Source organism: Kryptolebias marmoratus, linkage group LG11 (assembly GCF_001649575.2).
Source record: "Kryptolebias marmoratus isolate JLee-2015 linkage group LG11, ASM164957v2, whole genome shotgun sequence".
Taxonomy (NCBI): domain Eukaryota; kingdom Metazoa; phylum Chordata; class Actinopteri; order Cyprinodontiformes; family Rivulidae; genus Kryptolebias; species Kryptolebias marmoratus.
Genome location: NC_051440.1, coordinates 15,441,679 through 15,513,767, shown reverse-complemented (window position 1 = coordinate 15,513,767; position 72,089 = coordinate 15,441,679). Strand labels below are relative to the sequence as shown.

Genomic DNA, 72,089 nt, shown 5'->3' with positions numbered 1-72,089 from the left:
AGCCGAGATGTCTGAAGACGTTTTAGATGTTGTTTAGACGTCTTTTAAACCAACTCATGCTCAGTGGGTTTGGTTACACGGCCTTTTTGAAATGATCTTAGATGTGAGTGTGAGTTCACATGGTTTTCTGTCTCATGCGTTTGAACTAGGCAGGTGTGGAAAAGATGCCGTAAAGCTAAAATACTTTAACGATTTTAAATCTAACTGCTTATTTTTTTATATATAAATTTGGTGTGACCACCTTGTGCCTTCAAAAAAACAAGTCTTTGACAAAACACAGATATGAGATTCAAAAAGATCACTACCCCCACCCAACTAAAAGGGGAAAGAGGAGAAGAAGACCCAAACATGTGCATGAGTAATAAATTAGGAGCTGTCAGTATTACAATGTATATTAATAGTCACACCTCTTTTTAATGAGTTTGGCATTGGCAGCTGAGAGGAAATACAAGTCATCATAGCGCAGCTCATGCACACCCAGATGAAAGAACCTATAATAAATCTTGTGAGAGCAGGGCTCACCATAAATATGTATCGCATAAGGCATCTGTTTTACATTCTGCATATAAATCAGCCAGAGTGCTGAATATCAATGAATCAGATGCCTGACGCTTGATTTGATAACAAATTGACTCTGAACTTGGGAGGGGAGAATTTAAAGCCTCCAGAAAAAGTGGGGAGTGGTGGGGTCAGTTAAGACCTGTGAGACTCTGACACATGTCTCCCCTAACAAATAATGCCACAGATTTTCTTTCTCTTCTTTTTTCCAGGGTTAGGTTTGGAACTAATCTTCTTTGTGTTATCTTTTCTTCACTCTTCTCTCTTTCACATGTCACAGATGATGACATTACCTGCACCTGAACTGGTCACACTGTCAGGCTAAGGTGCAGCTGCTGTGTGAAGCCCACAGTCATGCGTCTGTATTACCTCTATGGTCGTCTTGTTGTAATGCTGCGATAAAAACTTGATTTCTATGTACATTTTATGACTAAATCTCTTAAGAGTCTTCAATATAAATGGCTAATTTACTCCTGTTTCTTTCCGGTATTGTGACTTGTCTGCTATGGACAATTAATCAAGATAACAAGAAGTTCTTTACTTTTAGTCTAAACAGCCGAACAAAAGGATGCAGATGATGAAAATTAAGTTTCACGGTGTAATATTTGCTGGAGTGCATTCTATTACCAGAAATGTTACACATCCATGTTCCCAAAAGGCTGTATGTTTGCTTTAAAAATTCTGCTCATCACCCTGTTCACCCTTCTGCCATCTTATACATTTAAGTTTTTTCTTTGATTAACAAACTCAGAGTTAATTCCAAAGTGGTCTTCTTTTCCATGGCAACTATTGGTGCAGGAAGATGGTGTGATTGTTCATTTATGTAAATGAACACATATCTTGAGTCAAAAATGTTTGTCTGACATATTAATTTAGTTACTAGCTTCATGACGGTGCTTATTTTTTGATTGTTTCAGTTTTAAAGTAATTAAAAGATACACTGAACCTTTTTTTTCTTGTACAGACACTAGGTGAAGTTAAAATGCTGTGCCTGTCGTTTAATGTTTTTCCACTATATTGATTATTGTGTAATTGTTTTAGGAGAACACCAAGCTGCCTAACATTAATTAGACAACTTGCTTATAGTAGCACTTTCTAGGAAAACGGTTGAGGTCAGGTATCACATGTTTTTTTGAAGAATGTGTCTTCATTTTTAGCTTGAGAGCTCTACAGATGCTTTAGAAAACCAACAATGTGTAACTTTTTCCATTTTGGTTTGGACATCATCCTAATAGTGCTGTAAATCTGGAAATAATGGGGAAAATAATGTTTTAAAAATATAACTAAATGTGGCTTTAAATGGATATCATTTACTAAAAACATTTTTTCTAAATATTGTAACTGGCAACAATACTTCTGATCCTTTTGCAGCCCAGCAGTACTCGAGAGTCCAACACCAACATTTTTTTTAATGTGCTAATAGCGAAAATAAAACATAAAATAAGAGGAACACTTCAAAACTTACAATTTTTCATGATAAACAGCATGTTTGCCTATTTAGGACAGTATATTGACACTGACTGCCTTTGTATTGATAATAATGTCTAAAGACTTCAGTGATTGGCCCTGTAGAAATTCCAAAAGATGCTGGAAACACTGTCGACCAATAATCATATATTGGTTGGTTTTTGACAGTTTGCGTGACACAAAGTATAAAATTATATTAATGTTTTAGCAGTTATCAGGTAGAGAATAAAATAACATGTGTATTACATTATCAAAGTAATAAAATACCACAAAACGGATAAGCAGCTCTTGTAAATAAAGTCTAACTTCTGCTGCAACCTTCATGTGAATATCTGCAATTCAGAGAGTTATAATTTAAACAGGACTTTAATCACAGAGTTTCTCTGGAATATATATCATCACGCCCACACTATGAGAGTATTGCACTAGGCAATAATAGTTTATTAACTAGCAAATCACAAGATGACTGCTGTTTGGAACTAAATATTTACGTTTTAAATGGAATGTTTAATGCAAGCTTCTTATTTTTATACCTTGACCCTGGACATCTTTTATTTTTTGTTACAAAAAAATGGTTTTACCAGTATTATGTAATCATACAGACCACACACATTTTACATGTGAAAATGAGAAAAATCGTACAAAGCCCTATTTAGAAAAATATTTTCTTTTACTGTAGTCTTCAGATTATTCCCAACTGTGTGCTTGCATTTTATTCACGAAAAGCCAAAGTAACAGATGCATAATAACCTGGCTTTAAATATTCTAGCTAATATTTATATGCCTAATCGAGGGTTCAGTCAGGGAACTGCCCACTTAAATAAGAGAATAAAAAAGGTCAGTTTTTGGTTGGTGAGATCCCAGCTGTTGTTTGAGTGAAGTCAAACAGCAGCATCATCTTCTCTGGAGTTTAAAATCAAAACGACACGTGCAGCACCTGAATGTGACCCTGTACTAATCCAGGGCTAGAAAGACAGGACTGTGGTTCAGTTCTTGTTCTAAGTTTATGGACATATACTGAGTCCATGACGTTCTGTTTTTCACTAGATGTTGAAGTAATTTTATGTCCTCAAGTTACAAGTTTTATTTCTGATCATTCTCCTGTAGTGCAACATCCAGTGGTTTTCTAATAACATACTGTCTTTAATGCCAAAGCTGATTGTAAGTCTGTTTTGTGAATGAGGTCATTGAAGCAGATAAATGCACTCCATGTGTACAATTAAAGGTAAAACCACCACCTAATATACTGATTTTAAGTCAGAAGACAACAAATGTGAGCTCTGTGTTATAGATGGAAGAAGCAGATCTGCCACACAAATTTAATCCATGACTAAAAAAACACTTCTTAACTAAATAACATATGTCATATAACTTTAAAACATCTTGGAATGTTAAAACAAACTGTTTAATAATGTGCACTTCCCACTAAGCACTTCTCACAGTCTGGGATAGGGGTTGTTTTTGTATTTATAATGAAATGAATTGAAGAGAATTAAATTGTAGTAAATTGGAATGAAAGGGGTCATAATGAACTGTGGATCATAATTCATTTGGTTGAATTTTATTCTACCTAATCTGGTTGTTGATTGTTTGTTTTCATTCTGAAATACCCTGAGATTACATGTTGTGACCCAGTACCATTTGAAGTTACTCAACTGAACTGTTTTTATTCTAGAAAAAATTCCAGAAAAAGTTTCCAGCAACAAATCCAGATGTAAAAGCAATTCAAACAGTTTTAGCGACATATTTTAGTAACTTTCTTCATCTTGATGAAAAGTTCACACATGATCTGTTGAAAGGTCCAAATTAGGAGCATTGTTAGGATGTCAACACACTGCAAATCTTTTTATACCACATTTCAACATCTTGATTTTTTTGTTTGTTTGTTTCTATACAAGTAAAATTAATGAAATATGTTTTCCCAGTCTATTGCAAAATGAAATAAAACACATGAGATGCAATCTCGTTCAGTGTTGACATCAGTTTCGTTTGTAATAGTAGATCTTTAAAAGTGGCATTATGTGTAAAGTAGCTCTCTGATCGACCTTGGTTTAGAGAAAAAGAGTTCAATTTTGACATGTTTTGCAAAGTAACAACTAATCAGATTTTTTCCACAACCAAAATGCATTGCTTTCTCTCCAGCCTCTTGCTCCTCCTTACAATAGCAGGGAACTGTGGTCCATCTTCAGAGGCCACTGGGCAAAAGGCGCTGTACCACTTTAGTACAACCTGGGGCATTTCTGGCAGGAATATCATAACATTTCTGATGGAATATGAGCTAATGGAATGACAGAAAACCATTTTGATTTTGACCCTGCTTGGACTAGCCATTAGTTTATCACTCTGGCCAGAATTAAACTCTGTTTCTTCAAACTAAGATCATTCAAACAACTATCTTCAACAAGTAAGATTCCCACAAAACCCCACTTTATTAGATACAAACTATTGCTTCAAAATATTAGGTTGAGTCACTTTTGTAAAAATATGTTGTAAACGTAATAAAAACCCATGTTTATGTTTAAATTCTGCACCACTCTTACCTTTCAAACAAGAACAGAAATTGGTATAAATAATCCAGTGCTGTTGTTGAAAGTCACAAAAGAAAACTACCTCACCAGGTAAGACAACACATAACAAGAGCTGAAAAGTGTAAAGCTCTTGTCCATTGATGTACAAATGCATCCATTCTCTTTTTCTCACTCTGTGTCTCTCCTTCAGTCCACACTTGACGTGCTTTTATGTTACACGACCACTCGAATTTGAGCCTGGGGGGTGTGTGTGTGTGTGAGGGGGGTAACTCTGTGGGTCCCTAAGCGAGAAAGCCCCCAAAAAATCTTTAGACCAGATGTATGATGTTATATGGTCAAACTGGCAAACACAAAAGGTCCAAAAACAAAAGCTATGAATTAAGCGAGAGGCTTTCACAGAGTGTTTTGAAAACAGCCCAGCTGAGAGCTCAGATGCCTCAGTCACTCCCTCGCTCCGGCTTTGCTCTCAGCTCTGCCCCACGTCTCCTTTCTCCCTCACGCACTGTCTCCCCCCCCACACCCCCTTTCTCTGTCTCCTCCTCTCAGTCTCTTTCTCCCTTTCCGCCAACCCCGAGACTAAATGCCTAAAAAGAAAAGAAAGGACACCATTTTTGCTAATTAGCCGAGGACTTAACAGGCGCAGGATATGCTGCCTTAGTATTTCATCTGCTGTCCACGGGCTGTCGACTGTCCTGTGAAGTTGAGCCTGTGTGGCTAAGAGTGGAAGAAAGGAGACACACACAAATGCCTCAGTGGAGATCCTGAACAGGCCTCCAGTGGGGGTTGAGCTCAAAATGGGGGCCAATCATTAGTATTTAACATTTGGGGATAAAGAAGCCCTAAATTAGAAGTGTAAATGGCTTTGGGCCCCACCCCCATCCTTAGAAATGTTCACAGGACTTTTTTTTTTTTTTTTTTTTTAAATCAGAGAGGTATTTTATTTCTTTTTTTTGGCATGTTTGTTCATATGGACCTGCTTTTCATGTGTAGCAACAATGAACCTAAATCAAGAAAGAACATTTTTAGCACTTAAAAGATGCATTTTTGTCTACATTTCAAGTGCTATCTGTTTCGCTTTTACAACAAATTAATTGTGTAAACTATTTGAAGATAGCAATATAAATATGGCAGTTTATACAAGAATATGAATCAGGTAACATGTCAGACTGCGCAACTGAGCCTGAATAAATCAATAACACAAATACAAGCACGTGGTAAAACTGCACAGTGCTCATAAAATGACAGTAAACAGGGATCTATATTGTGAGTTGTTAAATTGTTGCTTTACAGTGCCTATTAGTACCTTTTAAAGTAATTAGAATGAGTAAAATCAACCTTAGAATAAAAGATTTTGCTTTTGGATAGAGGAAAAATACCCACTATTAGCACCAGATTTATTTTTGTTCAAAAGGTTTTGCATGAAGTCACCATTTTCTAACAACCAAAACAAGCCTAGTAAAAAAAGGAGAGAGAGACCAAAAAAACAGCCTTAAAGAGACAAAAGAAATACAGTTACATAAAAAAACACAGGTCGGTAACAAGGCTATTCTGAAACTGTTTTCATATTCATATTACCTTCTGCGGTGCTACAGCATAAACTGTAAACCCTCTTAATGCCCATAATGTACTTAATATTACTGAGTGTTGATAAAAAAAAAAACTGATGTGCTAAGGCCGAGTGTCTGAGATTTAGAGAAGCACGACAAAGTGGAAAATTAACAGAGTGGAAACTTAATAAACAGTTGTTTCACTGCAACACAAGTCGGGGTAATTCCCACAGGAAGAGAAAGGCCAAGAGCAGAGGAATGGCAATGAGGCTCCTCTGCTGTGTCAAGACAGGAAGTCAGGGGTGAGAAGATGGAATCTGAGAGTGCAGAGTTCAGCAATCACTATTAAAAAAGGGCAGCGAGTCTTTGCCTTGTTACAGCCGCTCAGCATTTAAAAGCAATGTAAAAATACTGTCTTCCCTGATAACCGAGTCCGATAAACCGTGTGCCAAAGATGCAATTGGTAGCTCCGTTGTCATGTCCTAAAACACTTGAGATCTCTGTGTCGTTGTTATATTGCGAACGCTACAAAAAAAAGCAGGATAAAGCGGTTGGGGCTGCTAGTGTTCCCAGCTACTTCTCTTAAATGAGTGTATTTATCAGAGATGTGAGACACACATCCTATTAAACCAAGGGCACTGGAGAAATTCCTTACATGATCACCGCAGCCCCATAACTGTCGGGGACAAAAATGGAAGCTGCGCCGTATGTCAGTTATATGGAGCAATAACCAACTTAAAGAAGTGTGGTAATAGAGCCATTTACCTGATCCGGGAAAAAAGAGAAAGGAGCCCCCACCTAGACATTATAACACCCCTTACACCACCACCAGCACACACACATCACAAGATTATACACAATCACATTAACACACAATGGAGTTTACACTTAAAAAATGTGTTTTCGTACTTTTTTTGTGTAGATTTTAAGACAAACATCCATAAAAAGATCAGTATAATGCTGCAACCAAAAGAAAAAAAGAAAACTTAAAAATGTATCTGGTTAGGAGAATTAATAAACTAATAATTTAATTATTGTACGCGTATATTTATTTGACTTTTATCTAATTAACAGAGCCTGTTTCATGCTTGGAGTTTGTAACCAAAACACTACACCAGTGTTTGTGCTGGCAACTTAGAGAATTTCCGATTTTCTTTCGCATTACTTCATTTTCTGGGTACAAATAAAGCCTAAAAATTGTAGCTTTGCACCATTAAAAGATCCTGATAAATGAGTACAGAGTCATTACTTTTAAAGAGCAGTCTCTGTTGCTGGCTTAGACACTCATAAACCTTCAAGTCATCACCTATTAGTGTACTGCAGTGTGTGTGTGTGTGTGTGTGTGTGTGTGTGTGTGTGTGTGTGTGGTAGGTTAGGAGCATTTAGTAAGATGTTGTTTTCTAACTACTGACGTAACTGCTTGTCGTGACAGATTACCAGAGCAAGAGTAAATGTTTTGTTGTTCGTGTTGTGGTTTGTCTTGTTATTATTGTTGTCATTGCGGTAGCTGTTCTTGTCAGACCCACACCCGCACGCGCACACACACACACACACACTGCTGCACACATTGACTTCTTTTATTGAAACTGCTGAAGGCTACTGATGCAGGGCGGTGAACACACACAGTAGCCTAAGTCATTATGCTTCTTTCTTTCTTTAACAGGGAGCGCAGAAACGCTGAGTAATCAGACCGCAATAAGTGACACAAGGGTATGAAGCAGCAAACAAGGATTCCTTAAAAGAAGACGGAAAGAAGTGAATGGGAATACTGCTACTAGCCAAGAGTAAGCATTGAACAGAAACGGTGTGATAAAAGATTTGTACACAAGAGCGAAATGCAAATAATCTTCCTTACATTTTTTGTCATCACTTTTTTAAATTTAGCTTTATGAAGCACAGTTTCATAAAAGAGAGTTTGTGAACATTGTTCAGCAGTCAGACAGGATAATGCTCTGAAATCCTCAGAACCAGGAGCAGCTGTGGCTACTTGAAGCAGGGCAAATGGGCAGCTTGAGGAACAGGTCTCCACTAGAAATGTGATTTATTTATGTGATCATGCGCCATCCTCTTGCTTGCAAAAGTGTCCAAGATGGGACCTTCAAACTTCTGGTCGCTGATTGTGGATTAAAATAACAGTATAACTGCTCCCCCTGGTGTGCTTAATACTGCACTGCCTGGGAGAATAATTTGTGGTGTAATTAGTATGCACTCTCAGGGTCAAACTTGGCAGGAGTTCGCCTTGACATAACGCTCAGGATCAGTTTTATTATTCACCTCTCCTGGCAGCCAAAAAATATTCCAGCACAACATTAAACAACTATAATAAAAACTTGATTTAGAAATTTGAATGAACCATTTTGCCACTTAAGGTAGTTCCTACATAAAGCATGTTAAACCTTCAATTTGGAATATTAACATTGATCTCTTGTGACTTAAATCCTTAGAAAAAATAAACTCGAAAGACGCTTCTCTTTCCCACACACACTCTTGTAAAGACAAAACATATTCCTCACAATTCATCAAGCTCATAAATCACAGCAGTTTAATGCTCCTCAGAACCTCCTCAACATCCCTTTTTGTGTTTAATCATCACTTTGTTGAAGGAATGGAAAAAATGGCAAGAAAACAGAGAAGTTATTGCCGCACTTTTTCAAGAATGATGGCTAGCGGTGTGTAGATCCAGCCCTTCAGTCAAATATGCTGCCTTGCAAGGGATTAGAGGTCTGTGAAGCACTAGGTCTTGACCTGCAAGCCTTGGAGCCTGGCTGTAACCTGACCCAATACCAGGTGTATGCCTGTGGGTCAAAGGGTTGGAAAAGCATGCAACAAAAAGACAGCTCCTCAATAAAACCCTCGCTAACTCCAATTAACCATTTTAAACCTCGCTTTCAGTTACCTCAAATAGCTCCGGCAAAGCATGGGTCGCAATATGTGGCAACAAAAAAAAGAGCCTCATATAACCTTAATTGCAGAAGCCTACACAAATGTCAGCTAAATGAAATGTGAAGTGTGTATATCCTCACAGAGGGAATGTTAATAGTATGCTTGCTCCCTGCAACCGCCCAGCTTTGCTTTTACTTTCAAAATAATTTACTGCGCCTTTAAAGCGCCCCGTCATCTGCAGCCGGAGACCCATAACTGTCACGCAAGTCGATCATTTACTGCACAATCTTCTAAGTGTTACATGTTAATGGGTGGAAGCTTTAGAAAACACGGGGAAACAACCAACACCTTTAGAAACAACAGATAATTTCTATACATAAAGAAACTGGATCATTTTATAACACATTCAGGACTGCGGCTTTTAATCATGCTACCTGCCAAGAGACCTTCCATTTCTCAACCGCATGTCAGCGTAGGACTCTTTACGTATGCTCATATAGCACTGAATATAGCTGAGTGAGATTCTTCCTTCAGTTTGTTGTTGATGCCGGGGAATTCAGATGAATGTATTTTCTGCTGGCAAGGTTAATGTAACATAAATTAACACTTAATACTCAGTGCTCAGTTTGGACCATAAATGATATCTGATATTTTTATGTAAATTGACGTTCAAAGACAAAACAGCTACATCTGCATTTGCTCACACACACACGGCTCCCCACTTAACTATTTCCAGGCGTGAGCATGGTAAACTTCTACTTTCTGAGATGTAAAACAACACAAAAAAATACCTTGGTAATTATAGTTCTCATTATTTTAGGCATTCCAGGGTTGGGGTGACCTACTGGCTTAAAATGACTGCACTTGAACAAGTCCATGTCCTCAGAGGGTTATTAATTGCTCCAGCATGTCCTTGCACAATGTGTTTGGATAGGTGTTTCTCGTAGCTAACAAAAAGCCTTTGTATTGCTTCACTTTAGTCTGTGACTCAATTAGGGAAGGAAATGAGAGTAAATACAAAAAGCTATTGTCCTTCTTCAAGCTCCAGCTCCTGCTGAAGATGATGTTACATAAGTTTACAGTATCTTGTCTGCAGTATGCATTATCATTTTTTTTATCAGAAATTAAACAAAGGTGAAGCATCAGAGAGTGGGACAAAGTAATGACACAATGATGGGTGTATGAGAGAGGTATCCGTGAAAAATTGATGATGTAAAATACAGTCTGATTTACTAAGCTTTCATTGCTATCACATGTGCAAAATAAAGCCATAAATTAACTGTACAACTGTTTTAAAAGATAAGTTAACACCTGCTAGTGAGCATTAATTACAAGCAAAACATTGCTCAAATAAAGAACTCAAGATCAATGTCAGAAACTATTATTTTTATGACAAAAAAGTCAGAGAACTATTAAAATTCCCCTATTCCAGTATTCTTTATACAATTCACTACAACATTTTTTAAAAATCATGAGTTCGGTAATCCAAAACAGCACCACAAATCCTAGAGGGAGACAGAATCTTATATTTTGCTTGACAAAGGTATTGAATTGAACCTATAACCCTCTCATGGCCTTCCTGTCAAATTGACCCAAAGTTACAAGGGCTTCTCTACCGCTCTTTGTCTCTCTCTCTCTTTAGAGGGCTTCAGGGGGGTTAAACATAAATAGAAACATATTTTTTTAACTGGGGTTCTGTAGAAAGGTTAAGAACAACATCTTACCTGTTGTAGATAGCTTTTTGAACAACTTCAGTTTGGAGAAATAGTTTAATTCTGATCAAATTGATGAGCTTGTGTGGGCCCAATCCTAAAGTGGACCACTGTCCTCTTAAAACAACTCAAAGTTCAAAAATTTCATTACAGTTCATGTGAACATATTTCTTTTTTATTCTTACATCACTGTTAGTTTTGCCCTCCAGCTATTCTGGAAGAAATATTAAGTTATTCATGTTGAAGGTGTCACAGGCTGCAATGGAAGTGTTACAGCTAGCTGCTGCTACCTCTGTTACCGTAGAATTCCATGTAAATAACTGTAGTTCAAAACCGGCTGTGTTATTAGGGTTTATAAGGTAGCATTTGTATGAATTACTATGAAGGTTTGTATGAATTACTATGAAGGTTTTGAGATTGGAGTTGTTTTATAACAACAGATGAGAAACATAGCTGTGTACACAAACACAGCTATACTTCTTTAAGTTGTCAAAAAAGCTATCTACACCAAGTACATTTACTGAACAGACCATATCTTTTCCAAAAAACTGCTTCAAAAAAGCTTAATTATTCATTTTAGTGAAGGGCCACATAAGATTCAAGTTAAGTTCATAGTTATTTTAAGATTTGAAAATTTCATAAAAATATTTACAATTCTATAGGAGTACAGATATCACAGTTGAAGTGGTTCTTTCAGCATGGAAACACATGACCACACCAGAAAAAGTCCCTCTAAAAACATACAAGTCTTTCAGACTATTTCCTGTGTAACAGTGTTGACAGTCTGCTTTGTCTCTCCCTTTCACCTCTGTGCATCCCTGCCTCCTCAACCCCTCCTGCTCACTATTCCAGCCCTGGAAAGGGGATTCCTACTGAGGCAAATTCCAACATGCACTTGCCAAATGACCCATGACCATGGGCGGACAAGGTTACTGGCACTGACTTTTAGAACCACTTCTGCCTCCATGTTAGTTTCTGTGTCTCCCTGCCTGAAATAGTAAGCCGGATACCAGTGTAATAAAAAAAAAAACATAAAACATAGAGGCTCAGGACAAACCTGCGGCTTAGATGCCCTCCAGGCTCTAACTGACAAAAACGTCAGGACAAATTGACAGCAAAGTATGAGAGGTGAACAAAACCTCGAAAGATGTTACAGAGATGGGGGTGGGGGACAAAGGTGACAGAACATCAGAAACTGCTTGCTAAATAAAAGTGCAATTTAGCACCTTTATAGATTTCTTCTCTTGGCCACTGCAACGTACCAATGCAGTGGAGCACCACACCATGTCAGTCTAGGTGGACATTTATTAATATGTGCATATATACTGTTGAATACGGCACTATTTAGACCTACAGAATTTACTTTTATGTTTTAGAATCTGCAGTTCCACAAACAATGAGCTCACTACATGGTCACTATGCTCACATTTGATTGGTGACCCTTGTCTGATCTTGTTTCTACAATGTTTTCTGCCTATACAGTAGAAGGTTCATAAAGGTATCTCACTGGTCTGACTGCTCAAGACTAGCTGGCAGCTCCATATTGCAGGAAAATTGCAGAATTTCTGTTGCAATCTCACTAAATTCTGAATCTAACAAATAGTGAGTCACGTGACCACATTTTCAGTGGCCGGTTTATGAAAATTTTATGTGCACAGCTTGCAGAACTGTATTCTTGACTATGCACATTATGTCATCGTCTACATCCGGCCATAATAAAACCCGTCTCAGCTTGCTTTGTATCGACCTTGACAGCCATCCCCACATTTGTGATTTATTCTGCTGGAGTACAATTTTGAAACAAAGACAGGTATATTTGGATTAGCTTTTTAATCATTTTAATCAGCATGGTGTTCAGACCTAGGGCTCTGCACTTTTACGACTCAGTCAAGGAAATTGAGAACCAACGCAAACATCATAAAACATCCTGGAGACGTTCTGGAGACTCCCTCGTGAATGCCATTTGCTAACTAGTCGCAGCCGAGTGAGATACCACCTTAAAAGGAGATATTTGTCCCCGTTCAGACAAATTTTATGACAAGAAGTGAATCAGGTACAAAACAAATGAGCTTGCACATCCAGATGTAGTTGTGTGTTTGTGTTGCTATTAGTTAGCAAAAAAACACAGTTGTAGTTAATATAGAAACAAAACAAAGTTCATTTATAGACTTTTCTATATCCGTTCATGCATACAAACTTGGTGTACCCAGTGCAATCTTGAAACCAGAGAACCCTACCCCTTGTGATAAATCTTAAATTTAACCCTTGACTCCTGACTAATGTAGACAAAATTGGTGTGAACTTTCTGAGACCAAATATTTATAACAACCATGTCTTGAAAGATAGGGGAAAAACTACTAATTGTGCAAATTTGACAAATAGCAGCTTTGTCTGCGACTGTATGCACCAATTGAGGAAAGAAATAACAGACGAAAAAGAGGCATAAATGGCAACAGTGCAGGAGCAACACAGTCGGTATGAGTGTGCTTGTTCATTAGAGCATGAGCCTCTGATCCCCAAGGGTGGTAACATTGTCAAAAAGATCATAATGAACTGTTGTCTGAAGAGCTAACCACTAAAGTTTCAAGCCGTGTACTGAGATCAAGAGTGAAACACGAACCCAAGGCAGAATTTTGGAGGTTTTGCACTATTGATACAAAAAGAAGCATAAACACTTTTTGTAACACATCATTTACGAAAGCTACAACTGAATTGTCAATGGGTATATTTAAGCAGGCAAATGAAAATCTGTGAACCATTTGACTTCACAATTATTTCTAAAGTGATTTGGAGGAGAAGTTGGGTGAAACAAAGACAGAATGAACATGAGCCCACAAGGAATGAGTATTGTCAATATTTTTTAAAGAAAAGGGGGAAATATAGGCTTTAGACAGCATAAAAGAGACTTTACCTTAACACCAGGGTCATATAGCACAAACTTCAGAGAACTGTTTGATTGTAACATCTGAGTAACAGTGGGGAACTAAAACAGTTTTACTGGGATTTTTTTTTCTAATGTAGTAGCACTAAACATCTGATTACTAAATGTTTGACTTCAGTTATTTTATTAGTTGTAAATTTAACATGATTACTCAGAGTGTTTTTAGTGTTCATGAGTTTACATGTAACTTTGACAGACTGTGGTTTAAAATACACCGAGGTCCAGTTTTACTGAACTGATTCCTAAAAAAAGGAAACATAAAGGTCAAGGTTTTTTTTTTTAATTGACTTTAATAAACTACAACATATTGTATCTTTTCATGATTTAAGTTCAAAGTGAATGATCAGTCGACAAATAAACTGTAACAATACATTTTTAAAAGCATTGAAGAATCACTTTTAAAGGAATTGCATTCCAGACTTCAGACAATCGTTGCCTGAAGTCTGGAATGCACAAACATCCTCAAAGCACAGGTTTCCTCTTTTGTTTATCTTTGACTGGTCTTTACTTCCGCTGGTTTTAGCAGTCTGTGTGTGGAGTTTTCTGCCTGTAGTTTGGGTTTCCAGAAAGTAAAATTCAACCTCATCCAAATGAGATCAGAGTAATGACTCAGCTATTACAAACATTTCTCCTTTTTCATCTTGAAAAAGTCCTGAGTTGCTGAAACATCCCATCTGTTCTTTTAGAAGGTGACTGATCAAATTTTGCAAGCTTTGTCAAAAATAAGCAAATCCTATCTTCCTACATGTTCTAAATTATCTACAAAAAATGAAAGCCAATGACTTGGTTCTACTGAAAATTCAAACCTCAGATCTAATTTTTAGTCCAGATTATCATTGTGCAGATTTTAAATTTGGGTAAATTGTGTATTTGCTTTAGTCATGTCTTTTGTTCACGGTAGCCATCATAAAATGCTACCTCCTGAAGATTGTTCACATTTTTTGTAAAAGGTTTCTTATAATACAGGGAGGGTCCTGTGATCTTCACCCACTATTGTTTTCAGCCAGGGTCCAGGCCTTTTTATGGTGCAGAAAATGTTTTCTCAGATTTGTCTGTACTTTTTGTTTCCCCAATGTCACTGATTGACTTGATTTATGGTTTCGACCCAAAGACAGTTTGTGAAACATAGAGCACTCCTTTGTACTCATGTTGTGGGTTCAAAGTAAGAACTTATAAAAGCAAATGTCCTGTTTGAATAATCTCCAGATCTTTTCAAATATTTAACTGACAAAGTCATACATAGACAACTCAAAAAAATATTTTTTTTATTAAATGTATAGTTGCATTAAAGCTAATAAAATACAGGGTTCTATATTAAAGAAATACCATTCTTAAAACTTCTGGCAATATAGATGCAAATATTCTGAAATGAAACCTCAGACTTTGCTCTTTTGCTCTTTCATCCAACACTGCAACTGCACATGCAATATGCTTTTCTGGACAGCTAAAATGACAAAAATTGAATTTTTTTCCTAACATTTTCACACAAGGTGATCAGAATATAAGACCACATTTTATAACAATTTAATTCCAAATTGACTGGAATTCCAATAAACTAAAAAAGGCGGGAGAAAAAACAGACTAGTTGGTGAGCGTAAGTTAATAACTTATGTGTTGCTATTTCCAGGATGTGGCAACATAACTTTATCTAGTTTAAACGTGTAGCAATAAGTTGTTTTAAAAATGCACTTTGAAAAGTTTAGAAAAATTAATGCTAGAGATAACCTTTCTGCTGGTCCTATCTTCTCATTATGTAGGGATTGAAAGCAGTTCTTGAAGGCGGAGAACAGCATAGTGTGCAATTAGGTTCAAGCAACAACAGTACTTTAGTTAAAGAATAGGAAAAGATGGTGGTCTCAGTTTGCTGTTTGTTGTGCTGCAAGGCAATGTCAACTTCTTTCAGTGTCTCGCCAAGATGACACTCTTTCTCTAACCTTTACTGAGGGATGTGAGTGCTTGAAGAAGATAATTAATGAGTCAGTTGTCACCTTACTCTCACAAAAACCACCAATGTCACTCGGAGGTATGGGGGGGGTCAATTTTACATGCTCAGCCAGTGCAGAATCGTGAGAGGAATTCTTCTCAAACCAGTGACCAATTTCATGGCGGATTTTCACCAAAGACTACATATGTTTGGGGAATGTTAAGTGAAGCAGCAGGGAGCAGTTCAGCTGGATTAAGCGTACTCATCAGTTTATCATTCGTCAGACAACGAGAGATTCGGAACAGAAGAAATGAGGAGGAGGGGAAAAAGTCCCAAATTTTCTACAGCCATACCTTACTTTGTAGTTCAGGATTAATGATGGGGCTGAAAGGACCTGATGAGTTTAAAGCTTCAGAGGAGAGAGGGGTGAAGGAAAGCCAGATCAGAGTAGAGATACCATTAGAGATTGTCATAAATCAAGAGTGCTTATGGCAGGAGAATACGCTCTAAAAGACCATCTGGATTTTCCAAACCTAACATTTATTTTGAGCCGCCTCCTCTGAGAATAAGCTTTTAAGAACAGAATATTCCCCTGCATTACACTTACTCACTTCATGTTGTCACTGCTTTGTCAGTGATGGGTAAAGAGAGGTGATGTTTTTGAGAAAGGGAAAAAAAGGAACATGTGATGAAAAGACATTGTGCCATATACAGTAATGTGATGATTGTCAGTGAAAACGCCTGTGTCACCAATTCACTACGATCATCATGTTAGAGTCGAACTGACACCCAGGCTTCTCGGAGAGATAAGTGCGAATCTCTCCAAGGTCTTCGCAGGCCTGTCAGCTTCCTGCAGACACCTCTTCCTTTTTGCACTTCCTGATGTTATCATAATCCAGGACCCAGAGTGGACCTTTGTGGCTCATGGCCTCTTCTTCCGCTAGCACACGTGTGCGTCACATTATCTGTTGAGAGGCCAGACACCACATCCTGTGAGGTGGTGGGGGGAGAGGCTGTGCAGTAATGTCGGTTACAGGAAAAGGAAGAGGACAAGACCAGGATTAAGTGAGAGAATGGAAGGAACCGAACACAATATCTCTTCTCTGTCACCTTCATTGATTTCAAAACAATTGTCATCTTTCCAAAACTTCAAAAGAAGAAAACAAAAATCAATCCAGGATTGAATAGTGTCAATGCACAATAAGTTGCATACCACGGGCAACAGTCATAATCTGGCATAGTTAGAGTAACAAGAATGAAAAAGAACATATGTGTGTGTGTATTTGCAGATGTGTTGGCCCACCACTTGGCAGTAGCCTGAGTGAAAGTCAAGTCATGAGCTTGGTCTGGCTCTGCGCACCTAGCTGAGCTCCGAGCTCTTATTTCAATGGATGCCTAAGTAGAGTTTGACTTTGAAGGCTTTGATCCGGAGGCAATGCTATGGCATTTGACTTCTGCCTAAAAAAAAGCAGTGTGTCAGACCTTTGAGGTCACTGAGATCACTTATCACGGCTGAAAATAACCAGTGGCAAGCCACGAATTGGGGAATCTAAAAGAGGGCTGACATTAGCAGGTGCCCCGAGGTGGAATAGAGACAGCTACAGAGCAGGTCACTGACCTTGGACCACAGAGAACTTCTTTTTCTTTTCAATTTTTTTTTTAAACCTGAAGGCCTGGTATCACTTAGCAGATAGGTTTTCTAGCTGAAATGATTGAACAACATCACTACTTTGCCAAGTGTATAAAGCACTTCAACATGATTGTCAATAAAATTAAAAATAACAAGCAAGTAAAGTAGTCTCGTTTCAAACAAGAGTCGTGGTGTTCTTTCAAATATAAAATGCCATTTAGGAAACTGACATATGAAAGTTCAATTCAATTTAATTCAACTCAGTTTATTTATAAAGCACAAATTTACAACCAAAGTCATCTCAGGCCACTATATGAAAGATAAAAACAAATCCAGTTCAGATCAAGATTAAATTAGTAGAACACGTTTCACCAATGATAAGTAAAACTGCTTGTTGTTTTGTAACTGAAAATAGAGACAGTCAAGATGTCCAAACAAATCCACAATAAAACAGAAAAAAACAAAAGTTTTAGAAAAGTTAATCAACTCACATAAAAATATTCTCCTTAATGATTTATTAATTTCATGTCATTAAGTGGGTCAAGCCTTCAACACAAAAACACATTTGAGTTTTATGAATTAAAAAAGGTTTGACATTGGATTGTGAAGTCTTTGTAAATTAAAACATTTCTGTGCCAACAACCAGTTCAAACTTGTATTTTAGTGCAAAGAATGGCCACACTGGTGGTCTTTGTGATGTATTATGTTACAAGGATCATATAGCCTTACTGAAGTAACTCACACCAGTAATGCACTGATCATTGGGACATCAGCAGCTACTCTTCAATATTTGTTCAACTCTTATAGTTATAATAGTTGTTGCTCAGTCATCCGAAATATATATATATATATATATATTCAGTTTTTGTTTCTTTGCAGTGTTTAATATTCTTCGTGTGTCATCTCAGTATTTCTGAACAGCCCAGTCTTAGTTCCTATGTGTCACTTAGTGACTCAAGGATGCTTTTTTAAGCCAATCTATGATTGTTGTCTGACCAATAATGCCTAAACCAATCAAGCAAAATAAATAAAAAAGAAACAATGCAATGGTCTTATTCCAAACATTTACCAGACTTCAGTATTCATGACAAAATCAAGTGAAAAAAAAGAAAAAAAATGGTTGTTCACCAGAACACTGGTCTCCAAGAGAAGGGTCACATGACTTGTTCTGCTGGTTGCCCTCCAGGCTCTGAATGGAGACTTTGATGCTGGTTGAAAAGACATGCATTTGTGCAGATTGCTGGAACATTTGCTGTCTGTTCCTGTGAGTGGTTCTTCAGTTTCATTTGTCTAGTTTGCAATACTGTAAAATGTGTTACTCTAAAAACTAATACATATTTATATCCTTTTTATAAGCAGTATAATAATAAATAGTGTGGTTGTGACTTCTAATGACCAAATTTATGTATTTCCTAAGAAACATTTTTTTTAAATTAGTTGTTTTTATGTGTTGTGAGAGTACCATGAAATTTCTTGTACAAATCTGAAGCTTATGTGAATTAAAAAGTAATAACCCACAGACAAATACTAGGAAACATTTCAACAAATCTTCCTCAAATTCAAATTAGTCATGTTAAGTCAACCCAATCATCTGGTTTAGAGGTTTTTGTTCATGAAACTTATTCAATGTGAGGCAGAAATACAGCCTATATGTCAGTGTCTGTGACCTTTATGATTCTGATTATCAATCTTAAAAATAAAACGTTAAAAACTAGACATTTAATCGTGAAAAATTACATGAAATGAAACGTGTATTTTTAAATTTTACTACAACTGTATGTCACTGCAAACATAATAAAAGCTTTTACATGACGTACGTCTAAAAGCAGTAATGAATACTACAAAACGGTAAAAACTAAAATATTAATTTAAAAAACTGTCTTTACTTACAGTCGAAAGAAAACGGTTTAATGACTGTGTTTGCACTGAATATTCTTGCTCCAAGCAGGATGTTTTTGGTGACATGCAGAGAGAGAAAAAAATCAACAGAAAAGTGAATACAAATTCTGCTGCCCTATGAGATGAGAAAAGGAGGGTTTAAGACATTTTCCAGCCTAAGCATGTATTCCCAAAAGCACAACACAATTTATTTCTAATGACCTGTTGACCTTCCCTCCTTAGCTAAGCTAAGCTATAAGAAAAGAAGGTTGAATGTTTTTGTGTAGTAAGGTGTAATAAAGACTGCCGGTTGCTCGAGAGGTTTTAGACCTCTAGTCTTGCTAATCCCTAAACCACACACAGCCCCCAGATTGAGCTGCAGCTTGGCCAAACACAAACGGTGTCCTAATAATGGCTTTGGTTCAACATTATTTGTTTCTGACAGTCAAAATCCAGAGGAATTAAATTTACACGGCACCAAATCCTCACATCTGGGAATCTGAATCATGACTTTTTAATAGAAAAGTACTTGTTACAACATGAAAGTGCACATCAATCCAACAATAAAAACATTAATAAACTGAAATAAACCATATGACTGACCCTTTCTATTGTATTGTTTTGTGTCTGTTTTTAGTTCTCAAGTGTTCAAAATTCTTGACATACAGAAGCAGTTTTTAAAAACATTAGTTTGCACTCTTTCTGTGTTTTTTACCTTTTTAAAATTGTTTTATCATGAACCCTTTTTGCCTAAGAACATAGGAGCATTTCTAAATGTTGTATTTTTTTATTGTAAAAAGCACATTAGAGGTCCAAAAATTTGATGGGGGTGTTGCAGGCTGAAAGCAGAGGTGTGGCATGTGAAGTAATAGAGTGCAGAAAGCAGACAGAGAAAGGAGAGACAAATCAATACGAGTCAGGAAATAAGGTAGAAAAGGTTATTTACTTGGCATTGATCTGTTGTAGCGGCAGCAGAGCTTACCCTGTTTCTCTTTTGTTAACCTTTAAGCCTGAGTATACTCACAAATGACGGGGGAGTCAACTAACAGGTGTAATTTATGAATCGAAGGGGGTCACGGTCCCTCAGCTGCTGGCTGCTGCTTATACAGTTACAGCCATGAAGAAAAATATGAAATCAACAAGGATAATAATGACAGCTTTACTGTGGTCTGCAAATGAATTCTTTAGAAAGCAAGGCCGGATGAGACAATAATGAGACAATCTGCTGAAAGCAGATGTCAGAGAGTAGACCAATTACGCCTCACAAAACTGATTTCTAAATTACATTTAGTGTGACAAACATTAGAATATATTATCTTATTATTAGATTTGTCGTAATACAACTGATTTTATTCCCACAATTGTTTAATAAGATTTTTATGACACAGAAAACAGAGATTTTGTTCCCCATTACCAGACTTGATCATGATGCCTAAACTGAATGAACAAGAACTAAACTATGTTGACTCATCAGTCTGCTCTTTCTAACACAGCTTCTGTCCACTCATCTGTTCTTTTTGTCATAGATGGGTCCTAAAATGAGACTAATGTTGTTTATAAATACTTTTATGACACCACAGCAGTGTTGTTCTTCATTAATAGATATTTGAAGTGCCCCTTTTTTATAATTTATTAATTTGTTTCATCTCAACTTTACTGCAGTCTTTGCTTACAAGCAACCACATCAAAAGATCAAATTCTTACTTATTATTACTAAAATAAAAGTGAAATCTTAATAATAAAGATTTAATAAATTTGGTTTCTTTCAAAATCAACCAAAAACAGTGATGAGTTTATGTCTTATTGAGTCATACACAAAGAGTTTAACCAAAACGATTGTTTTACCTCCATGTTTAAATTATCATATATGTTGAACCCTACATGAAAGGTAAAAAAATATATATTTTCAACTACTTAGCTAGTAATTATAAAAGTTCCCACTACTGTTAGCAATTGATTTGTCCATGAGACCTCGATTGCACACAGATTCATAACTTTTTTAAATTAACACACAAAGAAAAAGTAACCAAATACACAAAAACTGAAACATGTTTAAGTTTAAATGACAGAAGATTATGCTGCAGACAGAAGAACTGAACTCTCATGCAGCACATTAGCACTACCTGGCTTCAGCCCAGTAATGACATCAAGACATCCATCATGTCTCTATTTTAGTTCATGAAGATGGCGCAGACCTGATGCAGCGAATGAAGAACTATTTGTTCTTCCATATGCCAGAACTTGTAATTGTTTTCTCGGGATCTTGCCAAATTTTGCCCTTTGCCAACAAAGCCACATGTTTCCACAAAGGAAAGTCTGGCGAGTGGCATGTAATGCTGTCTTTTGGGCATCTGTAGATAAAATTCCTGATGTCCCTCAAACCAATGCAGACTTTGCTGTTTTGTTTTACTTTCTATACTGTTTTTGTTTGTTTGTTATTTACACTAAAGTAATATTTCTAAGGAACTTTATAATAACTACCAGTCAAGATTTTGAGCTCATTGGTAAAAAAAAAAAAAACTTACCACAAAGAACTAACCAGAGTTTTAAACATCACCAGCATAAAATAGAATAAAAAACAGTAATCAAACAACAAGGCAGCAAGCATGTTAACATTTGCAACCTAGAAAATAATAAACTGAATGTTAAAAACCTAAGGACATAAATTTAAATCTTTCGTTTCTTTTATGTTTTCATATAGTTGCAGATAATCATCCATCCTGGGGAAATGTTGAAACAAACCTCTCAAGTCCCTCTACTACACTTGCATGGCATTTAAGTTTCAGAATTTTTTTTTTTTTTTTTCATTTGGCCATGCTAACTGACTGAAACCTGGACAGTCCCAGCGAATTTGCAGGGCTGCTAAATAAACATGCATTGGTTGCTCGGGTTCACAACCTTCCCACAAGGCAAAACTGTGTGTTCTAATCGAAACATTCAATGTTGTGTTAAAGGTTTTTTTTTGTTTTTTTTTTTGTCACACTCCTGGATTTCATTTAATCAGACAAAAGTGGTTGCATTCAGAAACCTCATGGAGGTAAACATGTGTGCTAAACAATGACTTCTTGACTAAATACATGCCATATTTTGTCACAAAGGGCAAAGAACCCAATGAGAAACCAAAGACAAAACAATGCATTTACATATTTCAATGTCCTTTACAGGTGCACGTGTATATGCAGTTTAAAAATCAGTCCACTGTGTATTCTGGCGACTCATTTGCAGAGAGGAAGTAGGCCCGTGGGGTAAGCTGACCCCAAAGGAGCCAGGAAATTTGTTTTTTTGCTCCAGAACTTGGCTATATCCCACTTTCTAAAGGTGCCTGTCCCACTCACTCACTCTCAAGGACCAAGCCAATCTCCCTTTGTAAATAGAACTATGTTTTATAATCCCCCACTCTTTCTCAGATGACCATATCAATAATGCAGAGGAACCACATGTGTCCAGAACCATGAGATTATTTCTCTGATTTGGGCTGGCAGTTATGGTAATAGTTTGGCACACAATCTACTCCAGCAACAATGACCACAGATTACAGCTGTTTTCAGATCAAAGAGACTGCAGAGAGACCCATGATTGATTGCTCACCAAGAGACAGAGAGCGCCAGTTCAGCGCCCCACATCTCACTTTTGCCTTTCTGCTTTGACAACAGGCGGAAAAAAAACTGTTTTTGTTCTAATCTTCTGAATATTCTGCTACATTGTAGATACCAGAGGACTGATGTTTATCAAAGGTAATTTTCCAATGATTGCATTTCTTTGAAGGTTTCCTGATGAGAAAGATAAACACACACACATACTGTACAACAGTTGTATATTTATTAAATAGTCAAAGTAAGTCAAATCATGACTTAGTCATAATTTGTTTATTTATAGAGAGATTAAATATAATCTATATTATCCAGTATGTCCAGTGGATGTCAGCAAATTGGTAAATAGCCAACTACATATCATCCTCAGGTACAGTATATAATTGTAAATGTAAACAATGCCAGACTTTTTATGGAATAAAACATTGATCATGTTTCTTTTATGCATCTTCAGGTTTTATCTCAGTGTCCTCCTATAGACCTGGGAGATTCTACAGCAAAACTTAGGTATGAGTTTGAAAACTTTGATTCAAAAATGGTAGCAAAACAAAACAAAACAAAAGAAAACAATGGCTATTCTTGCATTTGAGAAAAGTACAAGTTTTTGTCTACATATTTTTGGAGCTTTTACAAATAAGGGTTATTGCTGGAATTTAAAAGCAACCTTGAACATTCTGTGGAAGATTATAGGCTGTGAGGTATTAAAAAAGAGCTATACAACAAACTATGAGGACTTAAAGCTAACCTGCACAGATCAAACATAGCATTGCTTTTTTCTTCTTCGATGTTCAGTCCTTGGAAAATAAGCTGCACTTAACCACACAGCACAAACTTAGAGACTGGTGTGCTTTTGTGATCAAAACAGTGGACTAAAACTTGGCTCTTTAGGTGCATCTTTGAATTAGTAATCCAACTAACTTTTTTCAATGCAGACAGAAAATTAGAGCTCCTGCTGCATATCTTGAGTGTTCTGTATTTGTGGCACATTTCTGAACTCCACAATAAGACAGTGATCGAAGTGATGAGGACATGTTGGAAACTCAGCTCCTTCTGCATCAGACTCAACTGGAGCAATAATGATAGCCGCACAGACTGTGGATTAAGGCTGCTGTAAAGACAAAACAGGGAGCCACAAATTCTTGCATGTCCCTTTGTTACATGGGCTCTATGCTCATGTGTTGTTTAATCTCCTGACACTGGGAAGAAAATATTGCTCCATTAAATCAAGAACAACCGGAATGTGCAACAACGTCATTTGTCAGCCAACGAGGCTGCTAAATTCCCAGTAACTCTCCTCTGAACAAGAGAACATGGATCTAGTGTGCTATTGTAACTGCTGACTATAAATGTTAATATCATATGCACTGTCATAGTTTAAATTATGCTGTTTATGGGCAATACAGAGCTTTTAGGAAAATCTAAATATAACTTTGTAAGCAAAAGCAAGTATATCAAATAACAGTTATTTGCTTGATGTCATAGTTTACAGGCTAAAAATTTTGTATCTAAATACCTTTATTGTGCAACAAAGAAGCTCATTATCTATTAATGAGACAAAGGCTGTAGCACCATGTGACTAATATAAATTTGCATATTTATTAAAAAGAAGACAAATGTGATTAATGGCATCCAGGTATGGCACATGAGGGCTGGGAGGAAGACTGTGGCTCATGAGAGATCTGATCGGTACTCTAACATCATCTCCTACTCATGGAAGTCTGAATTATTAGATAAGGTTAGGGTAGTAGTAAAACACATTTGGGATCAGTTACACAGTATTAAACAAAACTGATAAATAGTAAATGAAATAAAGTTTATTCCAACATACATTGTAATTTGATCAAAACATTTCATGGCACTACGTTCACATTACTACATCAACATGCTAATTGCAAGCTAGTTGAACTCATTGAACTGTAGAATGCTGAACGGAAACACTGGCATGTTCACATTTGACTCAAATAAAGCCCATAAAACAATGGAAAAATTAAAAAAGGGAATAAAAAATTGTCTTGATGACAAGGACGTTGTCAGATAAGTGGAGAAGGGCAGTCGGAGAGCTATTTAGAATGACGGTAAATGGCCTTTTTTACCATTCTGGCTACCCCTTCCCCCTCTCCCGTTTAGGGATGGCATTAGAGACTGCAGACTGACATACATTTTTTATAGCTTCATAAAGTCGTCCAATGACCAGGTCACCCTTCTCATAACTAGGGAGCAGAACGCTTGAAAAAAGCCATTCATCACCATGAAAGGGCCTGCTTGTCCAAGCGCCTTCAAACATGCACACAGTCTGGCAAGAGACGCTCAGCACAAATGCTAACGTACTTCTGCCACTAATGCCAGATGACCTTCTCACATCTATTAGCGCGCTGGCTGACGGAGAGGGCAGACACAAGCCCCTCTTGTCTCCTGCAAAGATTTCAATGACAAGGAATGGAAAATATCATGCATGATAATGGCTGTTGCCACCAAGGAAGCAATCTTCCCCCTTTTTTTAAACAATACAAGGTAATGTCAGGTGAATATGAAATAATCTATGATTAATTATACACACAAGGAAACTTTGTGTCTCGGTGCATTGCCTGGAAATTAGTCGTTATTGTAAGAGGTGCAGTTAGAGGTAATCTAACGAAATAACATGACATCCTTTTTTAAATGTGTCCCCTTTGATTTGGCAAGTCATAGGGACCTCCAGTGTAGAACTGGAACGCCCCTCACAGACAAACCATCAGACCACCAAACCCCATTAGTGTGCAATTAGTGACAGCTGGTGGGTTGTCAGCTTGGTAATGGCCTCAAAAGGAGTACCCATGGAATACAAAATCCACCCGTGATGCATTGGTTTAAGGTTTGGCAATAACACTTTCAACAGAAAGCTTGTCATATGGAAACTCATGGACATCGTATTCTATAAACACAAGTTTCCATGCATTGTGATAGATCTTTAAATTGTAGAAAACTATGCTATCAAACACTACTAATACAAATTAATACTGTTTTTAAATTGTTTAAGACGATATCATTGGACTAAATAAATGAAGAAGCTTGAAAAATATAGTTAGCTGATCTCATTTCAGTCAAAGATGTGCTATTTTGGTTCTCCCAACAGTTGCTGGCCTTTCACTTCAAAAGCAAGGGCTAAGGTATGTCAGGCACAAGAGGTGGATGGACAGAGAAGGAAAGGGAAGGAGGAGGAGGGGGCTGAAGTAGTTTAATAATTTATTTAAGAGGGAAAGAAGGCAGCCAAGGGGAACAAATAGTGTTTCTCCCAGAACCAAGCCCCTCTGACCCCCAGCGCTGCGTACCTGAAGCCCAAGCCCCATCGCATTAGTGAAATTCTTATTTGATGGCATTTTAATATTCTGCCTTGATGACTTTTTAGCAACATTTACTTTCAGAGGTCTCGAGCGCTTCCCCCTGAGGAAATGAAACATGTCAAAACCCATTACGAAAAAATCAAAATTTAAATACCTCAGCCGTGTTAGCGGTAATACACACAATCCCCACCGCTCAGAGGCAAGTCTCACAAACACTCATCTGCTTGCCGGCTCGTAATGAGTCTGTTTGATGGGTAAGCGATTTGTGGGTCACCGAGCATACGTTACAGATCCAATTTAACCCTTGATTGCTTGTACTCTGGAGGACCTGGGAAAACGTGTTATTGAAATTTAATACCAGATCATTTCTTCTTACTCCCATACAGGGACAAAGGTATGCATACATGACTCCTTCGATGGCCTGTGCAGATGGGGGAGGTAGTGGTAAAAGCAGCCAAGGAAGAAAGGGAGAATAGAGACAAGAGAGAAAAACAAAGACAATTTGGTGCATGATGGTAATCTTGGCTTCATCTGCAGGTCTTGCTAAACACCAATCCAATTAGCCCCTAAGGGCACTAGACTGAATGCCAAACCACTTGAATACAAGGTTTCTAACCTGTGATATATCACTTTTATAATAACATTTATGGCAGTTAGCTGTTCATACTCACACTGCAAACTGATGATTCACCCTCATTTTATCAAGAAAAATGGACTTCATTGTTTTTTCACAAGGACACTGCTGTAATTTTGAGCAAAACAAATTTAGGGATAGCAAAAATTCATATAAATTTTTAAAAGCAACAAATGAAACATAAATTTGCAGTGTTTTATCCTGCCACTCTTAGAACACTGCTGAGTTTATTATCGACTAACAGCCAAAGTGTGGGCTGTGCAAAGTATTTCCAGAACTTTTAGCTGGAAACATCTCTTCCTTTTTTTAGACAAGCTTTTTTGCATTATCTCAAAAATAAAAAGAAAATATTACAATTCACCCAATAGGAGAAGGGAAACATTTATTTCTATAAACACTTATTTTCTAGATAAAAAATAAATAAAAATCTGAGTTTTTTAGCATTACAAAATAACAAAATTCAGGAAACATTAAAGTCAATTAACTGACTTCTTTTCTAAAATGGTTTCATACCTGTGGTGTTAAGAGAGAGGAGTTGTGTGATGCTTAAGTAACCTTTAACAAGACATCGAGGTTGTATACGATGAGTCAGTATTAGTCACTCTTCTGCCTGCATCTTAAAATGCAAGCTGACAGCCATGACATGTTTTGGACTGGAATCAAAATTTCTTGATGTTTAGATTCAAGGCTTGGAAAGGTCTTATAAACACAGTCAAGATTTAAACCATCATATCATATATTATTTTAACTACTCATTATTAACTGTTGTAAATTTGTCAATCCAATTTATCATATTTAGTGTTAGGAAGTCTGAATATTGCTATAATTCTGAATGGATGTCCAGAGGAAACCTACTGGAAGAAGGGCTAATTGAAAGCTCAAGAGAGCAGTCTGCAGGCTGGCATAGTTCATTCACAGTATTTGTCATTAGACCAGGCTGCAGGGAGAGAATAGAGTGCACTGCACCATTCGTGTGTAACCAAGATTTATGCTAATGTCTTCCTGCATATGCTTATTCTACATATCTATATTAAACTTAATAGACTGTTACATTGCTTCTTAACCTCGGCTTCCATCCATGATTACCTTTTCTGATTTCTTTGCAAAATGGGACATAAACACGGGGCAGGGATTTTATCAGCGTGTCAGTGAGTTTGTTTCCGGTGGCAGACCATGGCTTTAATAATCATACTTCAGGGAGTCTATCAGAAAATGCTTGCCTAAGAGGCAACAGTTAACATGTCATGTTGTAATTTCCCTGCAAGCTTAGCAGAGCCTTTTATTTTTACTCTACATTTACACCAAGGCAGTGATTTTTATGAATTCTACCCAACTAAAGTTATACAAGTAGTATATATAATGGCACATATTAAGATAACACATCCAGGAGCAATTTAGGAAAAGACAAATACAACCCTGTTTAATGGTAATTAAGGCTGAACATAATTTTTTTACTTTTCAGATATTCAGACTTCTAGGAGGAATGAGTTTTAATGTATTTTATTTGTTGCTCAATGATATACCACAATGTTATACAAGAAACAATTGCAAAAAAAAGAATAACTACTAGTTTCAGACAAGAATCAACATGATTTCAAGTTGCCTGATTGGGTTCATTGCAAAAAAACAACTAAAGGACTGCCACAACTGAGGCGAATTAATGCAAAAAGACAAATTCACAAATTGGCCTAACAAATAGAAGTTTACCTGTCACTATCCTATGCAGAAACTTGTAATCAGTAGAAAAGGAAAAAAACAAAACAAATTTTGCTGTGGAGAAGATTAAATGAATTCCCACAAAGGTCGTTATATTTTTTTCCCCTCGCTGAAACCCAGTGTAAGCAGAAATCTTGGAAGTCGTAAAGGATGTCCTTAACAATGGAACAAGCCACCAATTTTTAAACCCATCATTCAAGTCTACTAAACCCACACCGAGGGCTAGAAAAATGTTGTGTGACAAGTTGTTGGTAAATGTGAAAGTGTCAGACTAAGGTGCCCTGTTTCATGTGGATGTATTGTGGGAGTGTGGTGCTGTTGAGATGATCTTTTTCCAGAGGTGCAGAAAAAGGTATTTGTCACCTACACACATCTGGCATTTTGTTCACCCACCCTGTGCTGAGGATGAAGGACAACCTCAATTAGGGTGTGCCACTAGCAAGACAAAATTGATATTTTTATGGTCAAGGATTAGAGTCTTTACCATTGGTCACTTGCTGCCAATTAAATAAGCTCAACACTATTACATTTCCCTTATTATATTATTAATGGAAAATAGCTTTTCAGTCATACTACAACTACAATGTTAACATGCTCCAATAGGACATTTTACATTGTGTTAAGATTTTTTAACAAAGATATAAGCAATATTTGCTTAGTTTTTTAACTTCTTTTGTAAATTAGGCAAATATTAATCCCAACACACGCCACAAATCTAAAGCCGATGGATAAGGTCAAAGGTTTTAGAAATTTATGTTGTCACCAAAAAATTTTTAAACTAATTTTAGAAACTATTTCAACTTTTCAGAACATACAGTTAGAAATTAAGATGGTATCATGGTAGAATTTTGCAAAAAAACATTTAATTTCGAGTTACTGGGACAGGAGGAGTCAAATGAAGGTGAGGAGATGATGCAGGAAAAAAAAAGTTTATTGCAAACCGAGAGAGATCCAGAGCACTGAATAAAAAGAAACAGGACTAAACATTGGCTAGGTACAAAAATCAAGAGCAAAAAGATGTCATTGATGTTATACACCGAGAGGAACTAAAGACTAAGGTCCTGTCTTACCTCTTACGTCTTGAGATTTTTTTTACTTGCTATTGTTTTTCTCTGTTTATATATTTATCTTCATCCACACATTCAAACAAAAAAACACTGAAATATCCATGCTTGGCATCCATGACAAACTGCTGGGTTAGGATACAAATCGGGTTGTAAATAGTTTATTGTCTGTATAAGAAGAGAAATCTCACTTCCTTTATATAACTAGAAAGAAGTCTAAGTTTTATGGCTTGTTTGTTTTACAAAGGGGCTTCAACACAATTCTAGGCTGAATGTCCACTTGTCCTAAACAGCTCCTCCGCTAATTCTTTGTAATGTCTGCACTTTCAGTTCTCTTCTCCCCAGTGGTCCCCATTTTGCCAGGCTCTTGACTTACAAAGTGTTATTTTTAGACTTGCTTTAATTATAAAGGTTTTCTAGTGAAAAGGGAAGAAATTTGTTTTTGAAAAAAAGTCTACTTGTGCTCCCTATGCAACAATGTGGAGCTGCTCCTCAGCTAACAGTCAACACATTGTTTCCACTTGTTTCTCAAAGTAATGATATCAGCACTGTCAAAAATATCTCTTTTCTTTTTGCTAAGCTTCCTATCTTTTCAACCGATTTGGCAAACCCCCAAGAATGACCCCAAAAAATTGTAAAATCCTTTGGACAATGATGGTGTAAATCCTTTTTTAAATGTAAGAAAACACAAAAAATTTGCAACTCCTTAGCATTTTAATGGGAGTAGGATTTCCAAGAGGAAAGGCAAATTCCTCATTAGCAAAGTGAAAAACTTGCAGTGTAACTATTTCAATTACTATGTCAAAGTGGCGAAACTAATTACATATAGTTACTTTTTATTTACTTTTCTAAATTCTGACTTAATGTTAACCATTGTGACTGTGGCTGTTAACCATTTTCAAATGGTTTATCTTACAACAAAACTCAACACTAGCTTATATCAACCTACTTTAATTAAAACACTTTAAACATCATAATAATTTATCAGTTTGATAATGGCAATATAGGAACAGCCACCTAAGGTCAAACTTCAACACTTCTTTGTCATTCTATGAATGAATCTGAATTAAGAGTTTGACATCTAAAATTCCACAGTAGTCAATGCAATTTGGAAAAAACAATATGTCAGAGAATGCCTAAAATCCACTACAATTCAAACTGAATGCCAGAGCATAAGTCGTTGACGGTAAGGTGATTGGGATAGTGTTGTCTGTTGCAACTGAGCAGTAGGATGCTGTTACTTGACAAGCCTGTCGCTTTAAGGAAGCATGGCATGTTGGGTAGGGGCTCTAAGGAAGTTGTAGTTTGGTAAGAGGAAAGAATTAGTGTGTTAATGATGCCCTGTACGCACTGCTGTACCTGTCCATGTTTTGTTTCACTCAGTTAAAAAAAAAATACTGAAAATGGAAAAAGCTTCTACTGTCTGAGTTGGTTATTAGACCAAAAGCTCAATAAGTCAGACACAACCTCGACACCCCACAGCAGGAGCTTCATGGGAACCAAAAACCAACAACATTATGCAGGAGAAAAATATAAAAGGAAACAAAAAAAAATCTTAATCAACATATAGCCTAGCTTGTTCAAAGATTTTCATTTGTTGTAATGCAATATATATTCATAGATAGTTTTCATTATTAGTTACACATTTTACAAGATAGCTGTAACAGATTACAGTTTAAAGAATGTAACTCATTCCTCCCCAACCCTGTCAATGAGGACCTACTTGAGAGAATACACAAACACATGATTATTTACAAGTATACAAAAAAAGTGCAGGTATTGAAACTGTTACAAAATGTTCTGTAAAATCCTTGTTTACTGTTTTATTAAATACCCAGCACTTACTGATGTGCTGTATCATGTAACAAACCTCGTCAACAAGAGCCAAGGTCTCACCTTCTAAATGCTTTAATCACCAGCAAAACATTTGACCTTTGCATCTGCCGTGGCAAGCTTTTAAAACTCCAATCCCATTGAAAGCAAACCCCACCACCTCCATTGTCTTTTCCCTCCCAAGCTAAAACCTAAAATACCCAGCTTTGTATATTCCAACACTCTAACCAGGCCTAAAAATTAAAAGAGTAATCCAATGATTTTATTTTTTTTTCTTTTCACTTAAGTACACCATTTTCGTAATTGTTCCATAAATTATATTTTCCAGTACATTTACTTCAGATGGATAATTAATTTCTGTTTTACCCTTTTCACACTGATTTTGTTCACGGAAACTGTGGAAAACAAATGAGTGTGTGTTTTTTCCCCACAGCTTCCCACAATCAAGCTTTTAGCTGCATCGAAATATGATGCCTGTATATTTAAAAGTCTATGTGATAATTTAACGTAAAGTCAGACAATCATGAGGGTCACATCCAAAACAACGTAGACGAATTATAAACAGGATGCACCAATAAGAGCAGACATATGGTTCAGTCTATGAGTATTGTAAGTACAGTAGATTCTAAAACTGTGGACATGACCCCTAGGGGGGAGCAGTGCCATGACAAGGGGGCATGTGAACTTGTTTTTTTAATTAATTCTAATAAAGCTGTAGGCGGAACTAATGTTTAAACGTTGTTGCAATTCTAACTTGTTTTTGTGTGACACAAATCACCTTTCCATGCGATTAGACAGATGGACGGCATGCTGCACTGTGTGGAGAGTAGAGCCACTCCTTATTCTTCAGACACTGCATGACCTGGATAGACACAATGGCAAACAATATGTTTATCTCTATTTGTCGTGAGTGGAGTTCACTTTGGGACTCTACGCTTCATTCAGATTTTCAAACGGTGAACCACGAGGACATTTTTATTTTTTATTTAATCAGTGAAAATACAATTTTCCCTCATTTTCAATGCATACATTTTACTGGGCTAACATATACATGTTTGAAAATAAAGGCTGACCTTCACTGAGAAGACACAAAGTACAACCGCAGTACAAAATGCATTTTTTATAGCCTATACAGCAAATGCATTCTCCTTGTTCTTCATTCTTGCAGCTAAAAACAGCAGCTTATTAGCTTCAAAATCTTGTTGAGGCCACATTATCATTTCACAAGGTACAGACAGAAGGCAGCAGCACTGTCCTTTGGTCCGACTGACTCAAGTATTCATCAAAAACCTCTGCTCTCCCATGAGCTTACCGCCATATGCTGCTGGAAAATGTCACCAGTAAAAGTCATAATAATTCACTGATTTCTGAGCTGCTTCTGATAATCGCCTTTTCCTGGGAGTACTGGGAACAGCATCTCAAATTATGAAGCTGTTTGTTAGGCACGGAACACAGAGAAGATAATTGTTCAGATCAAAAGGGGCAAAACATTCCTGTCTCAAATTATTAGGCTATAAGAGTTAGCACCAAGTAAATATTATTAAAACTTAACTTCTAATGTGTATGTTTATATGAAGGGCAGCGGCACAAAAAAATAACATCATCTGCATCTTACTTTACAAACATGGACTCACATCATCATTTTTCAGAATAAAAGTTTGAACAAGTTTGCAGAGCAAACACTGAGGATACTGGCTTTCTGCAACCACACCAGAGTCTGTCTAAAATGATTCAGAGCTGCAGCACATATGTGTCAAAAGTGCTTCAATCAATTTAAAGTCAAAAGGTTCTGATGTGCATTTAGTTTCACCTTTTTTCAGGAAAAGAAAAATTATGTAAACTCAAACAGTGGTTTTTAATATCTTAGAGTACGTCAGCCTTACGGACATTTATATTAAACTGTAGAAACCAAAACATTTTTAGTCAGAGACACTTTGCAGATGAACACATAACTGAGGGGTTTTTTTACTCACGCAAAAGAGAATTGTGCTTCCAACCTCACAAGATCGTTGATAGTAAGTTCTGGCAATTGACAACTTTAACTTTTATAATAATCACAGTTTTAACTCATCTGTCAACTAAATATAGTTGGATTAGTAGCATAGACCTGCATATTTTTTTCAAGTACACTACCCTGTTTGATAGATAGAGGCTAAATTAAATGACTTTTCTCTCATATCAGTGCATATTTATAACAGCTATGTGATAAGAGGGCAAAATTAAATTACCATTTATCTTGGGGAGCAAAATTCAGACGGACAGGAGTTTACTTCAGTTAAAAAGCTGATGAACCAAAACGGTTAATGTAAGAGAAAAGTAACGTGTTCAAATTAGCTTAAGCAGGAAGCTTATGTTATAAATTACAAGTGTGTTTTTAAAAAGTACCCAGTTTCTTGGGCTATTCTTTTTTAAATCATTTAAATATATAACAGGCGAACCAAATGAGACATTTAGTCAGATTGCTGTGAAGAATAAGGATTTTATTTTCTATTTTTTATTTCAATTTCTTGTTCTATTGTTATGCAAGAGACAGAGAGCGAGGCAACGCTGCTCTGCGTGTTAGAGGTGAGAGTTGTGCCGTTATCTGCAGATCCCAGAACTTCCCTTGGAGCACCGGAGTGGGTCTGTATCACGTAGTGCACCCTGCACTGGGACTGTGCAGCCCGCTGACAGGAAAGCTCGATTAGCGAGTCACAAAGAGGCCAATATAGAGGAGCGCTTCCTCAGCCAAAGGGGGTTTGCCCGGAGAACTCACTCCAACCCTCTTTCCTGACAGGGGACAGTGACAAACACACACACACTCGCCGGCCCACCTCAGGGGAATGCATGATGGATTGGGATTTGGTTTTCCCGACGCATGCACGCATGGATCCCAACATAAAATATCACACACACACACCCACTCATACAAGAATCCAAGCAAATAAATAAACACACCTTTATTGAGAGGCGGAGTGACTGTAATCTTTGTTCCATGATTTCAACATGACTGTTAAACTGATTTGAAAAGGAACAAAGTTTACATTTTTCAAAGAAAGCTGGCAAGCGTTCAAAAAGAGAGATGAGTGTGTTTGGACTGGCCGCAGCCCTGCGCGTGCTGCCGTCGCTCAGACAATGGGATGTAGATGTGGAAGTGGGCCTGGGCCAGATGAGGAAAACGAGATAGCGAGGGTGGGATGAGGGGTGGAGGTGAGCCGAGCGTAGACCGGTGGGCTGTTATGGGACCTTGTGGCGGAAGGGCATTGTTCAGCTGAGGAAAAACACAACAACAATAAAAAAACAACTCTTCCTGAATCTTTTTATATGATTATGTAGAGAACAATTGAGTGGGTGGGATCCGCTACTTTGAGGATATTGAAAGAGGCCTCTCCTTTGAGACTTGGAATGATCCTTTCACACCTTACCGTGGAACACAAGCAGGAAAATAAAACAATGTGAGCTGCTGAGCAAGAAGCCTATTGATCAAGAACAGTGTGTCCATTGAGAGAGATTACAATGGCCTTTGGCCTGTGACACATTAAGGAATGAACCAAAGGTTAATGAGGGGAAAATTGACTGGTATTTTATCCTTTTTTTTCAGAGATGCAGCATTTTATGCATCATCTTTCAGCATAATGTAAAGTAAACCAGTTTAAAATGAGCTCATCCAGTCAATTTAGAGAAAAAAAAATGTAGAGAGAAATATTGCCAGTCATTTTATTCATCTAATTGACAAAAATCATACTTTATGTTTATAAGATCACACACCTATTGTGCCAGTAAGCATTTAACAGAAAGAGCATGTTTGTTTGTTTGTATAATACATTGTTCGCATGGTGTGTAGCTCTGTGTCAGAGTTTTTTCAGCTGATTCTGCCGGGTTGTGGATTCCACTAACCCTAGGGTCATGCACCTGATATACCTTTAAATCCTGCTGTGTGCTGGAGTGAAGAATCCTCTCAGGGGAAAGACGTGTCCAGAGATAAGAGTCCGGGGTGATGTTGTTGCAGATCTTAGCCCTCAAGGCCCAGACATCGGTTTTTTCTCTGTCTTGTTCTCACAATTTTGTATCTTTCCATTGATTTGGGACAGACTCCGTTCATGGGCATTTCAAGCAGTGCTTGTATTTGCCAATATACTATTCTTTGTATACAGACAGATGGATACAGACTTTAACAACGTCAAAGTTCATCAGCAGAGGTCAAAGCACACAGACTGGACCTGTTTCCATATTATTTTTTATAAAAAACAACATTTATGTTTCCAAATTTGGTTAAAATTGTTAAAAAATAAACAATTTACATGACGCATATGGCAATTGTGGCATTGATCAAATACAGGATACAGTTTTTTTTTTAAGCCAAGATACAATTTCATGTTTTATTAGTCATTTTTATGGTGATAATAATAATAAACAAAGGGCTTATCATTTTTGTGTAATTTTGCCATAACAAGCCCATTTAGTGTTTGGTTAAATATGTAAAAAACAATGTACAATCACTTAAATTTAACAAATCTGCCTGCTAAGCTATGATAGTCTGAAAAGTTAACAAATCACTGGATTTAATGCATACTTCTACACTATGACTGTTTATTGCATTGTTCTTCTGTAAGATCCAGTTTTTGTAAACAGTGTTATCACTTGAAATTGATGAAATCTTTACATAACATCAATGAATGAAGTCAATCAGTTAAGCTCTCAGTAATGAAAAGAAATACATCAAATTGTAATTCTAAACGTGGATTTACTAGAAACAGATAAACAGAGGTAAAGAAAAATGTAGTTTTACCTTTAAATAACTACTTTTTTAAACCATATGTTAAAATACGAAATAACAATGCTGTTTGAAAAGGAACCTTTAAATATATGGGGGAAAAAAAAGAAAAATCTGATCCCACAGACCTCTTTTTAAAGGTAAACATTTATTACCTCAGGGGTGCCTGATGGGCTGGAAGGCAGTCACTTCACTACGCTGTAAATGTCATCCTCTCTTTGACACATTAGTGACAAATGAGCCAAGGCAAGAGTGATGCTTTGACCTTCCTTTTTCTGGTCCAGACAACTAGCTAAAATCACAAGAGGTGTTCAACAGCTTACTGGTGGAAGTGAGAAAAATTCAAAGCATAAAATCAGGGCATTGATTTGAAAATTGTCATCATGGCAAATGGTGAAGGCATATTAAGGGGAAAAACCTGAAATTATTTTTAATAATTTGGTATCTATTAAAAAAAAGATATAAATACAGACTAAGTTAATGCAATATAAACAAGTTTAGGATCACAAATCTGTATTGTTTTGAAAACAAGTTCCAGAGTGAAAAAAATCTTGACCCTTGCATCTTTGTGCAGAAAGCCAAAACCCAGCCTTTACAAAGCAATGATGTCATAGCTCCAACTCTAATCTAACCCAAGACCCAAGAACATCCTGTTCTTCTTGTTGTGTTTACATTTTGCACCCAGTGTGCAAGCTTTATGTGCATGCTCCACACATTGTTTCCTGTTTTTGGTGTATTTTCATGGCAGCGGTACAGCACCACATACAGGTGTGGAATGGTCACTGCAGCATTTTGGGTCATTTTAGGTGTTTCTCTGTCGATGAAACCATTTCAAGAAACAGTGCCATAAAAAAAATGCATTTCTGTGTAGACAAGGCCACGGTGCTGTTTGCATGTGGATGAGGGGCACAAACGCAACAGAAAGTGTCTGTTTTGCAAAATATCTGTATTTGTGTGAACAGTGCCAGAGTACAAATGTGTCTCTAAACCTGTCTTTACACTAAGATGATGCAGAAAGATTTACATTAGGAACAGTTTTACTTTAAATGTGAACTTTGCACGGCAAGGGCTAATGCTAACTTTAGTATCTTCTACTTTTTTTGAAGAAAGTACAAAATTATCTGATGGTTCACATTTGTTTGTGTGTATGTGTGTGTGTGTGTGGGAGGGGGGGGGTGCTTGGGTGTGTGTGTGTGCACACCTTGGACTAACATTAGTCAGCCTTCTGGAAGTTCTGACCTGGGCCACACAGCAGCGCTTTCAAACTGACAACTGTCTCTCCACACCATTAATCAGGCACACAGCGGACTGTCTTCCATCCAGATGGGGAGCCTCTACAACCAGAGAAAAATAAGCAGGCTAATTAATTCTTATTGTTATAGACAGAGGGAGATTAGATGGAGAGAAATTGAGAGGGGGACATGAAGAGAGAGTGGTGAATAAGTCACCTTTAACAAAGACCTGGATTCAGAATATGTTCTCTCTAAATGGTCATTGTTTTCTTACCAAAATACATCTGTGATTTGTAATGCTATAGGACTGAAAGGGGAGGACAAAGCGACATCACAGCTAGAGGTTAATGAATGATAATGAGCTTGGAGCACTCTGGGACACAGTGTGGTCGTGATTAGACAGGCCCAGTAAGACACAATCAAAGTCTGGGTCCACTTTACCACAGTGAGTGAGATAACAGTAATTACTACAGGTTATATTACTTTGTAACTACTCACAGCACCACACTTTACACTGTTACATAAAGATAAATGTGGAAGACTACTAGAGGGGTATTTGAAGATTTGTCCTTTATATGCATTTGTTCGTTGATGTTTTTGTTGGGTAACGACAAATACAACTAATAAAAATAAGAAAAATGTTTCTGATCTCCAAATATCACTAAGCTGACAGATATATGTACATTGTGATGTAATAAAGAGGTCAAATTAGCTATTTAAACATTTACATAATGCAGTAGAAATTTCATCAAGTTACTTTACAATGAAATCAGGGATTATTTTTATTAGTTTGTTTTTGTTAGGTTAATTCCAGCATATAGGAGTTTAAATATGTCATTGTAGTCATGACTTAAAGCAAAAATAGCACAGTGATTTGATTTGATGTATACTGAAACATGCTGAACATGGATTAATGTAAAATTAAAAGCAAAGGAAAAAAAGTTTTGTAGAGTGGTTCCAAAAATAAATCTTTTTGACACCTCTAAAACTTTCATAAAATATTGCATATTTAAGATTGTTTATTAGGAGCTTCCATGGTACCAATAATCGTAAAAGATGTGTAAGACTGACTGGATCAAATAAACAATAAACTGATAAAATTTAAAAACTAACAATAAAATGGCACATGCTTTATATGAATCCAGAATGGTGTGGCTGATGAAAACCTCATCCAGATGAACTGTGTTTTTGTTTCTTGTTATTTTAGGTGAAGAAAACTGTGAGATAAGAAGCAGAACTTACTCCTTTATACTTGTGGCTGTCTTAATGTTGTTAGAGTAAATCACCTGTGCTCTTCATTAACAGGATAGCAGTTTATTATTTATATCTTACAAATGTCCTTTGTAGGTCATACCTGGCACCTGCAATGCTAAGCTAAGGTCAAATTCAGGCTTCTTAGCAAGGCATTGACGATTTCCAATTTTACTGTAGACCACAGTATATGACAAGGCTTGGCAGACCCGGATTCAGAACACGCAGACGATAACAAAGTTTTAAGATGTTTATTGTGGCTAATGTGCTATCGGGATTGCTAGTAGGCAGGTCGTGTCTCTCCGTGGGGTAATGAGAGAACTTCAGGAAAGGTAAACTCACAGAGGTGCGTGAGTGGGTACAGGCAAAAATCTCTTGTAGGTGGGCACAGGCAGGAGGGATAGTCCAGAAACAGGCGAGGGGTCAAAATCAGGAGATCAGAGGCAAGCAGACAAAACTAGGCGAGCACTAACCAGAAGGCGAAGTCCAGAAGGGGAAAGCGAGGTCCGTTATCAGAGGGCAGAGTCCGAGGAGGTGTCCGACTAGGAGCAGGCGAGATTCGAGGGTCAAGGTACAGGCGAGGGTTCGAGATCGGGAGAGGCATGAACTATGAAGGAACACTGGACATCTACTTGGTAAGACCTTTCAATAATCTGGCAATGTGTGACTGTGGGCTGTGAGCTTAAATACTGGCTGTGGCAGGTGGACCTAATAGCTGTGATTACGGTGGCATGGAAACGGGGGCGTGGCATGAGGCTGTGGAAAAACACCGGGACTGTGGCAAGGCTAAGATCGGTGAGCTGGAGATGAGAAACTGTTACAGTATAGTAACTATAACAATACTAAAGTTAGCTTAGTGGTAGGACACAGGTCAATAAACACCCTACAAACCCAGCAAAATTATTAGTTAGCATTAGATGTTCAGGATCCTAAAAAAAAAAGAGAATAAGAGGAAAGTACTGAACATCCTGAACAATTAAAACTTTGACTTTAAAACTAATAAATCTAGTTGGTGTTTATTCACGTTTAGGTCATCTACTTTTGTTTACACTGAATAAATAATTCAAATTTTTATAAACAGTCTCATTGTTTTCTGGGCTTTTAGCACACTGTGTTAATTTCAAAGAGAGCGTAACTCTAAAGAAATGTGTTCTGACGCTTTCCTTATATTTATCTATCCATCAGAATCGAAACAACTATAAATTCATTAAATTATCTGTATCATTATTTGCATCACAGCCTCAGGCACAGCTGGCTCATTCTGTATTTATATATTTCTTCCTACTCCCAAACATTAAATGTGGGTGTCATGCTCAAAAAAAACCAGAGCACTTTTATACATTAATAACATACCCAATAAAAACACATAGATAATGGTATGTAAATGGAGAAAAGCTTAACTCAGAGTTTCTTTCCATCTGTTGACTAAAACTTCACAAAGACATCTTAAATATGTTAAAATACAGCTCTAAGAAAACTCATTGCTTTTAATAGAAGTAGAAATATGAAATGAAGCATTTTAACATGTCAATAAACCTGCATTAAATATGTTTTTGTTTGCTTGTAAACAGAGCCAACTGGTGAAGAGATGAATAAGTTTGTTGCTGTGCAGATGACTAAAAACAACACAATCGAGCCATCGGTGCCTGTGAACGGAAACACAAACATTTGTGGAGGATTATGTAACAGGAACAAGAGGAGAAACACAAGCACTGGTTCATAACTCTGATTAAATGCTGAAATACTTAACTGGTCTCAATGTTTTCCTGAGCTTCTTGTAGCCTTGGCTTTGAGGGCAAAATTTAAGTTGAGTTACACATTAAATATGTAAATATGTGTTACAGTTGAAAAATAGCATCAGTAAATGGATCATCATCTATATGCTAATAAACCATGTGCTTGGTTTTCCTTACAAAGACCTGCCAAGTGGAATAGTTGTCAGGGACGTTCGTGTTACAAAGCATGCTAATCTGATGAAAGATGTGGTGCTGAAAGATTGAACTGGAAATGTATCACATAGGGGCCTTTTACACTGGAATGGTTCCTGTGCTGGTTTGGGGCCAGTGAATAACTAACAACCTTTTCATTTTGTGTCCATCACTAAAGCTCTGGCTTCAGGACAGAAAAATTGCTGCTATATTACCACAAACTTTCAAAGAAGTGCTTATGTCAGGAGCTGTGGGCAGGACAATGGTAACAAGACCAAGGAAAACTTTGTGATTATCGTGTTTTAAACTGAGAGCTCATAGCATCTAATGAGCATAGCTGAGCCCAGAACAATAAACGGTAAACAATAAACAAAAACGAACTTCAGCTTGTTGTCCATCTCATTTTCTTTTTGAGTTATGTCTTAACATTATATTAAGATGATAAATACACCCAAGATCTCAGGTCAAGATTTTAAAACATCCAGGATTCTGAAATTCTGATTAGCCTTATGTTCACTGTGTTCTCAGTTTATATAAAGAAAGGGGGGAAAATGAGCCAGTCCATGTGTCCTTACACCTCTGAATGCTCCAGAGGTTCCTGACATTGAGCGGGAGTCCTGTAAAACTGTGATGTGTGTCCGCGTGTGACTGGAGGAGGCTGTACAGCCATCAGCCACAAATTCCACTAATTCTTATTCATCCGAGCCATTGGATCGGTCGACATCTGAACACTGGGAACAAAAATGACAGAATTCAATAAAACACATATTTTTTTTATTGCAAAACAGATAAAATACTGCAAAACATATATAACTGTTTTACACTAAAAGAAGGACATTCAAGGTGGGCAATCTGCAAAAGTAGAGTACAAACAGTAGTGTACCAAGCTACATATGTCAAAACTGGATGTTTTGATAAACATATTTCCAAGGTAAAATGACATACCGTATATTTTAGGATTTATTTTTACAATATATTTTTTTAAGCAGTAAAATTTGTTATCCTGGCAGTTATCAGTTTACCTAATTTCCAAATAGGAATATGTGTGACTGTGGTTCATAATAAAACAAACAACTATGTCAATAGGTTAAATAATTAAACAATATTTAGAACATTTTTGGTTCAATAAATTGTTTTTTTCAGCATCAAATCTGAGTAGGATAGGTGCTGCTGATGATTTACTTACCTAAGTTTAGCACAGGATTGTATCATGTCAAACATCTGAAACAATAAATTGAGTATTTCTATAACATGTAGATTTTTATTACTCTGTATTCTTTATAAATAAATGAATAGAATTCAATAAATGAGTAGTGTTAAAGCCAAAGTTGTGAAAAAAAACAAGATTAAACTGGTACCAGCAGTAATGATCGAATCACTTCCAGCTCAAATGAGGTGCTGAAAAATAAATCCACGTTACAGTTTTTGGTTTAACATAAACCCATTGTTAGACAGTTTAGTGACTGTTCCTTTTTCTTTCTTTCTTTCTTTCTTTCTATTTTTTTTTGCATAAATATGCTTTATTTGACTATGTTCAATAACTAAAACAAACTAAAAGCCCCTTCTATTGTGTGCAGTGCACAGGGCAAAGACTCCTGCTCCCTTTCTTGTGCAGACATTGTCCCTCGTGAACTTGCTCCTCAACCCTGTGTGAGGCAGTGGCGCTTTTTTTTTATCCCGAGAAAAAGAGAAAGGTCTCTAGCATCATTATTTTCCTTCAAAATGTAACTGACTTTACTGCACACCCTAATTTGCTTGTCGTAATTATAGGTCATGCTCCCCTTTTGTAATTTATAAAACCTTTTGTTCTTATCAATAATGAATGGGCTTTAGCAAATCATGGTGCTATAATATTTTGATATTATGAAAATGCTAATGCGTCAGGGAGCTAAAGCCTTATCAGCCAGGTCGGATGCTCTATTAAACAGCCAAGAGGAGAAGTTGGAAGCAAATTGCTTATGTTAATGCCCCAGTTGTATCCAGACAACACGAGGAGCGTGCAATTAATTTCATCCAGGCGGTGGATGGACAGGCAAATTTATTTCCCTTCCACAGGACGGAGGTTCCCCCTCCTTCCTCACAGGTCTTCATGCACAGAATGGGAAGGCTGCGAGAACAAGAGACAGAGGGCAGAAGGCAAAGTGAGAGGGGAGCATTAACTTAGGAGCAATTTATGACCTAATTGAACAGCACCAAAAAAGGGAAAGGGAGGGTGGCTTCGAGGAGAAATCTTCCTTCGCTCCACTGACAAGTGTTTTCACAACTTAAACCTGGTTTATTAATTGTGTTTGACATTTCCCTAGTTACTTTTATTTACATCAAATCAGCTGCTTGCACATGACTGGACTGCATATCAACTCGGCGCAGTGTAGCAGGACATAAAGGAGAGCGTATACTGACAGACCTATAAAGTGTTATCACAAGTAGACCAGAACAATAAAATATCACACACTTACTTATAAGTGGGCCACGGCCCCGTACATTTAGAGTATTCTATTAGGGAAGAAATAAACATATCAAATCAGCCATGAATATTGATTGCTGGAGGATTTCTTCGGGTTAGACATATGAACAGAGCACTAAACATACAAACATCTGTTTGAACACGTTTCAAGAGCTCAGTTTTGGCATTTTGTAGAGCGTGGCTTTTAAGCATCAGATTTATTGGTATCACAGTTAGAAAAATATATGAGCCCTTTAATTTAAATACCATTTTAGTGGCAATAACACAGTGTATGCTGCTTCTATCATTTGCCTTATTTTTTTTTAACCAGGAGAAAGCTTAGTGGTAAAATATCTAGCCTAGCTACTCATCATCAACTTAACTTGGCAAAAAAGTAGTTGTTTTTTTTTGTTTTTTTACAGAAGACAGGTTGTACCAACATAAACAGACAAAAAAAATTGGTGATGTGTTTGCGTAGGAGTCTCCAAATGGCATACCGCAGTCTGGATTCCGAAACAAAGTTGTTTCTTGACCCCAGCTGATTGTTCAATTAGAATAGAATGAAATGTATTTTACTTGTGCACCTTTGTTCGCATTTACAGTAACTAATTTTAGGCAATGCAACATTTCTAGCATTTACAGTAACACCTGCCTTTCTATCTGCAGAGAAGTCAGCCAGTGGAGAGGTAAAAAGCTGAGAAAACAATACCCGAGTGAAGAAAATTGGCATGGTTGAGTTGAGGGCACACTACGGGATTTCGTGCAAACTTTTGCAGACGATTCCCAGGTAAGGCAAAATCCGCACGAGTCTGCACTAGTTGGGGACAGTTGGCATAAAAATCTGACCCGACCTGACTTCAGTCGCAGTCAGTTTAACTTCTAGACCTGAATCTGGACATAGCTGAGTAGAGTGAACTGAATATGAACCTATAAGTAAACATGTGACGCCAACAGCCAATGAAAAAGAGAGGACGGGACACAGGAAATGGCATCAGAAGAGCAGACAACAGCAGCAGTTTGTTTACCCTCTAAACAAAATCCATGTTTGTTTACCCTTTAAACTGTCACCCTCACAAGAGTTCGATGCGTTCAGTTGGCTTTAGTTGGCTTGACAAAGCATGTAGTCTGTGATCCCCAGTCTTACATCACACTGAACACTAAGGTGAGACATAAAATTAATTTTTATTCAACTACGATGGGGCAGTCACACAACGTATGTAGCTTTTACACACTGAGTAAAATGCTGTATTTGATTGACAGTCTTTTTTTTTGTTTTGTTTTGTTAATTGCCTCCTCTGTGGAGCTGTTAGAGAAAAAAAAACAACTTTTCCTGAAAGCATTTATTATCCAAAAACTATCATTTTCAAACACATAATGGAAATAGATGAGGATGACTCATAAAGATTTATACCTCAATTCTCCTTTTTAATTTATAGCCAACCACCCTAGGCAGATATTATTCAAACATTAATATAAAACAGAACTGTACATCACAAAGTCTCAGCTTTCACTCTTACTTCCATTCACAATCATGCATTTTGTATGCAGACTAGGCTTGACTGCTGCCCGTCTTACAACAATTAAACATTAAGTAACTTGTAGATTGATGGATTGATAGATGATGTCCATATTCTGCATTCACTATACTCAATTTTTAATGACCTTTCGCAGCACTCCTACCTTACACTTGTATGTTTAGATAATACACTTTATGCAAATTGGAAAATTCTATAAATTTTAGATTTGTCACTATTCATCATTCTCAGTGTCTGTGTGAAATGTCCATTGAGAAATGTAATTAAAGTCAAGTTTAAATCATTCATTTTGTACAGTCTTATCAGCACGCTGACACACTGACAAATCCAATGTATTAATTATTATACTTTTTCAACAAACCTAAATGGAAAGCCAGTAATGGTGTGAGAGCAGAATGAGAGTCTGAGATGGGAACGTCAGAGACATGGATTTTAAAGTTTAGGAAAATATTGGGCAAGACTTTAAAACTCACTCCATGATGTTCTGGTTTTCAGCGGATTCAGCGATGAACAAAAAGTCAGCACAGATGAATCCTGCCTGAAGCTCAGAAACTGTAAAATTCCTCCAGTCTGTCTCTCTGGGTTGCGACTGTGGCGACAAATTAGTCTCAGTTTTCTTGTGAGTCACAGGGACTCACTCTCAGGATGCTGGAAATTTCAAAATTTTGAAAAATATTCAGTCTCGTCACAGGCCTCTAGAGTCAATCTTGAACTCTTTTTTATTTATTTTTTTATTGCTTCTTTGAATCAGAAAATGCAGTACGAATTCAGTGTGATTCCAAATGAAAATCTGCATATTTTCCTCACAATTTTCTGTCTCCAAGTAGTCGCTAACAGTCAAAGACCATGACAAACAGGCTTTCCTCCATCATCCAGTTTTTCTATTATCAGAACAAAATAATCAGTTGGTAAATATGCATTACTATTACAATATTTTTCGTTTGTTTGTCTTAATTCTATTATTGCATTTTATTTGACTTCTGTTTCCACTTATTGTTGTAAAGTTGTATTGTATTTTGTTTTGTTTTCATTTTAATATTATTACATTTATAAACATTAGTAAAAGACTGAATAATGAAAAGTTTGATCATCGTAAATCCCATAAGGTGTCTAAAGGTCGATTTTAAAGATAGCTTGAATAATATGGAAAAAGGTTCACTTTAGTCACAGATGCATCTCAACACAGAAATGTGTGTTGGTGTGATCCATTGAAAATCTGTTACAGCTATACATTTTCGAGAAGATTTCAAGGAACTTTACTTATAGTTTAAAATATAACTACTGTGAAATATTAGAATTTGTGGTGATTGGTGGTTTGTGTGTGTGTGAGCACTTCCTGGTGGGCATCTCCTGAGCTGGTGACGGACGCCTCATCACCACTCCTCTCACACCTGTGGCTGATCAAGCTGATGGGACTTGGAGGAGTACTTAAGGTTGCAGTGAGGACCAGATCAGCGCTGGAGCATTGTTTACCATTCGGTAATGTGCAGAGCCTGTGAGAAACTTAACTGAGCTTTTGTGTACTCCCTGTTGTGATCTCAGTTTGTTTTTTTGTATCTGCTAAACCTGTGTTCAGGATACCTCACCGTCTGGAACCAGTCTGGTCTGTTTTCTACTGCCTGCCACCTAGTGAAGTACTTACCTGCGCAACTGAACCTACCTGTTTCTGCGACTACTGCCTCCTGGATTCAAAGACTGGTCAGTCGTCTGAATAATCATCACCTAAACCTGCACCCGGGAAATACTCACCTCACCTGGACTTCGCTCTCTGGAACCTACATCGGACCATCACTGGGCAAGGATCAATTCCATCATCTCTTCCGTGTTTTGGACTTTTGCCCGCTCGGTAAGAAATATCACATGGAAACATTACCTGTGCCATACCTGCTGTTCCTCTCCTCCATGATCCCATACTCACCTGATTCTCCGTTTCTCAGGTCCTGGTTCTGGTTCCCTTCTGTATATATAACCTGACACTGTAAATAAATTCACTTCCCATTACCTGCTGGCTTCTGCGTTTGTCTGTGGCCGAACTGCTCGCTTGGGTATATCTGAAAACCTGACAGACTTATGCTTTTTGGTCTAACTTCAATGTTTTCTCAGCTGCTGCAGCTGGCGGTGGGCTGTTTTTCTTCAGCTGATTGAAACTGTATAAATAACTGAGTTTAAGCAAATGCTTTTTTTTTTTTTGTTTTTTTTTTTACACAACCTTACTTTTTCATCAAAAAGTTACTCTGCCTGGTTGTGCTCAACATGTTCTATTTCTCAGGACATGTTTCACATAGACCTTTATCAATAACAGGCTACACAGTCAAAAAGCTTTATAGTCATGAACACTGTAAATAATCATCTAATGCAAAAATAATGGTTCAAAATACATTTGACTTTAACTGTTTTGAAACTTTTGAGATTGAAGTTGTATTAATAGAACAGAAATCCCCTCAGGTCATGGCCAGTTCAGACTAGCTATTAGCTTGTCTTAATTTCTACTGCAGGTAAGATATTGACTACTAATAACTCCACAGAACAATATTTTAAAAATCCAAACTATTGAAGTGTTCCTGGACAAGACGCTCCTCTTCCCTTTGGCCTGGTGTGTAGTGACATGTAAGTCACTTTGGTGAAAAGCGTGTGTTAAATGACAGGATTAAGAAAACATATCAGAACCTAAAAACAAATGTCTGTCTGTGAAGTAACTTCTGTCAAGTTCAGTAAAATTCTTTATCTCTGTTAATCAGTATTACTACCTTTGAGATCAGCCCCTGCTTGGGGATTAATTAGAAAATAGATACTGACTAATCATCCTGTATACTGTATTGATAGTGTATCATGTTTCATTAAAAATCATCAGTTCACTCATGCGATGTGATACTAACAAACTGTTTGTCTTATCCACGGGGGCAAGGTAAACACTCATATGGCATTTCCTTTTTGTCCTCACTCGTTTCAGTCCCACATGTTTGGTAATCGGCATTGCTAAGTCAGAAGACATCAGCTTGACTCCATAAATTACCACCTGATCCTTTCTTCCTGGATAATTAGGTACCCATTAGTTCTAATCAAGTAGTTACTTAATTATTGGAGTAATTAGTCTAATGGTCTAGCAAATTGAAGCTTTATCACTTTCGGATACTTAATGATCTTGGCAAAGTACATCACAAATGTCAAGGCTTGGGCATCGGCAATCAAGCAATGGAAAACTAAGTTTATATCATGTCATAAATGCTATTGGTTTACTCAAATGTGATTTGCAATTTACACTATTCTTATTCTAATGGCAGGCTATTGTAGTAAAATGACGTTGTCCTGCTTGAACATGGTGAAACATCTCTGACAAATTAAGGCTTGGTTGATTTACTTTGGTCTTTTTTGTTTCCGTGGTTGCTTCACTGCACATACAGCAATCGTGAAATTTGTGCACCCAGTTGGTAACGGCAGCGCTTCAACCTTCGGCTTCACACAGGCAACAGATGAAAAGCAAATAAGTTGTCTTCAAACTGCAATAAATTAGGCCTGGCCTGTCTGTCTCCACCTCCTAATTAACTGGAGTGTACTGAGTCTGCCACAGATGAGAAACACTGGCAGACAAAGAGAGTTGAGTCAGTACACTAAAAATCAGACGGAGCTCACTGAGGACCAAATCATCCTTCACCACTTTGTACGACTGATGTTGCATGTAGGACAAGCAGGGAAAGTACACGCATGTTCACAGAAGTCACTGAGAGAAGGCAAGCAAGAAAGAAGTAAAACGTTTATTGTGGTCTACAACATTTTCATGCCAAAAAGTGCCACAAACTGCACAGCCATTGAGAAATGACAACTTCTTTTTCTTTCAGCTGTTCCCTTTTCAGGGGTCGCCACAGCGAGTCATCCTCTTCCAGTTTTGTCTCCAGTTTTTTTAAAAGCGCCACTGTCTCCAAACCATACAACATACGTAGCTGCTCTCACCACTGCCTTGTAAACTTTTCCTTTGACCGTTGCTGCCACCTTTTTGTCACAAATCACTCCTGAAACTTTTCTCCATCCGCTCCATCCTGCCTGGACTCTCTTCTTCGCCTCTTTACCAGACTCCCCGTCCTCCTGGACAGTCGACCCAAAGTACTTGAAGTCCTGCAGCTTTGTGACCTCTGCGCCTTGTAGCCTCACTGCTCCATCTGCCTCCCTCTCATTCACATAGATGTACTCTGTCTTGCTACAGCTGACTTTCATTGCTCTTCTTTCAAGTGCATACCTCCATGTCTCCAAGTTCTCTTACTTTTTTATGACTATGAAAGAAATTTACCATTAGGTGCGTATGTGTGCAATGTATTATAACTCTGGAACATTCTCCAAATCAGCAAAATGTTGAAACTGAAAGAAGAATTGTTAGATTGATGGAAAAAACCTGCTGGACGACTGTCACCATATTGGGTCCACAAAGCATCATAAATTAATTGAAATTCAAACAATCTGACAATGAACTGGACTTGGAGCTACTATACAACCCAGACAATGTAGAGTTAAAGTCATAAAGATGCTGTCAGTAAATTTACTTTTATCTCAAGAGATGCTAAAAATGATATTTTAGCACAGTGCAGATATATTAATTCTCTCAATCTTTTTTAATTTATTTGACCGGGGTCTTGGTTTGTGAATACTTCTGGCCTTGTAAACTTTCCAACTGACTGTTAGGATTGATAATATTCCAAGGATAATTCACTTATAAATTAAAAAAAAAAAATTTAAATCTCATCTTTTACTTTTTCCATTTCTTTTTGTTTGTGTCACCTGTTGTCAGCCCAGATTTTAGCATTTCTGACCAAACAATTAAAATTAAAAAATTGAAACTTAAAGACCTAGCACTTCTTGAAGGAATGCATATCACTCACCGCCCTACATGCCAGAGTTTTAAACTAAGAAAATTTTATCTTAAGAAATGACTGCGTTGTACCTGTTTTGGTCAAATCTAGTAAATATTGTTATGACTCTGACACACGATATCAGTATGTGTTGAGAATGATGCTTAGTTACTATAATTACAAATTTGATCTCAATATGCATAAAACCGACTGTGTTATAGCCAATTTCTTCTTTTTTAAGGTCAATCAACTGTGGTGGCCATCTTGAACTGGGTTGACATGAAAAAGGTTTGCCAGTTATAGATATATGATTATTTTCTGAGAGTTTTAATAAAATTTATTCACTGGTTCATGATAATTTGCTAACAGACAGACATGGTTAACTGTAAAAATTACTGCTAAAGTTTAAAACATTGACCTCACACAATTTGTTTGAGCTTGGGGTGTGTTTCAGAGATGACTCGTAGCTACTGTCACTCAAATTTCTAGGTCAGTATCTATCAATTTGACAGAGTTATAGCCATTTTTGTGTTTGCGAAGGTTGATTAGTTGTGGTGGCCATCTTGAATCAGGTTGACTGCAGATAGTTAAAGTTGTAGATGTGCAAACAATGATTAGTTTCCAAGGGTTTCATTAAAATCCATCCAGTGGTTCATGAGATTTATTGCTATTAAGATTGACAAACAAAAACTTTTACAATTTCTTTATTGTTCATCTTTTGGTGGTGGGCAATAACTATTAACTATTTGTTCTGCTGGTTTAAAGCAGAAGTGGCATACACTGTTGCTTGAGCTGCAAATGAAAAAGGAGCAGACGTACTCTGTAACTAAGTAAGGAACTCTTTTAGTCAAAACTTTCATTAAGTAGAATGGAACAAGATTTTTTTATACTCACATTTAGAACTCTTTTGAAAAAATGCTTCATGAAATTTTTAAACTGACATTTAACATTCCACTTTATGTGACCTATTTGTCAAAAGAGGCAGAATGCCCCACAAGATGCCTTCACAGGGAAAAAAGTAAAAGGCAAAACTCTGCAGCGTGCCATATGACAGGAGTGTGTGAAAACTGACACACAAGAGTTTTCAAATTGGGGCCCGGGGAGCCGAAGCATAAAATAACTTCAATCTCAGCAGCTCTCCGAGGAATAGAGCAGAAGTGCGACCAACAACAACACAACAACGGAGAGGCAGGAAGGGGTGAAGGTAGGAGTTATTAGAGGATAAAACATGCCTCTCCATCTCACTCCCTCTCTCACAGGAACCCCAAGGATGATCAATGGATTTAGTCAGAGGGATATTCAAGCAGAAAATTGCTGCCTTTTTGCTTTTCTTTGAAGTATTTCCAGAATACATACCGAAACCCCTGTCCACCAAGGTTGAAAATAACAGCACAAGTGCAGTCTGTACCAGTAATCCTGAAAAAAGGAAGAAAAAAGGTGGGGGGAGGGTTCTGGTGCGGGCACCAAATGTTAAAGGACGCAGGGAGGGCCTAGATTGAAACTTTGCAGGTATAAAATTGAAGGCAGCCAGCTGAACAGACACAGTCAAACTATGGCTATTTTTCAAAAGTGAACCTCCAATGACCAACATGGAAATAAATATAATAAATAAAAAAAAGGAACTGTGTCAAGATTCAGGACAAAGCCATGCAGATCGAGCTGCATGATTTATAACATCCTGTTCACTTGCATTAACTTTAAAGGTCCAGTTAACTTTATTGAAAAAAAAAATGTTTACTATATTAAATTTTATTCTAGAGGAGAAAAGAAATACTTATTTGAGTAAAGCTAGGTGTGCTTGTTCAGTATTTTCTATAACAGTTTGATGTTTTAATCTTAAGCGCTCTGAAAAAAAAATATACACTGCTAAAATTAAACTTGAATGGAACACATTTAGATCGAACATTATTAATGCAAAAAAGATTTCTTGGGTCAATGGGATGGTTACGGTTTTCCTAAACGAGTTAAAGTACCGAGCTGTACCGGTGACAGACTAAAGTGCTGGATGGTGAGGGGCGCCCCTGCCCCTGGGGGCCCCGGTGGCCCTATGCAGATGACAGCAGAGGCATGTGGCACACTCGTGGCGTTATGAATAGGACACAGAGATGGGGGACCAGACTTCTCAGCTCCCTGCTGTGCTGTGTGATGGCATCATCTGTTTTCCCATCGCTACTCTAATACATCTGCAGCACATTCCCTCCTAATTAAGATTGCACAGTTCTATTTGTCATAGGTTGGAAGGGATATTACAGAGGGTAGTTTAGCCATAGTTTTGGATTAATTGCTGGGCAATTCACCACACACAAATATGCTAGGAAAGCCTGAGTTAGAACCCCAGCAATAATAATTCAGCTGCTTTTTTTTTTTTTTTCTTTCTCGGGTGTTATTTTTACAGATAAGCCTCCACGGGAATTGGTTCTCTGAACTATTTGTCACAGCTTATTCATAATATTCATTAATAGCAAGTAAGGTTTACTTGTTTGGAGCCACGGTAGTGAATGTTTAGGGGCAGGGTTGTTTAAAACTGAGCATGTATATGTTCACTTGCAGTTGTATATGAATTTCTAAAAGATTTTTCACAGCCTCTCAGTGGTCGCACAGCTGATCTTGATGATCATCCAAAAAAGCAAATTGTGAACCCTCCCTAAATTATATTTTGCCTGACAAATACTTATAAATCTGTGGTGTCCCTGTAAGGCAAGGAGCTTGTAAATCCATGTTCCATAAAACATAGCGATCATTTTACACATAAGCGCCTTCAAAATGATGGCATTGCAACAACACAAAAATGGGACTGTGAATTTATGGTAATTTAGGGGAAATTTCTTGGGAAAGCAAGCTTTAGCAAAGACAATGGTAAGTACAATTCCCTCATGTTATGTTAAAGTCCAAACTGTGAAACCTGACATACAATCAAGTTGCAAAACAAATAGCCTACTGAGAATGTTCCTACTTGGGACTCAGTCATTGGCTTGCTGTATTTGGGCTTTTGTTTTAGATAAAGTGGTAGTACAACTTATTTTAATATTAAAACAGCCACTACAATCAATATGATCCATTGAATATGAAAAAATGTGTATAAATCTGAATTTGCATCAAAATAAATATAAGGTTTATAATAATACCATAATATATATTATTAGAAAATATTCTTAATCAAATTTGTCTTCATAGAAAGGCCTTAGAACTATATAACCATATAGTGGCATTTACTATGCATTTGCACATGTTGTTTTTATGCATAATGACAAGCCAGTGCCATATTGTAAACCAGGCAGAAAACCACAGGTAAATCCTGAATACAATGACAACAAATCCTTGCTTTCAGTATGTGCTTCCTATCATGTCAACAAGGAAGGATTTCTTTGTTTGGTTTAATTCAACAATAGCATTTGCAATTGGGGTTTTGGGCATCTCAAGGGCATTCCTGGTAAAATTACTGAGACTCTGCCCCATTTATCACAGCCTGACATGTGTCATGTTCCAGATTCTGGTGCAGAGAGGTTACAGCTGAAGACAGCTCTCTTTGTTGAGCAGTCATCAAAGGCAACATCTCATAATAAAAAAGGAAAATACAAAAATGATGTCATGTTTTTTTTAAATATATATTTATATATGTGTGTGGGTATATATGTATGTATTTATATAAAACTTTACACCACAATATTTTTGCATAGAACCAGCATTCTACTTAAATAACCAAGTACTGCAAAACTGATGGTGGCATATGGGTTAGCTGTTTTAAGGCAACAGCCATCACTTTGGACAATGGAATATCTACCACAGGTAACATGTCAATTAGTCATAATCTGATCATAAAACTCAGTTTAAGATATTTGAACTATCACCTTATGTCTTAAGGCTGCGCAAACAGAAGCACTATAAACATTATTTTAATAAGAATTGGGTGTTTGTTTGTTTTTTATCATTTATAGTGAGACCTCATCTGTGTACAACACAAGCACAAAATAACATCCACAAAGGTTCTTTTAAAAAACGCTTCACAGGAATTTCAGCAGGACAGAAATCACATACTGTATGTATATTTATTAATGGTATTTTGCCTGAAGAAAAAGAACTTGCAACTTGTTGTATATGAAAAAAAAGACCTTGTCACTTCAGCAATATATTGAAATACTAAAACTTTGCTTTATTAGGATAATTACCTGATTAGCTAATTAAATAAAAAAAGAGTCAGAATAACCAGACTTGACCCATTGATTCACTACTCAGCAGTGAATATCTGCATTAATCTAAATAAAACCAAAACAGGTTCATTTAATCTTTTAATCTAAAGATATGAGGTCAAATCCAACAGTAGCCAACTACAATTATTTTAATTCAGGCTAAACGTTCTGTAAAAACGCTTCAATAAAGAAAGACAACTTCATTACAGCCCATACCAATTTAACTATTCTATAGGAAATTTAACGAACTCCATTAACAAGTCAGAAAACAGCTACCTTTAAAGAAAAAATGTAAAATGTTTAAAGAGTGCATCAATAAAAGCTGACGTAGTTAAATGTAAAGTACCACACAAAGGGGAGGGGCGTGTATAAAATTAATTAATTCTACTACCATTATTTATGACTTAATATGATATACTGGTGTGCTTTATAATAACACTGAATGTGCATATTTCTGGATGAGACAGTAGAGTAATTATGTAGAATGCCTTTTACCGTGAATGTACAATATTAATTACAGCTGCGGTTGTTTATCAAGTGTGAAACACAGTTTAAAAGCTGTTTGGAAGATTGCCATGATGACCCAGGCATGTCTCCTATCTTTTACCTTCAACTGTTTATAATGTGACACGAGACATCCTTCTCCAGACCTCTGATATGCAGTTTAATAGAGGGGAATGAGATAAAGGAGAACCTAGCGTGTAGAAGTGAAACGAAGATGTAAAACATTACAAAGGCAAAAGAACACATAAGAATGTTGCAGCGTAAAGACTAGCATGTATTTGTTGATTGGCAAAGACTATAGTGGACTCCAAATGAACAGTATTTATACCATCCATGGCTGCTGTGCTTTAGTCAGCTCATCTGCTTCGATTACCTCTTCAAAATCAGAGTCAGGTCAGAAACCTATTTGGACCACGTGGAGTGATGTGCCATCAGGGGCATTACACACTTAATCCTCTACATTATGCTGAATGAGAATCTGCACTCTGACAGTCTGAAGCACCATCAAGGATTTCATCCCATGCAGGGCCTTCTGTCCAGGAGTGGCATGTAATAACTGTTGGCTGAGCACGATGCACTGTTTCGTATTTCTATGCAGAGCCTATTGCCTGATCATTTTACCAGGAGGACTGCACCTACAGGTGCATTGGGAAACTGACAGATGTAGACTGTGGTTAGAGAAACAGGGGGAAAAGATTTGGCAATGGTCTTTCATAAAGTACTGATGCAATGAAACTACTTCTTCTTGAAGATGCTGGTAATTTGTTTCTATTTTTAGGAGAATTACTGTAAGGTCAATAGCTGTTTTTATGCATGAATACCAGAGATGTTCAGGAAAATGTTCAGGAGCAGTTTGGTCCACTTTGGAGTTTTTTTGCAGCTGTTGTTTACTTATGTGCTTCACAGAAAGGGATTTTCTACAGGGGAATGTGCACCGACAGTGTAAATATGTGTGTGGGGAAATCTGCATAACAAGCATGGGAGGCAGGGCAAAAAGGATGGTCTGGAAATTGTTTTTTTTTTCCTTTTTTTTTTTTTTTTTGCATGTCAAATTTGATGAATTTAAATCTTTGATGGCAGTTGATTGTCCTTCTATGTTTTTGTGTTTTAAACATATAAACAGTGTTAATGAACAGGTGCAAAGCAACATATAGGTCGTCAGAAAACCGTGTGAAGCAGCAGATCTTGTCAGAAGGAACATGTTTGCCGTGCAAACGTTTGGCAAAAACTTACAATGCAAGAGCCACACAATGTCCCACTCTCTGAGCTTCCAAACCTTTAACTAGAGAGGTGGGAGGAACATGTATGCATGAACATTTCAAGTCCTCTCTCTAGAATAACACTCAAACATTTCAGGACTGCAATGTGTGCAGCTGACGGATTTAAAAAGTTTTTCTGCAATGCACGTGCAGTGTCACAGTTTGGGGGGTTTCCTTTTTGTTTTCCTGTTTGATTTCTGTATCAGTGTTTAAGGTTTTTTGCCAGAATCTTTTTAAGGTTTATTAGGTATTTTTAGTCATCTGTTTCTTGTTTCAGCCTGGCATTTTTAGGTTTTGTTTTCTTTATTTCTAACCTGTTTTCCTTCAGTTGTCCTGTTTGCCCAGAGTCACTCACACCTGTAATTCATTACTAATCGTCTCACCTGCTCTGACTCAGTAATCAAGTCCCCAGCAGATATAAGCTCCTCGTCTTCGTCCTTGTGTGTAGATGTCTGTGTCAGTTTGGTTGTGTTTGGTGCCTGTTTTTCTGGCCAACTATAACCTCAAAGTATTTCACTTTTTTTATGGAGAATTAAACATAAAAAGAGTCCATGGTTGAGCTAACTTTAGGGTTGAGAAGTAAAATGGTCTGAAAAGTAAACAAAAGTAACCATGATGTTTAGAGGTCAAGTAAGACCCAAAACATCAACTGGTACTTTGGACAAAAATAATTGTAATATACATTCATAAATGAGGTACATGAACTGCACTAAACATTTTTAAAAAACTCTATCAAATTACATTAAACTGATTGCTTTAAGTGACTTGATAAAGTAGCAAATTTGCATCTGACTAGTTTCTCTGAACATGTTTGAAGTGTGATCTGATAACTGGCATCAAAACTTAACCACAAACAAGAATAAAAACAGAAATGTTGGGGAAATGTAAAATATTTGCTTCTTTTATTGGTATGTTCATTTTGGGAAAGTGCAATCTGTTGAACTCTGATCAGTCACCTAGATAAAAAGAAAAGGTTTGCTGTCGGAGCTTCCTCAGAAAGACTATTGAAATCTTACATTACGAACATCATTGTTTAAGAAAAATAAAGTGAATGTAAAAGTTATGATACCTTGGATTTTAAGTTTTTTAAATTCCATCAGCATTTTCTTATGTGCAAACTTAAAATGTGATTAAATAAGTCAATAATAAGAAACAAACATTGCTGTATTTAGTTTTGATATTAAACTTAAGCTCATTGGTGTCTTAACCATCATAAAAGATCTAATGAAGATGTAAAATCCAGTGCTACTAGCGTTTGTCTTACAATAGAAAACAAACATTTTTTTTTCTTTTATTAGTCCTTTATTGTTATTTAGGAGTTAGTAACTGGGGAAATATATATATTGAATGAAATCTAAAGTCTATCAAAAAAAAAATGCTCACATAGTTTTTTTTTTATTAGATTGCACATTTACCAATAAAACGTCGAATATGACTTTTCTCATGCTAAAACCTGTTTATGAAAACCTTTTAGCCACAATATACCATTGATGTTTTACTGCAATAGCAGAAGAATAACTACACATACTAAAATAACTCCTTTACCTGAGGTATGGAAAAAAAAATTTCAGCCAGACTGCAGGATTATCACTAGCAGTTTAATGTTGCAGATAAGTGGCTCTCTAAAGCCTCCTTTTATTACATGTCAGCGCTGCGTATATATGTTGTTTTTGTTACACATGCCATGCTTGAAGAGTATTACATGTTCAGCTTTATGAGAACAGGCCAGAGCCAAGACTTAGACCGTGCCATGTGTCTTCACTGCCCTCTACAGGATTAACTTCATTGTATTTATGTCATTGTGTCCCAACAACCTTTTTCCAACTAATCATCAAAACCTGTGGTTTTGTTTATACATAATGAGTCTAGTGTACATTATCAATATGTGGAATCATATAGTTTATATGGTTTAATCCAAAAATAGTGCATAAAATACCATTTTATCGACTTAAAGTCACATCAGTCATAGGTTTAAAAATAGTATTTTTTTTCTTTAAAAGTAGGAGTTTCCTTTTAAGAAATCTGGTTAGTTCACATATAGATGTCCCAGTCATTTTAAGAACTTCCCATAGAGCCCCAAATAAGATCATCTATCACTAAGGTCACTGACCCAGCTGAGAGCTTAAACAACAGAACAATTAACTCACAAACATCCAAAATCATCAGAAAACCCTGCTCATCGGGATCACTTAATCTGACTGCATATTTACCTTTAAGTTACAAAATGTTGGTAGCTGTTACTGTGCCATCACAGAGACATTGACGAAACTCTTGCTGATGGAAACTAGGGTTCTGTAAAGAAAGAATACAAGAAAAGAACAAAATCTGAATGAGGCTGCTACCTGTTTGGGCTCATTGTTATTGCCCGCCAGCAAAGGTGAAGGTGGATAATGATGTTTTTGTCCATGTCTGTGCATGTGTGTGTGTGTGTGTTTGTGTCTGTGTGCATACATTCATGTGTGTGACTGCTACCAAAATATCTTATTAACTGTTGGACAGATTTTAAAGAAACGTTCAGAAAGTTAATTATTAAATAAACATCTACAACTGGTATTCTTTTGGAGTCATCCTGGATGCCACAACCAAGTGAGCTTCAAAAACATAAGAATGGCTCTAACCCAATCAGTTTTACAGATTTGAATGTAAACTTTGGTGTAGTAATAGCTGAGACTGTTTCTCTAATGCACATTTTGAGTTCTACTCGCAATATCCCATGAGATTGCACACAACATTTGACCAAAATGGCTACAATGCTGTTATTTCTCAACATAACAGATTCTCAGACAGTGGGTGATATGCATTCCTTCAAGAAATGCTATGCCTTTCATTTAAAATGAAGCAGTCTCAATATTCAGAAAGAGTTCCTTAAATATGTCAACTGGGATTGACATCAACACTGATTTGATCAAGTTGCTGCTGGGCATCTTGGAACACATTGTCTCAAAAACCTCTTAATACCTGTATTCGACTTCTGGTAAGATTTTTGAACGAGTTTATTAACTGCATGAATAACACTGCTAACATTACACACTTGGCTGTATTTTTATCCATATTTGGCATTCATTTACCCTATTTTTATATTTAATAAATCATGGTTTTAGCAGAGCTCCAGTATTCTGACTGATACTGACTGATTCATCTCTTTAATACACAGATTTTTATTTGAAATATTCACTTGCTTGTCCATTTTATCACTAGGGTCTGAGCCTTTTTTATAAAACCAAGTTATTGTTGGTCTTTCGACAAGTGTGCATGACTCATCAGAGTACATATTAATAAAATATGTTTGACACAAAATGCATTATATTGTGTTGCATTTTCAAAGACATCATTGTTACATAAGAATCTCCACTCCTGCCTCTTCTGCACTCTCTCTTCTGTCTCCATGTGAGGCAGCTGAGGTAAATGTGCCATCCTGCCCTATATTTGTCGCAGTAACAACCCAAAAAAAAGTGTTCACCCGAGATTGAACCCAGCTGACTTTGACCGTGCTCACGCCAGTTAGGCACTTCAGGTCACGCAATCTTGTATCCTGGAATCATCGCCCATATGAAATATTGCATTACTGAAACAAAAATGATCCCAAAAGATTCATCTGCAGTGAGCTGCTTTTCTTCCAACATTATGAGAAATGGTCATAAAATCAGCTGATTGTGTTGCCTTTGTTCAAACTTACAAAAAGACAGAGTATGGGCACACATGTCAGTAAAACGTGGCAAAATATCTTACAGATAAAACATAAAAGATCATATTTGTAGATTGGCTCAGTGTGAGCACACACTTGATATTTACATTTTGATTTTGTTAATAATCTTATTCTTCAAATACAATCCAAATGCTTAATATTTTGTAGAGCATCACTTGCTCAGTGTTTAGTTTTTGTCCATGCAAACACTGTGGTGATTGTGCCGTATCATCCGTCCAAATGTAAACACAGTCTTTCCGTGTTGATTTTTTGTTCCCCCAACGCAGTGAAAGCTTCTTAAAAAGTATTTATTTTCATCATGTGATTGTCAAATCTTACATTCATCACTACAGCACATAATGGAGGTGTCGCTGTGTTCTCCTGCCACTCATTTGTTATGTGTCAAAATATACTTGCTTTCACATTAAGAGGGCGGCAGTGACAAGCTGGTGTTGTATGTGTGTGTGTGTGTGAGAGAGAGAGAGAGAGATTGTGCAAAGCATGTAGGCTTCAACCACCAAAGCAAAACAAGCTGCACTAATCTGGCGTGATTTGTGACTCTTCCCTCATCATCTCATTGGGTGTGAGGTCTTGGGTGTGGTTATTAAGGACACTGATATTAAATGGGCCTTCTGCTTGCTCACTGATTATTACTTACTGCTTGGGCAGCTGTGAAATGGATCACTGAGCTGCTATTTCAGAGATCCGTTTAAATATTGCCTGGACAATTGTGCAAAAAAAAAAAAAAGCTTTAAAAATAATAAGCATGGTAGGTTGTTGTAAAGTCAAAAATTCTGACATATTTGGCTGAGTTTCACAGGATTAATAATGAATCAAGTATCACTGTAAGGTTGTGCTCTGGGCTAGTGAGGTCACAAAACATTCAGATTTAGCCAAAGTGCAGAGGCGCTAGTCAGAAGCTGAGAAAGGTAAAGTACATGTTGGTAAATGCTGGAGGGAAGCAAACATTGTTCCAGCCCTGGAAATAGTGTCAGGTCCTGTTAGCGGTTGAGAGGTGCTACCCACAGTTTAAACCCGTGTCCAGGGGTACGTAACATTCCTGCAGCCTCTGACCTATCCACTTTAGCTGTCTCTGGGGTTAATTCCATGTCCTAGAGCTGAAACAACAGGATCACAGCCACAGCACTAATACTCAATAGACATTGACCTACTTTGTTGGATTATACGGGTAAAAAAACTGATCCGCTGCCCCAATGCCAGCAATGAAAATGATCTAATGGTCCTAACTGCTCTGTTTAATCTGAAAGCATGCCCATGTTATTAATTTCTCATTATGGGAATGCAGTCATCCTGATGGGATTAAATGCCCTGCTCTGGCTCCATTTCATCTGGGAAGGTTCCCATAAAAAAAACGCAAAGGCTAAAAACCATCTGGCTGGACATAAACTTGTGTCCCTCCTTTATTTGTTTATGCCATTCAAGTTTTAGTCTGTGCACGAGAGTGGCACCGGGTTACTCATCCTTATTAAGACTTCACAATCATTTAGCACTAAGGCAAAGGAGAAGATGAGATTTTGTCATTAGGTGTTCACAAAAACAATGCAATATAAAAAGGTAATATATTAGTCTAACATGACAGTTATATGTATATATTTTTTAATAATCTTGCATATTAAAAACATGCCTATAAGTCTTTTCTTTATAAAGCAGAAAAGCAATCCACCAGTTTAACGTATTACAATGTTTTAGCTCATTCTATGAAGCTTGCAGGTTGAATTCTTCTCTGCAAAGTAATGCTCAAATGGACTCAGACTGCCCTTGGCTGCTTGTACGCCTAATACGAACAATCAAAATCTATTTTTTTGGCCCATTACATTACCACCAGGGGGCACTTGATTCATCAAGCATGCAATGTGGTGTTCGACAAATTGCCGCAGAGGTAACATATGTATTCAGCGAAGGGATTAGTGAAAGGACTGGGTTTACAACCAGCCTCCCACCTTCCCAGCCCCTTGATCGTCCTTGTGTTTGCTCTTTCTGTGTATTGTGTCGGGCAGCTGCTGAAGAGGAAGAGCTGCTTCGGCAGTGGTATACCTGCTCAATAAGTTTCAGGATGGCAAAAACTCAATTTTTGATAGTTGTGATTGAAATGTTTGGCAACTATTTGTTATGGAAAAGTGTACACACCCAAGCAAAGTGTGAATACAGTAGCCTCAGAGATGAGATCATAAAAGATTTTGTATAATAGAATATGTATCCCTACTGAAATACTTCATAAAGAAGCTTTATTTACTTCAGTTTCATTTGCTGTAAATATTAATAAATCGAACTAGGGATAAAAAAAGGAGACGGCACATCGTATTTTAACGAAAAGATAAAGGTAAATAGTTCACAGACACAGCAATGACTATTTAATCCAGTGTTTTACCAACATAAATACAAAGTAGTGTAACATTGTACTTTAAAGATGAGGACATTTAAGTCAAATGCATGCAGTTGTTTGATGGAAATCAGCTCTGAAGAGCATGTATTGAATGTCCTTGTCGATGTTTACCTTTATATTTATCAAAAAAGGGACAAATTCTTTGATCAGCATATGTACTCTGGAAAAACTTGGAGTCTTAGTATATTCACCAATCTATCACGACAAATTTGGATATAAAAAGGCAACAACTCAAAGGGCTGAATAAGCAGAAAAGGTGTCTAAACCTGAGGCGTTCAGTGCGCCTAATAACGCACACATGACATGTCATACATCATACAACCCATTACCACTTAGCCACATAAAACAAGATGAAAACATGCACAGTGTTGACAGATCAGGACATGGATTTGCATTACCCTGTGGTATTTTGTCTTTGTTCCCAGCAGTGGTGCAGTTGAAACAGTGTGTGTAATGTATTTCAGAACAGTAACCGGGTAAGACTGTTCAGCTGAAGCCTTTTTTTTTGCTCGATATTTAAACAGTACAGACAAGAGTTAAAGTAACAATTCAAATTATCTGAAATGGGATTTTGTGGAAAGGTTAAAAACAATTGTTATCTTACCTGTTGCAGATAGCTCTTTAAATGACCTCAGCTTGGAGGAGCAGAGTGTAATTCTGACTGGATTGCTATCAGCTAGCAGGACCGGCACCAAAATACCGTTGTCTTAATACAGCTCTAGCTTAGAAACTTTTTAAGCAGTTTTTGCAAAAGCTATTTTACAAACTTTTGTATTGTCATCAATTTTGCTTTAACCGTTACCAGCAGCAGCTGGCTATTGCACTTCCAGTGAAACCTGAGGCCCTTCTGGCAGGAATATTATAACACTTCCACTGGAACAACCATGTACCCCCAGGTTGATGGCAGTGGAAAGGTTTATAAAATAGGGCTTGCATGAACCACTAAGACATTTTTGAGAAGAGTTTTGGGACGGCAGCAGTCCACTTTGGTCTTGTCCTGCCTGGACTAGCCATTAACTTGTCAATGCAGTCAAAAATAAACTAAATTTCTCCAAATTGAGGCTGTTCAGAGACCTATCTACAGCAGGTAAGATATTAATTGTTCATCATATTTAGAACTCACTTTTAAAGATTTAAATTATCTGTTTGAAAATATTCAAATTTTTTGATTTGTTTACACAAAATGACCTTTTCTCTTCTCAATATACAGTATCACCAAAAAATCCCAAATTGTGACTTTTTTTTTAAAGCACAGCTGTAACAACAATATTTAAAGCTTGTACCTTTAAGTTCAAAGAGTCAATCCTTGGGGGGCCGAGTGCTATGAATTATTTGTGAGGGAAAAGGCATGATGCATCTTTTAACATGTGCAGTCATTCCAGAGTGCAAAACCTACAAATGTCATGTCCACTTAAGTTCAAAAGTAATTGGTCAGGCTGCACAACAAGGCACCGGGGTAACGACGCAGTTTGCCACTGTAACAGACTCAAATGACATACTGAGCAGCATGTCGGTGAGCTAATAGACCTTTTCTCACAAGGAGACGCCACAGTTTCACCCTATCTTAGCAAATTAAGCGACAAAGGTGCAACTTTTTTTTTTAACCTGCAGACATTATTTTCTTGCGGATCTATTAAAGCGACTGTGGCTAGACAGCTACTTTGCTTAAGAGAAAAATCATCACATTACAACATTTATCTTGTTACAGTGTCTAATTTTTGTTAACAAAATGCAAATGCATGAGTATGACATTGGACAGTTCCAGTATCCAAACAGAAATTCTGGCATTCTGTGTTTGCAAAAGTGTGACACTTGCCATTAAAAGGGCAAACGGGGGATGGTGAGGGTTAGGGTTGGCTCACGGAGCAGCAGCTCAGCCCTGTGGTGCCCAACAGCTACAGGAAGCAGGGTGACAATAAGGGAAGCAGGTGATGAGCTCCAAGTCGCCTCCACCACACTGCAGCCTCCAGTGGGCTCCTACACACCCATGAGGGATTATATGTCAGATCTTATAAAATACAGCTCAGATCACAATACAGACGGAATTTCAGTTTAAATTTAGGTCTGTATCAACTCCAGCCCTGAGTTTTCCATACAGCCAAAACACAGCATTGTTAGAGTTTTACAGGGAAAAAACTCTGAATGCAAAGACAGGATCTTTGTTGTCAGTATGGGGAAAGGACAAAGTAGGACGCTAAATTTTATTTTCAGTAATACATTGGCTCAAAATAAGAGAATGCAGCATAAAATACAAGCCCTAATATTTCATTTCTTCTCATTCTCTAGACAATACAGAGTCACTTATTGCAGCTTTGAGTCAAACAAACAAACATCAAAGTCATCCGGTCTGAAGATACAAGTTGCAGCTTTTGAAACTTCAGACCTGCGATCTGAAGGTGAAGTTGAAGCTGCTTCATAGGAAAATAACTGTCACGCTCCCATCAGTTGGTAAGTGGGTCACAGGACTGTACATGACCCAGACATGGGTCTTGGCCCTCGGGGTCGGGGGTCAGTCAGGCATGAGGTGACAACTGAGCGCCTCTAATTTGACTCTCAGTTAGGTGGCCTGAGCTGAGCCCCTGAGTTGAGCCAATGGCTCGTTATACCAACACGAGGCACATTCTGTAAGGAACCTCAGGGTTCACACGGTCATCGTCACATGTCTGGAGCAGGACATGCCTATAGTTGGCTTTGACGAGTACCATTACTCCTCTGTTTCGCCTTTCCTTTTTATTCCTCTTTTCCATCCAAGTTTTTGTTCGTGTATATAAAGAACACAATTCGAAAAATATTTTTCTTGCTTGTATGTTGCACTCAGTATTTTTAAGTTAAAAACAGTCATATTAATAGTTATGTTAGTCACACATTAGTCAAACATTAGTCTGTCGTTAGGACTCGTGCAGTGACGTATAATGATTTAAAGTTATGCATTTTGTTCAGGAAATGCTATCACCTGTCTGCTTGCATGGTAAAAGCTTTAAACAAAGATCTTAGGCAATCTGTTAGTGCTCAAAATATGTGTTAAGAATGACTCTCGGCTACTACCGCAGCAGATTTTAGGTCAATAACTGCAATCATTTTTACATTTGTTGATTAGCTTTTGCATCCATCTTGAATCACTCACTCCCAAAATTAATTAGTACTAGATATACATATTGTGTGATATTTTGACAGGCAAACAAACAGACAAAGGTGACTATATTATTATTTGCTTTTGCATGGTGACAGATAATAAGAAGCTTTTGTCACAACTGAAAAATCATCAAAATGGACAAAAATAACATTCAGAATACAGTAAGAAAGTCTAGAAAATATCTGTACAAGCAAATATGTTGAGATTTCTGTGCGTGTATATGTAAAATAAAAAACACACCAGATTTAATCTAATTATTAAAGCTGCAAATATAAATAGTTAGGGGAATGACATATCCCATGTTCAACCAAATGCTTGGCCAGAAAGTTTGAGTGGAGGATATTAAACTGCAGTACTAATTAATTCAACTGGCCTGTGTAACCCTGAGACAATTCATACTCCAGACTGTAACATCTTTATTGATCCTGGGAACGCTTCAGTGGACTCCCAGCGCTTATCTCACCATTAAAAGCATCTCTTGTGACGAACCACAATTTAATTAGATGACAATCACGGTTAACAATGCACGGCTAGCATCACAAAATTTGCACATTAGCACTGGCAGTGATAAATTTCAGTATCCCAGCAGGGACAGCTTGCATCCCACATTTAACCCATTCTTTACAACAAAGCTGTGTTTTACAATTTTAAAAAATCATAAGAATTTTATACTACAAGCAATAAAGACTTTAAATATTTTACTTTTTTTCTGTGTTGTAAAAGTACAAAATGACTTCAGCGAGGCGTTAGACTGTAAGATAAACATCTCATTAAACTATATCCTCAAACAAGCTGAGAGGTTTCTGCAACTTTCCCAGAGATGAGCCCAGGTTGCATCTTTCCCATCTCTTTTCCTGAAGGGTACCAACATGAGCAAGTTCATGAAACCAACCACTGGAGGGCAGCATAAAATGTAAACTCCATTGACCTGTACAGAGTTTGCTTCTTTTTCACAAAACAATAAAAATTTTAAAACAAAAAACAGTTTCTCTTTAAACATGAGCGTCAAAAATGCATTAAATACAATCATGTTGGGCGTCCAAGAAATTAACAGTGGCGCATTAATAACCCTCTGGCGCATAATTAATTTATACAAGCAAAACCAATGTGTGTAGTTTTCAAAATTCTTTGAAAATGACACTCTGCAGATGAAACCAACATTTACTTGATGTTTTTCATCAGTATAATGTATCACGTTTATCAATTAACTAGCTTGAAAAGTGAAACCATCATCAGAAGGGTTACAGTGACAACAATGGGATGACACTATTTTTGGCAAGGGACAGATTTAGAGGCCAGGGGCTAATAGCAATGAAGCATTTGTCAGTCATCTCTGTATTTAAAAAATCCCTTGCACTCCATTTTCTACTGTTTGTTTATATTAACCTCTGGTTGAACTCTCTTTAGTAGCAGCCTCTTTTGCCAGAAAGTTCAGTGAACATTCAGCATGGAAGCGGAGAGCATGTCATCTCGAATCTATTAGCCCACAGGGGAGATTTCAGCATCCAGTGTGTGTGTGTGCCTCTCGCCCCTTCTCTCACTCTTTCGCTCTGAAACATAGACATGTGTGCGCGCACGCACACGCAATCGCACACACTAGGTGCGCTGCTAACCCACACATTTTCCATACTGATGATGCATGTAACTGAGATTATTGCATACAGTGCCCTGGTGTTGACCTCGCCTTTTCACTCATGCCTAATAATCTCATCATAGCACGCACTATATCACTCTACTGCAGAGCTCCATGGAGCTAAGGAACTGAAACAATAGAAGATAAAGTTGTCGGACAACATTTAAAGTTTGTGAGTTTGCTAGGATTTTTTTTCTTCAATACCCTGCAATAAATCTATAAAACACATTTTCATAGAATAAATAGGGTAATACAGAATGCAACTGTACAACTTATAAGTAGGTATAATGCAAATCCAGCACTTCAAATGTTTTGAAGTGGGGTTCTGTGAAAAGGTTATGAACAATTCATGTCTTACCTGTTATGGATAGCTCCTTGAACATCCTCAGTTTGAGGAAATAGTTTAATTATGGCTGGACTGACAAGCTAGTTGCTAATTGTAGTGGGGCTGAGACCAAACTAGATGGCTGGCGCTTTATAAAGTTCTAATGTTGTTTTTCCTTTGGCTGCTCCCTTCTGCAGGGGGCACCACAGCGAGTAAACTCTTATGATAGATCTGCCCGTTGTTTAACACCAGATACCCTTCCTGACGCTTGGGCTTGAACCTGCAGCTTCAGGATCACAAGACTGCGGCACTGACCACAGAGCGACCACAGCCCCTTTAAAAAGTTCAAATGTCTAAATAATTTATAGCCATTCACGTGCTATCATTTTCCATCACATCTGTTCTGGCTGATATTTTATAATATACCTGTTGGGAGTGTTCCAAGCTGCACTAAAAATGTTACAGCTAGCTGCTATTGCACTGTTTTGTGCTTGCAAACAATAGGATTTGATGTAAATAAGCATGTAAAAAGCTTATTGAAATACTGCGTTTGCATGAACTGCTATGAAAGTTTTGATATTTAAGTTGTTGGCAGCAATCCACTTTGTCTTGCTTGGACTTGCCATTAGCTTACCAGTCTGGTCAGACTTAAACTCTATTTTTCCAAACTGAGGTTGTTCAAAGAGCTGTCTACAACAGGCAAGATAATGATTCTCTTTAATCTTTTCACAGAACCCGGTTTCTAAAGATCTGAACTATCCCTTTACCTGCATGAATCATTTTTCTGACACTAACATATATTTAGGTTACCAACAATCCAGCACTTACAGTACATTTGGTCATTTTAGGCCATAATGTTTGATGAAATCAATGTTTATAACTAATTCATGACACAAAATTAATTAAAGCATTTAAAGAAAAAAATTATGTCTAATTTCATTAATCTTTTCTTATAGTGACACGAAGAACTATTATTTTTTAGCAAAGTGATCGCTAATCAAAGTCACCAACTGGCTATTACAGTGTTGGTAGAACTGTGCACCGATCTCCAGGAGTGCACAAACTTGTGTGGGACTCCGACTTCACAAGCTGAAAATTTGTTCCACAAAACTGCTCTAGAATGGAGGCAGTCTATATGTGTTTAAATGAGGCATGGGCCAGAATTAAAGCTAAAAATATCCTAATTTTAACTGGCTGTAATCAATTCATAAATGAATAAATAAATGATTTTAACCTTAATGTGGACTGACAGATAAGTCTGCAGCTAAACTTTTCCCTAAGAAAATATATACCATTTATTTTATTTAAAAACTAAAAACTATTCAAGTTGCTCTACTTCTGTTTCTTCTCTAAGAACGAAATAATGCTATAAATTGCTTTTGTTCTTTTTGTATTGGTGTATAGATACACAGCATGATAGAATGTGCTGAGATTTGGTTTACTTTTTTTGTTCTGCTGTTTATCTGAGGTTGTAATTTCCGTATTTTAAAACCTGATGAGGACTATTTTATGTTTTACATACTGGTACACAACCCTTTAAAATAAAAATTTGAAAGAAAATGTGTTTACTTTTCATTGAGAATGTAGAAAAGATTCTGATTCTTGGAACGGCTTGCATTGCATTTTCATCTTTGCGCCTTTCAGTGCATCTAGAAGCACTCCTGCATAATCAATATAACTAAATCCTACTTGAGAAATTTTTTTTAACACATAAGGAAATCTCAGTCCATGAACCAAAATCTGTAAGATGCAAACTCACGCAAAGCTGAATGCTGTCGTAGATCATTCAGTTTTCTGTCTGCTTGTGCTCTTTTTGCCTCATGTTTTGCAAACCGAGTTGACAACTTGAGTGTTAATATGAAACAGTAACATAAAAATCCTAAAGTACATGATAGTCGAGACAAATCTGCCAAATGTCCTCCAGGTGAGAATTTACAACAAGGCAATTTAGCTCTAATGTGCTCAACAGCTATATGAGGACACATTATTACTTTAAACAAAAGAAACGGTTGGATGTTAAGGTCTAACTGTACATTAACATTGCAGTTATGAGGTCGTTTGTGTGACACGGTGGATTTAGTTTTGTTATCATTTATTTTATTGGCAAGGTTATTTTTGGAACAGAGCTCAGGCGGCATCAATCAGAGTCTGACTGCATTCCTCTTTTAGAAATATTCCATTTATGTATAAAATTATTACTGCTTCTTTTGTCAGATTCATATTTGAGAGCCTGTGAGAAACGTGACATCAGCCTTCCCGTTATTTAGTCACACGGAGCTCATCACAGTGTGACAGTCTTATTAGTGGCCTGGGGCACGTGATTTAATCACCTCCTACTTAGCTCCACAAATGACACGGTTTTATCTCCTGTCAGTCTGGAGATAGCAGGAAGTGGTGTTAATCTGAGACGGCACGCAGGTTAGTTTTTGTTAGCTTGCACAAAAAGAAATAGCTTTGTGGTGATTTAGATGTGAAGTCTCATAAAACCCCACAAAACAGCATCAAACTATTCAGGTGCAACAACAAAGCAGTCAAATATGATACTCTAAACAATTCTATAGTTTGTTATTAATAATTTAATAATTTCTTACCTGTTGTAGATTGTTCTTTGAACAGCATTAGATTGAAGAAATAATGTTTAGGTCCGAAAGGACTGATGAGCTAACGGCTAGTTTGAATTCGGCTTACACCAAAGGAATGGCTTTCATTTTAAGACAGCACTAATCTTTGAAATTGCATCGTGGTTCATCTGAATGCTGCTTTAAAAACCTTGACATCAGTGTCAGTTTTGCATTAAAGTTGTTTTCATAAAATTCTGTAGTTATTTGCAAACACAAGTAGCGTCAGCAGCAGTAGGTTACACTTCTGGTGCTTTCTTGCAGCACTTCTGACAGAAACTTTACAATATTTCTAGCAGGGTTCATAAAGTAGCGGCCACATAAATCGCTGTGAAATTTTGAAAACTGGAGTTGTTTTAATACAGCAGAATCCTTTTTGTAATTGGGTCCACTCAGACCATTATGGGAAGGCTAAAAGTGAGTAGTTTGATGAACAACGCAACATTCTTTTGACATCTTTATTTAAATGCATATTTTGTTCATCTCTGCATTACTTTTTGCAGCCTGCATCATGCTCCAATAATACACCAGAAACATTCGACAACCTGCTTTTACTTGGCAAAGTCATTTCTGTAGATCTACTCTGAGGGGTGAGGTGAAAATTCATTAAGCACAAGAACATCCTTATGGGTACGCCAATTTCATCCTCATTAAATGCATTTATTTTGCTGGCCCATTTTCCTCAAAAACATGCTGCTTAACTTAGAAAGAAGCGATAACCTCCAGCAAATGCCCTTAGCATAACTGCGTTTGATCATATTCAAACAGGAGAGTCTCTTTTAACTTCCAGAGGCATGTTCAGATTAGTATCCTACCGACTGCTAAGAGAGTCAGACTCTGGGACACGAGAGATTTAATGTGGTGCCGTTTAGAATAGCGGCAATTAGATTCATGATGGGGAAGGAAACTACAGTAAGTTTAACAGAAAATGATTTAGCATACATCCTCCGAGGCTAACAGTTGTAATTAGAAAAGCTTCTAGCATCTTCAGGTAAGACGGTGTGTGTGATTTTGAAGTGTGTTACTCTGAGGAAAAGGTTACCAAAAAAGTAATAACGTCGAGGGTACATCTTGCCATCAAATAGCAACAAGAAAACTTCAAGAGCAGCTTGTTTTAAAAACTGTTTGGCGTAAGCTCCAATTGATTTTATTAATGTTTCCATTTATTTCAGTAAAACCTTAGACCATGATATGTTAACAACTTTCTTTCTGCACTATGACTTGATTTTTATTCATTTGTCATTATCTTTATATAAACTTTGCTTAATCTTTCTTTTTACGATGTCCTACATCACTGTCTGCAGCTGGCATCAACCTTTTATACTTAGCACAGTTACATTTTGCAAATTTAATCTTAAAGCTGAAGTTACAGTTTAAGAGAAAACAACTTTGTTCTCAGTAAAGTGAACTTTCTATTAAGACAATGTGTGAATATCGCCTGCATAAATTAGCAAAGAGATTTAGCTCATTTTAGTGTTCAAAGCAAGAACAGGATTGGTCTCAAAACAGAACCCTGAGGGACTCCACATGGGTAGTATCTGACACTGTCTGGTTTTTAGATGTTAGTGCTGCTGCACAGCAAGGAGCAACACTCCTGATGAAAAATACCGTTAACAAAATACGTTTACAGCATCTTAGCAACAATTCAGCAGCATTAAAGATCATTACAGCAGTTATTGCTCTGTTTTTGGCACAATATTTATATGACCTGAAGACTAAAAAAGACAAGGACATTTTAGTTCTTGTAACAGAGTGATGTTCTCGCATACTACAGTGTTTAAATAGTACCGGGTGTACTGTATGTACGGTATGTAGCGCCTTCTAATGTTAGGAAGGTTGAAAAATACACTTTTTCTTACCCAAATGCTAACAATGAATGTTTATTGGCGCCACAATGTTAAAATAGTTAGGCTACATTAGTTATTTAAAAAATAATCCCATTTGTAAATATAGAAATATTAGAAATATAGTAATCAGCTGTTGCAAAAGACTGTAATATTAGCTGTCAAGTTGGATAGTGTTTGGTAAATTCAGATAATTGCCAGATCAGATTTTTTTAGCATAGCATTGAATTGTGATAGAACGCTCTATTAATTCATTGATCTAATCCAGAATCCTTACTTTCTAATGTACAGCTAGTACCAGTAAGCATAGAAGTGAAACTGGTGGTAAGACAATACTTTTACAACATGACATAACTGTGGTCTGTGACACTGATGTTAGAGTGATCAGAACAACAAGTTGAGTCATTTAAAAGACTGGTAAGACTCCACGTTTACACAAAGTCTGATTATTTTTTATTGTTTTAATGTTTAGCACTCATAATGAGAGTCGCCCTACATATAAAGCAGTTAATTAAAATTGTGACCATAAATAAAACATATGATATGAATTTATTACGGATAAACGACAATACTTATTAAGATGTCCAACAATCTCACAATTAAAAAAAAAAAAAAAATCTTTCACAACTTCTTTTTTATTGAAACGCCCACTTGTTATGTTTAATGTTTTTGATGCCAGTGTTTTCCTTGTACACGTGTGAGGGGTTAAGTGACGGCAGTAAAGGTTTGTTTGTTTCCATACTGCTCCCTGTCCTCGCCAATAAACTGCAACAATGTGCCTTGAAAGTCTGCTCATAAAACTTTTATGGAACTTGGAGAGCTTAAGTAATCTTCCTCAGCTCTGCCGTAGCCTGCAGCGTGCAGGATGTCTGCTTATATTAATTTCATGGAGTTTAGGAGGTCACCAAACTCATTTGGAGATTTTTACTCATTTATGAACTCTGCAACCCTCATGTTCTGCACTGCTCTAAGTTACTGGTCCAGATATGCTAAAATTTACATGGGATTTTATATGGCTAGGTGTTAAAAAAAAAAAGTACGGAGCTTTTGAAGTTTAAAGTGCAGAGCTGAACGAATCTGTACTTTGTAATGGCATTTACCTGTGTTTTAATGAAACGTATGCGCACATACGTGTTTTATCTGACTTGTGTAAAGGAAATTGGGCTGCTGAAGCAGAGGATGATGGGTTGAGCATTAGAGCTTTTGGGGAAATTGGTTTATCCAATATTCTAAAGGCTTGCAATAAGACAATAGGCTTCTAAAAAAGCAGCTTAGCTACAAAAAAGTGAAAC

At 37.1% G+C, this 72,089-nt stretch overlaps 2 long non-coding RNA genes across 2 annotated transcripts; one reads left to right on the top strand and one right to left on the bottom strand.

Moving 5' to 3' along the window:
• Nucleotides 1-34,149: 34,149 nt before the first annotated feature.
• Nucleotides 34,150-39,062, bottom strand: LOC108229933. The gene is made up of 3 exons (XR_001808337.3): nucleotides 38,935-39,062; nucleotides 37,180-37,312; nucleotides 34,150-34,475 (listed from the first exon to the last, which is right to left on the bottom strand). It is a non-coding gene; the product is annotated as an uncharacterized LOC108229933 (long non-coding RNA).
• On the top strand, nucleotides 39,013-40,761 carry LOC108229934. The gene is made up of 3 exons (XR_001808338.3): nucleotides 39,013-39,096; nucleotides 39,164-39,256; nucleotides 40,033-40,761. It is a non-coding gene; the product is annotated as an uncharacterized LOC108229934 (long non-coding RNA).
• The last annotated feature ends 31,328 nt before the right edge of the window (nucleotides 40,762-72,089 follow it).